This window comes from Hemibagrus wyckioides, linkage group LG21 (assembly GCF_019097595.1).
Source record: "Hemibagrus wyckioides isolate EC202008001 linkage group LG21, SWU_Hwy_1.0, whole genome shotgun sequence".
Classification (NCBI taxonomy): Eukaryota; Metazoa; Chordata; class Actinopteri; order Siluriformes; family Bagridae; genus Hemibagrus; species Hemibagrus wyckioides.
Window position 1 is genome coordinate 3,468,300 of NC_080730.1, and position 65,081 is coordinate 3,533,380.

The 65,081-nt window shown below is 39.3% G+C and overlaps 1 protein-coding gene across 1 annotated transcript; it reads left to right on the top strand.

Annotated features, from left to right (window-relative positions):
* The first annotated feature begins 39,634 nt into the window (after positions 1 to 39,634).
* klhdc8a (kelch domain containing 8A) lies at positions 39,635 to 57,238 on the top strand. Its single transcript, XM_058373133.1, has 6 exons — positions 39,635 to 39,935; positions 50,523 to 50,926; positions 51,216 to 51,380; positions 51,652 to 51,870; positions 54,722 to 54,823; positions 54,919 to 57,238. The coding sequence occupies exons 2-6, from the start codon at positions 50,551 to 50,553 to the stop codon at positions 55,119 to 55,121; spliced, it is 1,065 nt and encodes a 354-aa protein (XP_058229116.1). The 5' UTR covers positions 39,635 to 39,935; positions 50,523 to 50,550; the 3' UTR covers positions 55,122 to 57,238.
* The last annotated feature ends 7,843 nt before the right edge of the window (positions 57,239 to 65,081 follow it).

A 65,081-nucleotide genomic window follows, 5' to 3' on the forward strand; every position in this document is an offset into this window, starting at 1 on the left:
TAAAAAATCACATTATAAGTGTGAATTACATGAATCGAAAAATTAATCGTTTGTAAAAAATAAATAAATAAATAAATAAAAATAAAGCATATGTGAATGTAAAAAAATCCGGAATCAACATAAATGGATCAGGTTTACAAATCATGTGCAAAAAAATTAATCATGAATCAAATAAATGAATCACGTGTAAGGAATCACAAGTAAAAATAAGTGAATCAGTTCAATCAAATAAAGGAATAGTGTGTAAAAAATCACGAGTTAAAATAAGCAAATCATATGAATCAAATAAATGAATCAACTAATGAATCACGTGTAAAGAGTTACAAGTAAAAATAAGTGAATCAGTTCAAGCAAATTAATGAATCACATGTAAAAAATCACAAGTGAAAATAAGCGAATCACTTGAATCAGATAAATGAATCACATGAATCAAGTAAATGAATCACATGTAAAGATCACCAGTAAAAATAAATAAATCAAATCAAAGAATGTTGTGGGGAAAAAGTGAAAAAAGAATTGAACCATGAATCAAATAAACGAATCATGTGTACAAATTTCATCTGGAAATAAACTCATATGCCAAAAAACATCACATGAGAAAAAGGTGAAAAAGGTGTAAATTTGATGTGTGAATCATGAAACTCATCATATGTGAATTTCAGGTGACTTTTCCTTAAGGATTCTTTTTCTTTTCTTTTTTTTTTCTTTAAAATAAAATTCCATTACAATAATATGATATTTAGATCGTAAATATTTTATATTTGCAGTGTAATCAGTGCTACTGTAATTTTCTGTATACTGTTGTACATATACTGTGACTGTTCATATACACAATAATAATACTACTAATAATAATTAAGAATGAATTAAATAGCGGTCTGTACTTATATTTTATTACTTGCAAGTTAAGGAGCGATGTCCTGTATAAGCTGTGCTGAAATCGTGAGTGCAATGACTTGTGTGCCTTTTTTCCCCAATATATTACAAGGCAATTATTAATATGCATATTTGTCCCGAGAGAGCCATAGACTCAATAAGCCATGATCGAGCCAAATGAGATGCAAATGTTTTTATTAATAAAACATATTACTGTGATCGCTGCTTGACTCGACTCTGAGAGAGAGAGAGAGAGAGAGAGAGAGAGAGAGAGAGCAGCGCTTGTGCGATGCCTGCTAAACGAAAATGCCTACAACTTAATCGAAAGCCAACAATCATGTACGTAATTAAGGTTTCTTTTTCTCCCTTTAGGCTTAAATGAAGCCATAAACGCATGCTTTATTTTATTTTTATTTATTTATTTATTTTTTGACTGGAATTTTCTTTCTGAACTCTGTGCAAGCCATGTTTTCTAATAAAGATATTTTACTCCAGTGCTTTTGAATAAAACATCTTTGTACAATTTGCACAGCGAAGTGGGTCTTTGTGATCATTTCAGCGAGCTTTGGCACAGTCCAAATGGCTTTTAATGGCCTTGTCTGCTGCACAGATTTCACTCTATTCCTCCACTGAGCACATTAATGTCTTCATTTTTGCACCTTAGATTTGAACACATTCTCACTGCTCCTCATTACCGACTAGATATGAACTTTTCCGTAGGCACAAACACACACACACACACACACACGCACACACACTCTGTAACAGTGGCATGGCTTGATATCTGGGCTTCCACTGTTTCCAAGCGGATTGTTGAGGATTTCAGTGAGGATTTCTTCAATCACACTGTAACTAATCCCTCTGTGTCTCCATGGCCTGACTGGTTATTGTCCTCTTCTTCTTCTTCTTCTTCTTCTTCCTCCTCTTTTCCTTCTTCTTCTTCTTCTTCTTCTTTATTCATACAACAAAAAATGACATTTCTCTCTTTTAAGCCTAGGTGTGGTGAAATGACATCATTTCATAACCCAGATATATTTCAATCATTTGCCAATTAGGAAGTTTGTAAACGTTTGTAAATTTGTGCGGGGAAGTCATTCAATTTCTCATTCTAAGTTTGCACAAGCACCCGCGAAAGACGAACTTTCTGCAAAGCTTAATCTTATCAAATGACTAAAACATCTCTCTCTCTCTCTCTCTCTCTCTCTCTCTCAAGATATCATTCACTCCAAATTTGGCACCATATTGAAAAAAAAAGACTATTTATCTTTTCTCCATCATCTTCCCCTGTTATCTGGAAGGGTGCCAATACATTTAGAGTTGTTCATTTTGAATTGGAGTGAATTGAAATGACTAGAATACACAACTCTCTCTCTCTCTCTCTTGCTGTCGCTCTGTCAATATAAGGCACTCCAGGTCAATTCTAAAAGTATTGGCACCTTTTTAAAGTAATGTCTAGCCAGTTTTCTTGCTGGGAGGGTGCCAATACTTTTGAGCTATCCATTTTAAATTGAAGTCGATTAAACTGACTAAGGTCACAGCTCTCTCTCTCTCTCTCTCTCTCTCTCTCTTTCCCTTTCTCTCTCAGTCTGTTTGTGTCACTCTGTCAATATAAGTCACTGCAGTTCAATTCTAAAAGTATTGGCACCCTCCAAGTAATGAGTAGCCGGCTTTCCCTCTGGAGGGGTGCCAATACTTCTGAGCTGTCTGTTTTAAATGGAAGCGGATTAAAATGACTGAGGTCACATCTCTCTCTCTCTCTCTCTTTGTGCCACTGTATCTAATTTACTCTAATTCAAAAGTGGCGTCTCCAAAAGTATTGGCACCTTTTCAGATACTAGATGGAATGGATAATTTAAGACAAATGCTAAGACTTTTTTTATATAAAGAAGAAAGTATCAGGCCCTTAGGTGAAAACTTCTGAGGTGACATTAGAGGTTGGATTTAAGAGAAGAGGTGAGTTATTCAGACTGTTGTCACTGTGAAACGTAGAAGATCCTTTTGATCCTTGTTGTCTTGTGAGCAACATTATTTTCAGAAACTCAGCTATTGCCTTTATCCTTAAATAAGGTGGCACACATGCAGGATCCCACAGTCATCTATCACTATAAAGATATAAAGAAAGATAAAACTTTCAATATAAAATTGACTTATGATTTTTACCCATAAAAGTCAGATAACAAGCTATAAAAAATAACATAAGCGCTTAACGATATCGTTACTCATCATTACCATACAGTCAGGTTAAGTTTATTGTAGACAGTACTTGATATTATACTTCATTTGCTCTCTCTGCTCAGGAACTCTCAGGTCCTGTTACCCTGAGGTATAAATAAAAAAGTTGGTTGCACGCATGTGACATCCTTTTTTCATCCATTCCAATCAAACATTTTAAGAAAGTAAAGACTGAAAGGTTGGAGATTCAGAAACACAGTGTTCTTGTGCTTTAAAATCATTAACAAGCAGCTGATTAGAAGATACAAAAACCAACAAGTTATATCTCAGTTCATCTCCCCAAACATCACGGAAATAAAACTCCACGCTAACGAACAGCATGTTATGATTAAACAGTCAGTCTCTTGTCAGATTGCCGAAAGTTACGCAATCAAGTGAAGCTTCCATTTTTACAAAAATTTCCACGGATTTTCTTATAGAAAACTGTTACAGATGTGCCTTCACTGGTAGTTTAAAAGAAGAAGAATCCTGTGCTTGGAATTTCACCAATTCAAGCAAAAATTTTGGGGGAAAAAAGCCAAATTTTTGGCCACTCCTGGAAGGACTGAATAGTTTGTACAGGCATGGTAGAAGTACGGATTAAAACACTTGAGCGCATCACCAACTGCTTCATTTCATCTATCTGCATTCGCTTGGGTATCACTCATGTTCTAGCGCATATGAAGAAAACTTCTCTTTATTCAGCTCATCATTAAAAAAAAATGTCCAAAGCTTAAACTTCTCTGAAACCTTCCAGCTTTACCTCTGACTCTGAAACTGGAGACTCCTAACTAAACATCTGCTGATTAATGACATCACCACATCACTGATTATTTGATTTTCATTGTTATGTCACGACATTTGTTGAGTGACTTTGACAAGGACCAAATTGTGATGGCTAGACCACTGTATCAGAGCATCTCCAAAACTGCAGCTCTTGTGGGGTGTTCCCGGTCTGCAGTGGTCAGTATCTATCAAAAGTGGTCCAAGGAAGGAACAGTAGTGAACCGGCAACAGGGTCATGGGCGGCCAAGGCACATTGATGTACGTGGGGAGAGAAGACTGGACCGTGTGATCCGATCCAACAGACGAGCTACTGTTGCTGAAGAAGTTAATGCTGGTTCTGATAGAAAGGTGTCAGAATACACAGTGCAGGACGGGTCAGAGCAGCAAAAAGAGGACCAGCACAATATTAGGCAGGTGGTCATAATGTTAGGCCTGATCGGTGTATAAACCTGTGATTTGGAAAATCGCACTGCTGTTTGAAAAATGAATCAAAAATCTTCTGAGAACTCACAAAAAAAGCAGCTCTGAGGTATGACGGAGTTTAATAATACCAGAGAATCGAATGTTATTAATATTAATATGCGCACTATCAACAAAAGCAAGAATCTCCTTGAGAAAGTGTCTCCCTGTCATCTCTCCGTCTGGATTCCGCTTTATTCTTTCAATACGTCTCTGCGTCCCTGTCTCCCCCCGTGTGAAGGCGATGACAGCTCTCTCCTCTGACAGAGAAAGTCGTTTGGAAGTATTTTCTTTCGGAAGTAAGGGTGTGAAATCCTTGTTGTAGGAAGCTTTCAGTCCCGTCCCTTCAGCTTACCGAAGCTGGGCGGAAAAAGGCCAAGATCCATCGATTCCTCCCGGGGTTTTCGGTTACCTAGCAACAAGCTCCGGTACAGGGGGCTTAATCCTTGCAGGTCAATGCTTACGGACTAAAATGTGGAATTAAAGGTTCTCATTAAGCGGCTCTTCCCAATAAATAGAGCACTTTGTTCGAGCTTGGTGCTACTCCACATTCCTTGCATACCGTTTTCTTTAATAAAGAGACTCCTTATTATGTTTGAAAGCACAGTGTAGGGCAACAAACCGAAAGCTAGCTGATCGCAGCTGAAAATCTTTTGTCATCTTTTTTGTCATCGCGGTTCTACAGTTACACAGAAAAATAAATAAAAATCAGTAATTGAGCATGTGCTAAATTTAAGCCAGCAGAACGTAGGTGGTAAGAGAGCGAGCTCCAAGGTCGAGATGGTTCTAAGTTGATATCTTTGCCGCGTATCGATCGCGTGGGTGGGCACCGGTGCAGCCAGAAGAAATGTGCACATCGTAGATGCGATAGAAGATCTGAAACCTCTGCGGCTGAGTGGGAGGAGAACTCATTAAGGGCCGAATATGCAATGAGAGAAGGGGGTGAAGGGGAGCACTCCGTCAACGTCAGCTCACTGACAGCTGTTGTGACAGAAGAATGCAGAGCCCTGGGACAGATAGACACCTCAACCACATGACAAATTGGTCTGGAGAGCTCTTTCAGAGAGAAGCAGCCCAAGTCTTGAGGTAACATTTAACCTCAGCGACTATTAACGTCAGCACGAGGTGAGATTTTCGACGTGCAACAGTTTATTCCACGTTTTTAATGACAAAAATCAGCCTTCCAACGAGGCTTTTGTGCGAAACCTCTTACGGCGTGTCAGGATAACGGCCATAATTCGTATAAAAACTCAACCCTGTCTCCACAGTTCGAGTCTCTGTTTCATTACTGATTCCGAGTCTCTCCAAGTTAGTATAGAAATATCTGGAAATACTGCATAAACACTGGCTTATCCTTTAAACATTACATTTTACACGTGTAAACTGTTAGAAATTAAATTTACAGCATACAGCCCAACATTATACAATTTATACAACATGAATCAGCTTTGCTTTCAAATATTTCACAAAGAGGAAATTTGATTATTTATTAAATATTGTACAGAAAATTTTATTATTTATTAAATATTTCACAGAGAAGTTTATTTTTCTATTTCACAGAAATTTCTAATATTCTTTAAATATTTCACAGAGTATTTTATTTTCTATTTCCAATGAGAATTTTATTATAATATATTAAATATTTCAAACAAATTGTATTTTTTTATATTTCACAGAGACTTTTCTTTTTTTCAATATTTAACAGAGAATTTAAATTTTTTGTCAATTTTCAAAGATAATTGTTTTATTTTTTATTACCTCACTGAGAATTTTATGATTTATTAAATACACCACAAATACTTTTATTATTTTTTAATATTTCACAGAGAATTTGATTTTTATTTTTTTTTTAATATTTCACAGAAACATTTTATGATTTATTAAATATTTCTCAGAGAATTTTTATTAGGGTTGGATAACACTATTGTTCTAGGAAACCTCATGTAATAAGCTTTACTCTAAACTTCATTTAATCTTGCAATATTTCCGCCGAAACAATGTTTAGCTCCTGTTATCGCTTATCCTAAAGCTGCTGTCATGAATGAATATCACAAAAATAACTTTTACAAAACCTCAGAACACAATATCCTCCTTGCTGAGGACTTTCATGCGACACTGAAACCGGAGACTCCTTCCATAAACACTAATGAAAAACTCCATACAAACAACAATAACAAGACTTAGATCAGCTGTTGCTATAGAAACTATATAAACCTGTCCTTCTGCCCGAGCTGCTGTTCTAGAGAATCACTCAAGCAATCAGAATCAACAGACGTCGATGTGACGCAAGGCTACTGCCAGATACAAGGCTACGTCAGAGTATATCCTCAACGCCTGTTGGTCATCAACAAATTGTCCCTTTCTAAATGAATAGCTTTGTTTTTTATTTATTCTTTTATTTGGCACAGAATTTGCCAGATGTCCTAAAATGAGAGCATTGCTACGTTTTAAGGCAACTGAAACGAATTGATGTTCTACAGATGTGATACATTCAACAATCCCAAACACACACACACACACACACACACACTGTGTAGCCCGTTTATTCCATCACTTGTCATTGAGGATAAGAATAGTGATAGAACAACGTGAGAGGCAGCGTTATCGCTCTGTTATCAGCTCCGGTCTTTGTGAAAAAGGAGCGCTGATAATGTACTCGAGCAGAAGAACGCCATCTTCTTCTCCTGGAGCCGGCTTTTGTTGGAGAAGGGACACCTAGAAAATTGCACTCTTTCTTCCGGAGGCACCGTGGCAGGAGACTGACTGCCGCATCTGGCTGGTGAAGCTTTAAAAGGTTTGCTGTGGGAAATCGCTCGTATGATTTCCAGCCTAAACGGAATGCAGTGTTATTTTTCTCTGAGGGATCACCACAGCGTTCAGGCACAAACCGGTTCCCTTGCAATGTCCTTTAAAATCCGATGCCTGTGTAACAGAAACCTCTTTGAACCTGTTCGTTTGGTGGCTACTTTTGTTTAGAGACCACTGTGGATGTGGGCGGAAACCGGATATGACATCACAGAGCAAATTTGATCAACAAAAGACAACTAAGTAAGTGACCATGCCTTTACTTCCTATTTGCTTCCTTTGTGTTAGAAATTTAACTGATGTGTCTGTGTGAATGGATGGACCCCACAAACCTCCTCTTCTGATATTCTTTTATAGGTCACGCCATGACGTGTCGATCTTGTCCCAGTTGCACGTCTTCACGTGATACGAATTCGCAGGTCAGCCCAGACATGAGCTTCAGAGGTCAGCGAAATGTGAAATACTCAAACTGAGCTCTCGATTCCGGGGCTCCAGCATGCATATGAATGGGGTTGTGGTGTGTGGAAAATATTTTATCCAATGCTAATCCTCTAACACTTTGCTATATCTGACTCTGACCTGAGTCTAGCTCAGTTGAGCAAGACTCAAACTAAAGAAGACGCAGACTGGAAGTTTTATTGTGAACAGTGCTGGTTACTCTAATGAACAGAATTGAGTGGCTCTAATGAACATCTCAATGAACCTCTGAAAGAAACTCACCAGAACATCCCTTTAATTCTTTTATCTTATCATTGCATGATGTCCCCTTAACTGAAAAAAACCCACATGATTTCCTCTTTAGAATTTTAGGCCTTTTCTCATTATATTTTACTTTTTGACACGTCCATTTCCCATTATAATCAAACTTTGATGTCAGCCATATATATAAAAAAGGGCATCTCTAGTCCCATCAAAGGCGTTTTCCGGCTTAGTTATATGAAACAGGCTCATTAGAGCATGGAAGACAACATGGGTCAGTTATTCAGAGCCACCGCTCTTCCTTCCGTTATTTAATTTTAAATTTACAGCTAAACTACTAAACCACCACACCCAATACACCATATATTAAAACAATAAACAAATAAATAAACAAACATTTTCTTCTTCCCATGATGGTCAGGAAATTCAACCATCCTGTTGAACCTGTTATTGTTAATGTGTTCAGGGAACAGGGTTAAATAAACCTAAACCTAAACCTAAACCTAAACTATATCGGACAACTCAAGCAAGGAAAAGTGTTTGAAGGTCAAAAATAATCCATCTTTTGTAGTAGTTTATTGTAAATTCCAGAGATATATAAGAATCATTCTAGCTAACTGGACAAATATCTCACATTGTACATAATCCATCAGGAACATAAATATTCATAAGATTGTTATGAAAGTTTTCTTTATTTTTATACCGTATATGTTTGTAAAAAAAAAAAAAATTTTGGTGGGATGCGAATGATTTTATAATAATAAGAGTAACACATCACACGAATCCTGTAAACATCACATTATAACCGAATTTAAACACCCTACGGATTGTAATAAATAGCATAAGTCATTTCTATGTAGGGTTTAAGATTTGGTGCAATTTGTTCTTTCAAGCATATAATTAATTTTCCTGAAATGATCACAATCATATTGTGTTATGATGCATTCATAAGGCTTTATGCATGCTGTTATTATGCATTATGAATGTTGATTTGTACGCAGATGGTCATATCTTCCAAATAAAATAATGATAAATTGATTTAAAACAATTTGTTACTCAGAAATGAAAAAGAACACAGTAAAAAAAAAAAAATCAGCTTTAGAGTGGTAATAACAGTAGCTCTTTCCTATAACAGCATTTATAAAGTGCATATAAGCTCAGTTATAAAAACATTTCTAACTAGGGAAGACAGTTCTGTGTGATATAAACTATAAAAACATTCAACTTTCTCTCAGCTGTCTTTATAGAAAACATCACATGAATCTTTTATCCTGACTCTGTGTATGAATGTCCTTTTCTTAAAAGGACATTTGTTTCTAATTTCAGCTATGGAAATCTTCTTTTGTTTCATCGCTTCAGTTACTTGAAGAAAGCAGTGTAGCTGGTGGCTAATTCAGGTTGCGCGTGGCAGGTCAGCTGAGGTCCAGCAGAGGCTGGAAAGATTCGGATGAGGCCAGTACAGCTGAAGGCTGCTTGCATATCTGGGCCAGCCGTGCCCATGAATACCACAGACCTCATTTTTCTGTTTTACTGCCAAAGCCATCAAAGAGGACGGAGCGCTCTTGCTTCTGGTTGCGAGTGTGCGAGTGTGTGTTGGAAGAACTGACGATGCATTGATTCTTTGATTCTAGTATCACACCAATCCTGTGCACATGTGCTAAAATAATGCTCCAGGTCCAACATCTAATATCATACCCTGACACGACTCGTGTACGTTGTTGGACAGACAAAACACAAAATATCAGCAATCTGGATTTATTTCACAATTAATGATGGAAATCGAAGCACCAGAAGAGAAAATATCAAGAAAGGATCATCTTAAACGTAAACATTTCATCACTATGGGTTATTTTCCGTTTATTTGTATAGCGCTTTTAATAATGGACATTGTCTTAAACCAGCTTTAGAAACATAGAAAAAGATATATAGTTTAAAGTTAAGTTGCTATTTATCCCTAACTTCTTCTTTCAGCTTATCCCTTCAGAGAATCATCTCTCTCCACCGATCCCTATCTTCTGCATCCTCAACACTTGCACCCACTAGCTTCATATCCTCATTTATTCCATCCATATACCTCACTTTGGCCTTCCTCTTTGCCTCCTGCCTGGCAGCTCCATGTCCAACATTCTCCTACCAATATACTCACTCTCCCTCCTCTGGACATGTCCAAACCATCTTAATCTGACCTCCCTAACTTTGTCCCCCAAATGTCCAACATGAGCCGTCCCTCTGATGTACTCGTTCCTGATCCTGACCAACCGTGTCCCTCCCAAAGAGAACCCAAAGAGAACTATTTATCCCTAACATTTATCGATAATGAGAAGCCTGAGGTAACGGTGGCGAGGAAAAACTCCCTGAGATGATAGGAGGAAGAAACCTTGAGAGGTTTCATCCTCGTCTGGCTGACACAGACGAGGATTTTTTGCCATAATTGAAAACAACAACAGCAACAAAAATCATCTAGAAGCGCTTCTGAACAAAATGCAACATGGCTAGCTAGCTAAACCAAACAACTAGGTAATGCTGGAAATAAAGGCTAATGGAATAAACATGCAGAGTTAGCGTACAGTTTAACCCAGGAAGTCAAATCTATCACGATGAAAAACTCGTATTTGTATTCAGTCTAAAGTAAACGCGGCAGTGGTTAAAAGTTTCAAGCGAATTACTTGTGTGTTCATTTCCTAAGCAAATATCTAATCTTCTTGTTGTTAAGCAGGTAAGAGGAAACAGCGTACAACGTGCCAGAGGGGAGAAAAAGCCATCGGATAACCAAAGTAATCAACGTGCGCTAGGCCGAGTCCTTCCTTAATGACTCGCCTCTAATCAATCGCTATCTGCGCCAGCGGTGAGTAATTACACCGGGACAGCCTGCGACTGGCTCTGAAGCAGTGCTATGCTACGGTGCAGGGTGGCCCGGTGTGGGAGAATGTGCTACATTTGATGTTGTGAAAGATCCAGTTATCTAATCAGCAGGGAGCACACAGCGCCGACCCGGTGGGACACTGAGACAGTGATCTGCTGGGATAAAATGCAACCTGTGGGGAGCAGGAAATGTAGGATTTAAAGGGTTAGGTGTGCATGCGACTAGAGAAGAAAATAACTCGTAAGGAAATCTGACGAAGGAATATGTTAAGTTTTCCGCGTTTCATGGTGGACCTTCTTACAGATTCTGTAACAACAGCTCTGATAGTAGTTTCTATTAATACACCGGTTCTAATACGTTATCGTTTCCATAGTAACCACTCACGATATGACGGCCACTCCGTACCTCACATCATCGAGACCTAATAATAAATAAATTCCATATGTGATATTATATATAAAAAAAAGATATGCTGACATTTTCTTTAAAGACGTGGGAGTTTTTTGTTTTGTTTTGTTTTTTTATTCTCCAGTGTCCAATCAACTCAAAGAAGGGGTGTTCCACCCACCACAAGTAAATCTTGAAGGCACACCAGTTTATGACTCCAGCTTCCTCACTCAGTGAAATCTGTTTGGAAAGAGTCACCCCACGATACCAACGTTGTCTTCGGCATGCCTTCAAAAGCTATGTGATTTTTCGGGTGTTTTATTGTTGACAGATTGGTGGCGTGGGTGGTATGTTCTATTTTTAGTCCAAGCTTGGTGGCACGACTTCCTGTGAGGAGCCTTGACATGGAACATACGCTTTACATACGCTTCCTATTGGGAATATCGGTCATATTTTTGGGCGGCTGGAATGGGTTATCTACATTTATATTATTTCTAATGAGAAAATTCATTACAAAATACAAATTTTCCCCTTAAGAACTCGCCTTCAGAACAAATTAAATTCGTATGACATACTTTTATAGGTAAATAATCAATACTGGTAAGAGTACCTCCTTTTTTAGGTAGCATATCTAACGAACACGGATTCTAAAGTTATCAGTAGAATACACTACACGCTAATCTCCATGCCTGTGATTTCCATAAAGCTAACATGCTCTCCAGCTAGCATGCTAGCATGTTGCTATATTGGACACCTAGCATCTTTGCAGTGTGTGAATTGGTTAAATTTAAATGTAGTGAATTAATTCATGACTGATCTATTATAATAAAAATGGGCAGAGCCAGCTGTTCACATTATCGTGAAGGGCTAACAAACAGAAGAAGAGCTCTGTTAAGTCACAGACACAAGCATGGAGCAATTCGTTGTTATTAAAATGGCTCTTTTTTTCTCCATGAGGAAGCCGGCGTGGGAAACGAGCAAACGATCGATCCTGTTTAGTGGAAAATGTTGCGTTTCGATCGAAGAGATTACTACAAATCATGAAGTTCATAGTGAAGAGAATAATGTGGAATAGATTCGGAAGGTTGCTGCAGATCGCGCGGGTTGTGTCGTAGCCTGGAATGGGAGTTCTTCTACATATTTGCTATCATCATCGATCTTGTAGATGTGTAGGAACTGGAAGGGAAGCGATTTCTCAGGATATTGGATTGGCTGGATTTTTATGGATTTGTAGTCGTCAGACCGTGTTGCCGAGGCACTTTCTCTTCACTCTCAGCCCCGAGAAGCCGAGCCAGGGGGAGTCAGAGAAGGGTGCCTGGTCTTGCTCCAGTTGCCACGCTTTGCATCATGTTACATTTCGGCCCCTGCTGAAAAAGGAAGAGAGAAGGAGGGAGGGGGCAAAGAACAGAGAGAAAAAACACAGCCACCGAACAAACAACCAGAGTGTTTGGATCCGCTTGATGGCTTCGGCATATCGAGTTTGCGGCATCTAATCTAACTAATCTAAATGCGTGGGGGAGTCTGAGGGAATGGGGAGGCCCTCACACGACTTCTTATTATTCTGTCACTAACCATTAAGCATGAATAAACAGCTTGAACTCCCCACATCACCCGGGCATTTTATTTTGCTCCTTTTTAATGAGAGCAAAATTGCATCCATTGCCAAATGTGCCTCTGTAATTTCTTGTGCATTAAAAGGGAGTGGTGAAGAAAAAAAATTAAAAAAGAGCCTCTTTGAATCTGTTCAGCAATGTTCTCCACTCGACGGAATTATTTGATTATGAAAAGTGGAAAGTGCTCAAATATTTACGGAGGAGAAGAAAATTTGACTTGTGGGATCTGATCCAGATTGTCTTTGATCAAGAGTGCGAAAAGGTTTGATCTTTCCAGAAGCTGATGGAATTCTAATTAGGTGAATGTTCATGTTCCCGCTCATGTTCATGCTTGTTTATTATATATTTTATTTCTATATATTTATATATCACTTGGCATGTTCTCCTGAAAAGATAAAATGGCTGGTTTTTGATTTACAGATTCATGACCTGCAAAGAACTAATATATTGTACTGTGAGTTTTAATAGTCTAGTGCACAAATCCTATTTCCCTTTATTTATTTATTTCGTATTTAGACATTTTCTGATGTATAATGGTTCCTGAACAGAAGTCTGTTTCTCTTTTATATGTTAATTTTATAGCATTTTAAAATCTGTTTATCATCAAAAGTGGGAAAAAAAGGAGAAACATTCAGTGTTAACTGATCAACACTCACTGATCCCAACAATCAATCACTGAATACGATTGACCCCAACAATCAATCACTGAATACGACTGATCCCAACAATCAATCACTGAATACGACTGACCCCAACAACCAATCACTGATTACCACTGATCCCAACAACCAATAACTGATCACCATTGTCAATGATCACCTCTATTCCCAAAAAACAGTCACTGATTATCACTATTCTCAAAACACCAGTCACTAAACACCATTATTCCCAAAGAAACATTCACTGAACATCATTATTCCTGAAAAACCAGTCACTAAACACCATTATTCCTGAAAAACCAGTCACTAAACACCATTATTCCCAAATACCAGTCACTAAACACCATTATTCCTGAAAAACCAGTCATTAAACACCATTATTCCCAAATACCAGTCACTAAACACCATTATTCCTGAAAAACCAGTCACTAAACACCATTATTCCTGAAAAACCAGTCACTAAACACCATTATTCCCAAATACCAGTCACTAAACACCATTATTCCTGAAAAACCAGTCACTAAACACCATTATTCCCAAATACCAGTCACTAAACACCATTATTCCTGAAAAACCAGTCATTAAACACCATTATTCCTAACAATCAGTCATTGAACACCATTATTTCCAACAAGTAATCATTGTTCAGTGTTTTTTCCTACCAACCATCACCAGTCACCATTATTCTCCACAACCATTCACTGATCATCATTATTTGTCCAGCTGCTTGTCTTCAGAATATCTTCCTTCCTCTTGTAGACATTTTGATGTGTACATGATCATGAAAAATCAATCAATAAGCCAATAAATCTATGCTGTTGTAAGTAAAATATGAAATTGATAGATCTGAAATTACGAGCCATGAAAACGATTATGTTCATGTTCCTAACTCACTTTATTCACAGCCTTCAGCAGCGTTCTCTGAAGTGTTCGTTCTGCAAAACTCTTTTATCTACCATAGGATCTTTAAAAAAAAGTCTGGGAAAGTTTCAAAAGTTAAATAAAAACGTTTCGATATTATTTTTGTGGAAACACCTCCAAAATTAGGCCTCCTGTCTTTCGTTCCTGCTGGAAAATCAGTAAATCTGTCAGTCTAATTTCTAGAGTTTTGTCTACAAATGAAATGACAAATGATAAAATAACAAATAATAAAGCTACATAAAACTTACATAAGCCTTTACACTTAAACTTTCCAACAGTACACATAATTTACGTTCTCCATACAAAATCAGTCGTATTGACAATGAACCCTACATTATCCCTTCATAACAGCTGACATAAACCTGTATAGACATTCAAAATATCTTATTCTTAACATATATAATATTCAAACCAAATCAAAGCAGATGAAAAGACAGAAATAAACTTACACTAAACCTACAGTGACATAAACATTCATTCAAGCATTATTCCTACTATATTCCTATATATACACTGTATTGCCAAATGTTTTGGGACACCCCTCCAAATCATTGAGTTCAGGTGTTGTTTTTCAGGGGGTGGGCTCGGCCCCTTAGTTCCAGTGAAAGGAACTCTTAATGCTTCAGCTTCATACCAAGACATTTTGGACAATTTCATGCTCCCAACTTTGTGGGAACAGTTTGTACAGGCCAGTCAAGTTCCTCCACACCAAACTCACTCATCCATGTCTTTATGGACCTTGCTTTGTGCACTGGTGTGCAGTCATGTTGGAACAGGAAGGGGTCATCCCCAAACCAATCCCGTAAAGTTGGGAGCATGAAATTGTGCAAAATGTCTTGGTATGAAGCTGAAGCATTAAGAGTTCATCTCACTGGAACTAAGTGGCCAAGCTCAATGATTTGGAGGGGTGTCCCAAAACTTTTGGAAATTTAGTGTATCTCGTTTTTTGTTTTGCAAAATCAAAAACAAACAAAAAAAAGAGTTCTGTATCTGTTCAAATCCAGTACTAATAACGACTGAACTCGTTTGAAGTGCACTCAGATTTTATTCAATCAGCATGTTATTGTAGCGGTGCTGAACTTTCATATCGAACCATCTGATCGCTCTTGAATGCTGCATGCACAAGTGTGGCAATTGGATCAACGCTGTTGAACAAGTTGTTTGGCTGCTTTATTAAAAACAAATCTCTCTCTATTGACAGACGCCAGAAAAACAATGCACTCTGCGGCTCAGCACATCGGTGTCAGAGCCGTCAACGGGGGGGGGGGAGAAAGTAAACAGAAACACTGTTTACTCACGCATATTGCATCCCGCAACGGAGTTAGATCGACTCGAAGATTGACACTTATTACAATTGAGGAATATGGGAGAGGGTGAAGGCAGGATAGGAGCCGAGACGAGTCCTTTCTCAAATCTCTCTCAGGAGGAAATAGACATACAGTAGACTCTCTTAGGATTCAAAGGCAGGTTTTATTTGTGTAGAATTAGTCAGCCTTATCTCTAAACGTGTCTAGATTTCAAATATCTGACTGCCACTTGAGGAAAATCCATCACGCAACATAAAGATCGGATCCCATCGCTACGGGTTGGAATCGTCTTATCGGCCCCTACGCATTTTTTTTTCTATCCGTATTTGTATTTCTTATTTCCAGAGAAAAGAAAAAAAAGAAGCAAAAAGCTATTTCATTCCTCATCTTAAGCTGTGTGCTCTTTCCCCCTCGGAGAGGAAGGATGAGCCGTTAAAGAAATGCAGCACGTCTCTGTTTGGTTCACGTCCCTCGAAAATCGTCCGAACGTCCCTAAACACATCATCTATTCCGATCTCATCCAAATTGGAAAACTACAGCTGCTTGTCACGCCTCGAACCACGGCCCCTGCCTGTCACCTCTAACTCTCAAAGTATTTAATCAGTGTGCTAATAATGTCATTTGATACTTTTAGCTCAGCATGAAATCTAAAGCCGTGGCGTATAATGATGCATTGTTATTCCCGGATAAATCAAGAGCCCGTGAGCTAATGTCCGTGCTATCACAATCACATCTCTTTGTCTGACAAATAGTGCAATCAGGGATTTCATTCTGGGCTATATCGCGTCTTCCTCGAGCTATACGTCTTCAGGAGCACAGTGTGGATCTCAGGCAGGGGATCTCGGGGACGTTGATGGTGGAACAGTGCCACCTTATGACTGCTGCTCGCATCGCTGCGGCCCTTCGGCTCGTCGCCTGATGCCGGCCAGGCAGTAATCCTCCTGCTCTGCTGCTCGTGAAATCGAACTTGTGCAATATCTGTGTCTGGAGATATAGGAAGGAAAAATATGTGATACTCTCTCTCTATCTATCTTTTTCTCTCTCTATCTATCTCTCTCTGCCCTCACCCACACACACTCAACACTCAATATACCGTATATGAAGTTGGGCTTCATTACGATGGTGATCTCTGAAATTCGCACATGAATGGAGCAAAGCTGTTTCTAAATGACAGCAGCAGAGCCACCAGGTTATAAATGATAGACATTAAACATACAGAGACAGGTCAAAATATCATTTTACACAAATTCATCTTTGTACGGTTTATGTCATATATCATTAACTTACCGATATCCAATTTCCTGTGTTTCCTTCAGCTCAGAAAATAATTATTTACAGTACGAAATTGTATAAAACAGACTCTGACAACAAACCAGATCCTTTTTCCCCAAATAAAGTTATATGAAGCCTACATAAGCCCTTCATAACAACTGGCATAGTCCTACATATAGATTTATAACATCTTCTTCTTACATTTCATACTCATTTTTTCAAATGAAATTAAAGTCAAAGCGAGTCAGAAAGCATAATTGCAATTATCACTACATGAAACGTACATAAGCCCTTCATAACAACTGACATAATCCAACATGTCGATTTATAAAGGCTTATACATACATTCCATATGCAATCTTGAAATACAGATCAAATCAAAGCTAATCAGAAAGCATAACTGCAAGTATAACTACGCGAAGCCTACATAGGCCCTTTATGACAGCTTACATAATCCTACATATCGAATTATAAAGGGTTATTCTATAGGATATTATTCCATATCCATTTTTCAAATAAAATTAGTCAAAGCTAATTAGATAGCATAACTGCAAGTCCAACTACATGAAACCTACACAAGCCCTTCATAACAGCTGACATAATCCTTGATTTACAGCTTTATTCCTACATGCATCAGCTATCATAAATATTTCTGTCTAGTTTGATGCCATATTAACATCATACTTGAAACAATTCATAGTTGTTTGCTGCCATAAGGTTGCTATGTCATTTTCCATACATTTACAGCTAATTTTGTAGCCAATGAAAGCAACATGAATGGCAAGTAAAACTGCATGAAACATACATAAGCCCTTGCATGACAGGTGAAATAAACCTACATAAGGCTTTTTAAGAGCTTTTACTCGATGACAATGGCTTTTCTATGAAACAACAACCTAAGCCCTGAACAGTCACTGGATTGACATAACCCTACATATACATTCATAACAGCTAACAGAATGTGCATAATAATTGTAAATATATGAATGTACAAGAAACCTACATAAGCTTGTCATAACAATTGGCATTAATCTGCGTAAACATTGCTAAAGGCTTATGCCAGATCAATTCTCCAAGTGATGGTGAAACCCGATACATAGCTACACAAAACATACATAAGCCTTTCATGACTGTTGACATAAACCTACATATGATATACATTCATAAACGCTAGCGAAAAAGTGCGCTGACTTAAACTTGCATATTATATACAGAGTATTTATAACAAGGATAATGAGCTAAGCCTGACACGCTTGTTGGATTTCTCTCCTAGGATTTCTAGAACGTTCCCCGTCGTGTGCAGCAGGATCCGAAGCGTCTTTCCGAACTCCTGAGGTTTTAAACTCCGGCTGAATCTTTTCTAACACCGCTGTGTGTCTTGCCTGAGGGGAGTCTCGTCGCTCTCCGGAGGGTTTCCTCCTCCACCCCCTCGACCCGCTTGCATCAGTCTGGTTGTCCTGACGTTATATCTGCACCGCTGCCTCTTTCTCAGGCCCTTAGCAATACCCTGGCACTTGTGAATCGCTAACTGGCTGTCTCTCACGCCACAGCCGGGGCTTTTCACCTTCATTCATTAGCCTTTTCATCTTCCACTTTCACGTGTCAGCTCCTTCACAGCTGTCTCCATCCGTGTTTCGCCCGGAATATTTCTCTCCGCTCAGAAGGTTTTTCTTGCTGCTTTGCGCTCGGTCAATTTTACTTCAAGCACAATGCACTCCAGAAAATCATAAAAACTGAGATGGGGAGTTTAATATTTTTATTTCCAATATAAGTGTGCAGCACATATAATGCAAAGGTTCATCTGGAATATCAATGCTGCTGTTTTCTTAACAAGCCTGTTATTAATGTCACCATTTTTCAGAGATTTTTATTTATTTTATTTATTTATTTTTTATAAATTAACACTTTTATGCTGTGAAAAATGTCCTATTTGGAATGAATTGTGTATTTACTTAAATTTATTTACATTTTTTAAATTCATTTAAATATTTCCGTAACACCAAAACCCTCTACTTTAGGACATCGTAGCACATTTATAAGCCTTTATAAATCTTTTTTATAGCAATAAGTGTGTCTCAGCTCTTCAGTTCATTAATCAGGCCGCTGATCAGGGAATCAGACGTCTTAAGTTCTGTCTCTTTCTCATTCGCAAATCGCATTCAGAAAAGCTAGTGAAAAAGTACAATGGCGTGTAAACAAAAACGGAACCTACTTAAGCCTGTCATGACAATTGACATAAGTCCTTCATGGCAGCTGACAAACCTACATACAGTATACATTCATAAAAGCTAGTGAAAAAGTGTAATGGCATGTAAAGGAACATGAAACCTACTTAAGCTGACCTGTCATGACAATTGACATAAGCCCTTCATGAGTGCTGACATAAACCTATATACAGTATGCATTCATAACAGCTAGCGAAAAAGTACAATGGCAAGTAAAGGAACATGAAACCTACTTTGGCCTATCATGACAACTGGCATAAGTTCACAAACCTACAGTAAACATTCATAAATGTTAGTGAAAAAGTATAATGGCATGTAAAGGAACATAAAACCTACATAAGCCTGTTATGACAACTGTCATAAGCCGTTCATGAGTGCTGACATAAACATACATACAGTATACATTCATAAAAGCTAGTGAAAAAGTATAATGGCATTTAAAGGAACATGAAACCTACTTAAGCCTGTTATGACAACTGACATAAGCCCTTGAAAGCCTACACACAGAATACATTCATAAAAGCTAATCAAAAAGTATGATTGCATGTAACAGTACATGAAAAATACTTCAGTCTGTAATGACAGCCGACATAAGCCCTTCATGACTGCTGACATCACCCTACATACAGTATACATTCATAAAAGCTAGTGAAAAAGTATAATTGTATGTAATGTTACATGAAACCTACATAAACCTGTCACAAGAGCTGTATATATAGAAGCTCAAGTGGATTATTTGCATTGAAAATTATATAATGAAGCATTACTCCAGTCCAACGAGGCTCATATGTCGGCCAAATGAATCACTTTAATGTATTAGCAGTAATAAAGCTTGCATTTATAATGCTGGTATGAAGCATTATTAAAACCTACTTCAACATCTGCCAATAACCTTTATAATAAATAATAACAGAAACCTTTTTTGCATCGTTTAATTGATTCTCTTCACTACGAATGTGTAATAAAGGTCTTATGCAGGGTCTTAAAGTACAGCGTTTCCGATATTAACTCTTTAAACGTTTACTTTACACTCCACTTTTACTTTTAGATTATTGCCAAGACTCATGGAGCTGAATCCATCCACAAGTCTTGTTTTTTTTTTGTTTTTTTTAATCAAAGCTGTTTATGTTAAGATTATGAAAAAATAATTAATAGAACATCTGGAGAGAGCTCATTTATCTCAATATGGTTTCCATTCTAAAACAAATCAACAGTGACTGCTGCGTTATTAGTCACCCAGCCACCAAGTTCGCACACCCGCATTTATTTATTTACACCATTTATTTATTTCTTCTTTGTAAAAGTTTATTTCAGCGTTTTGTTAGCGCTGTTAAAAAGTCTGCGAATCATTTTCGAGGGATTAAAGTGGAATAAAGCGACTCTGTTTTCATTATGTGAATCATTACGCTGTTTGTATATTAACAAGCTTTCGTTTGGGGGAAATATTTTCTTTTATTGAGCTTTTTATTTTGTATGTACTGATAATTCAATATAATATACTCAGAACTTCTAATCTTATGATTATTATTATTATAGTGAAATGCGATCATTCGTTCATGAACGTGATAAAATAAAATCCCTATAATCTGTGTTTTCTTTGTTTTTTTCAATTAACGTGGCGTGTTCAGTGCTATTGTGAGAGCACTGATCAAACACTGTGGTCAGTCTGGGAATGGACCGCACTCGCTGGGAGATGGAATTAAAATTAAAAACTAATTAGAAAGCTTTTAAATCATTAATAAATGAGGTAAAAATAGACCCCGGGGTGATACAGTCGTGCCTCTTGGTGAAGATTTTTAAGAGCAAGTCAGAATTTGCTTTCAGAAAAGATTTCATAAAGTGTTTTGCGTCCTGATTTGTGTCCATTCTATTAAATAGGACACTTTTTCGAGTCTACAGAAGACGTCCGTTTTGCAACTGGGTGGTGGTAGCTGTGGACGGTGCTATATCAAGTGGTTAAGGCTCTGGGTTGTTGACCGGAAGATCAGGGTTTAAGCCCCAAAACTGCCACCGTTGGGTCTTTGAGCAAGGTCCTTAACCCTCCCTGTTCTGTATCATGGCTGACCCCACACTTTGACCACAACCCCCAAGGATGGGATATGCGAAGAAAGAATTTCACTGTGCTGTAATGTATATGTGACAAATAAAGACAACTTAACTTGACAATAAAAAACATGAACAGAAAAATCTAGACATTTAGCGTAGAAAATATAGATAAATATGTGCACTGTGTAATGGTGCAGTGTTGAACCAGTGCAAACAATTCAATCACTAAAGCTACAGACAGTGCAGGTGGAAACATTAAGTGTACATTAGTGGACTAGTGCAAAACTCACAGTTTGAGGTAGGAAGGTAAGATAAAGGCGTAGGTGTAGTATGGCTGTCTGAGTTGTGTGCATTAATGTGACACACATGAACACAACAAAGGGGGCTTGTGCATTAATGTCCAAGTAGGCGGATAAGAGATGTTGTTGATGAGGCCAGTTGCTGCTGGAAAGAAATTGTTTTTATGGAGTAAGGTTTTTGCCTTGATGGAGCACAGTCTTCTGCAGGAGAAGAGTGCATTGAAAAGATCACGTCCAGGGTGAGACGGGTCAGCCACAATCTTAACTGCCCACTTCAGGATACTGGAAGTGTACAGGTCCTGAAAAGGTGGTGGATTGCAGCCAATCACCTTCCCAGCAGAGTGAATGAGACTCTGCAGAGTTTTTGTCCCTGGTAGTGGCAGCAGCCTACCAGGTGGTGATGGAGGGTATGGACTTGAGGTATAGAAGTGCACCATCATTGTATTTGGTAGGCTGAACTTCTTGAGCTGCCGCAGGAAGTACTATCTCTGGTGAAATTTTTTAATTAAACAGTCTATATGCACCCACTTGAGGTCCTGGGTGATGATGGTTCCCAGGAAGCGGAAGAAGTCTACGGTATTGACTGGGGAGTCATGCAGTGTTATGGGTGTAGGTGTAGGTGTAGGCACCAAGTGAACAAAGAGTTCTCAAAGTTGATGTGATGGAGGCAGGAAAAATGGCCTAGACTACCAGGAGCATCAGAGTATCTCCAAAACAGCAAGTCTTGTGGGGTGTTCATGGCATCAAGGGGTTAGTTCCTACCTCCAGGGAAGTACAGACCTTCATGGCAGTGACCTCTTTTGTCAGGATATTGTGCAAAACTTCATCAGGAAAAGTTTGAAGGACATGACAAAGATCAAGTGTGCCTCCAAATCAGACAAATCTGATCCGTAAAAAGCACAGTAACAGTGGAGCAGGACAAGACTTCATACAAAAAGTTAGAGAAATCTAGAAGCTCATGTCAGAATAAAAACCTGTACTGGATAACTTGTAAAGCTGTGAGATATGTACAGTGAAGAGAAAGCTGAGGAACAAGAGAAATTTCTGGAAATTAAGAAATGTTGAGACAAATTGTGGTAAAATGAAAGAAACGTATATACAGCTAGAAAGTTATAAACAATGCTAATTTCATGGAATTGTCTGATTTGTTACACACCATGTCACAAATTCATGGGAATTTGAGTTCGATGTGAATGCTGACATAAACCTACATACAACATACATTCATTAAAGGCTAGTGAAAAAAGTATAATTGCATGTAATGTTATATGAAACCTACATAAGCCTGTCACAGGAGCTATATATATATATATATAGAAGCTCGTCAGCTCAAGCGGTTTGTTTGCATTGAAAATAATATAATGAAGCATTATTCCAATCCAATGTGGCTCATATGTCAGCCAAATCAATCGCTTTAACGTATTAACAGTAATAAAACATGCATTTATAATGCTGATATGAAGCATTATTAAAACCTACTACAACATCTGCCATGGAAAAAACAATAACCTTTATAATAAATAATAATAAGAACTGCATGAAACCTACATAAGCCCTTCATAACAGCTGACATAAGTCTACACGTACTGTATGACAATGACAACTGTCAGTGAAATAGCAACCTATGTCCAGAGCAGACATTTAGAGAGGCAGTGTTAAATGTATACAATAATTGTAAGTAAAGGCACTTGAAACCTTCTTAAGCATGTCATGACAACAGACATAAGCCCTTTGTGACTGCTGACATAAACCTAGATACAGTATACATTATAAAATCTAATCAAAAAGTATGATTGCATGTAACAGAATATGAAACCTACTTAAAAACAATAACCTTTATAATAAATAATAATAAAAACCATGACAAGTTTTTCTCCAGCTTCATTTAATAGATGCTCTTCACTACGTACATGTAATAAAGGTCTTATCCAGGGTCTTAAAGCATAGTGTTAATGATATTAAAGGGCGGTGGTGGCTCAAGGGGTTAAGGCTCTAGGTCGTTGACCGGAAGATTGGAGTTCAAGCCCCAGCACCACCAAGCTGCCATCGTTGGGCCCTTGAGCAAGGCCCCCAACCCACCCTGCTCCAGGGGCTCTGCATCATGGGTAACCCTGTGCTCTGACCCCATCTCTCAAGGATGGTATATGCGAAGAAATAATAATGCATATGTGACAAATAAAGACGACTTAACTTCTTTTTAAACTTTTACTTTACACTCCACTTTTACTTTGACATGATATCGTGGAGCCGAATCCTTCCACAAGTTTGTTGTAATGTTTGTTTATGTTAAGATTATGAAAAAATAAAGTTATTTCGAATGCACAAACATTGCTAACATAATGATAATGTCTCGGATTTTAAATGCCATCAGCTGTTATAATTCTAATTAGTTCTATTTGCAAGGACTTGTGGAGGTATAACAGCAATGTCTTTGTGTAGTAATGACATCCTTTACAGCACCATCTACACACTGCAATTGCGATATAGTTCCCTCTGATTGATTCCTATTGGGTATTTAAGCGTCTTAATGAACCACAGTTCCTCTGCAACAGAACCGGAGGTCTGGACGAGGGCGTATTCGCTCCGGTGTCCTTTTGCCAAGCTTATTTGAAGACACGCACACTCATTTCTTCAGTATTAGCAGTTATATGTTGGGTAAATGGATAATGAGTGGTGAGATATTGCAGTTTAACTTTACCTCTGGAATTTATTCCTTCCTCTGCTATACAATGCCGGAAACAGCAGCTTCTTATCCAACTGTGTTAAAAGGTGGAAAAATGTCACTGTGACTGCGGATGACATTTCAGAGGTTGAATAGCATGCCTAGTGCGCTGTATATTCTTTGCAGTACTGAATGCCAGTTTTTATTATTATTTTTATTATTAATGTTATTATTAAAAGAGAAAGGAAAAAGGAACATGAACCAACTAAAAGCAGAAATGTCACCGTGACTTCGGTGGGTAGCATTTCATTAGCGTGACTAGCGCTGTTTACTTTCTTTTCGGGAAAATTCTAGAGGACTATGTGCACCTCGAACGTTGCGCCCTGAAGAAGGTGCTGCCGTGTATCGGGATGATAATGCACCAGTACACACAGCGAGACTGGTGACAGAGTGGTTTGATGAACATGGACTGCACAGTCACCTGATCTGAATATTATTGAGGCACTCTGAGGTGTTTTGGACGAGCGAGTCAGGAAACGTTTTCCTCCACCAGCTTCACGCAGACACCTGGCTTCTGTTCTGGCTCAAAATCCCAATTTATAAATCTGCAATTGTAAGTGCAAGCCCGTGTTTATATTCAAACACTGCACTGAAAATATATGTGGCCCATAAAATAAAAGCTGGAAATGTGATGTTTGTTGTATAGCGCCCAAGAAAGCGGTGAAAACACGTTGCCGTTTTAATTTGATTTTGAGTAAATATAGACTGTGTGGGATGAAATCTAGTGAGACTAATTATATAAATCACAAACTGGCAGACAAAAATAGGCACCTCAGCCAAACTAGGATGCAGTGAATCTGGCACGCTCGATGCTGAAACATGAATCCCATTGCTGGATCATATTTTAAGTAACAAAGTGTTCATCACCGTTACCAGTGATTGGTGATGCCGCTTTGATCTCAGCTGCATTTTCTTGTTTCCTCACCATCCCTGAAACAAGCTTTTGTTTTCCTCCCTTCGGAAATGTTAATTTCTGGGCCTTGTTATTATTCCACAAGCGTGTCCTAGTTATGGCAAAATGGCCTATTTGTGTACAGTGATATCTCACTCGAGCATCTAGCCTCTAATAGCTGCTTTATTTTAAACAATGCATCATGGTCTCTGGGTGAGCTATTATAGGCGAGGGGGGGGGGCGGTAGGAGGCAAGTTTCATCTCTACTCATCTGCAAGCTCCTTAGGACCTCTATGGGAATCACAAAGTGCATTGCAAAGTAATAAAGCAGCTCATAATTGTTTCATACGAGCTCGCCAAAGCCATCAAGGATACTTCTGTTGCAGCGTCGCCTGTGTATTAATGCACATTTTAATGGGAGACCTTCTGAGGGAGTACAGAGATAACCCCATGATCGGGGCGTTCCAGCAGAGCTCCAGTTATTCATTTCCTCATTTCGGGGGGAATTTATACACCAAGAGGAGCTTGGACAGGCTTTGGCAATAACCCTGTAATGGCTTATCAGTGATATGTATATAGCCATGTTGAATAAAGGAGCGTCGCTTGAGAAATGTAATGCTTTTACAAACACTAGCTGGCTGAAGATGTTTTTACTTTTTCAACACAATCAATCTGATCATCCTACAAAGCTGGCTCAGCTTTCCTATCCGCTGGAGTGGGATGATCGGATTGATTGTGTTGGAAAAGTAAAAGGTTTGGTGGTATGGCTCTCCTGGGCTCTACTGAGCTTGATCAGCTTACTCTAGACCAGGGATGTCCAAATTTATCCCCAAAGAGCCGGAGTGGGGGAAGGTTTCATTCTAACCGAGCAGAAGCCACACCTGAGTCTACTGAAAGCCAAGATCCGCTGATTAATTCAGGTGGAATCAGGTGTGGTGGCCCTTTGTGGATATGATTGGACATCCCTGCTCTAGACCTTCTGACTAGGAGACTTCAATCCATCTGTAAAGATCAGGAATACCACTTCCTCACCACCAAACTGAACAGCGGTGATCCTCAACTCATCCCCAACATCAGGCCACTCACATATCCACGTTATCAAGTTTGCTGTTCATGGTCTCCAGCAAGGTATTGAAGCAGCTCACAAAATAGTGTAGAGTCAACAATCTCTTAATGTGGAAAGATCAAAGGGCTAATTCTTGAAATCAGGTGGACCTGAGTGGACCACCAACCACTACGCATCAACAGACGAACTTTGGAGAGCTTTAAAGTTCTCGGTCCACTCATGGACTCCACCTGAACACAGCTAACCTCTTACCTGATATCCTGCCCACCTTCTACAGAGGAACAATAGAGATCATCCTGGAGATAACAATCGCACAGCTTCAGACTTTTGTGTGGATAGCTAAAAAGATCAACAAGAAGAAACTTCATCAAGCACAGCATCCACAAGGCTACCAGCCATGATTCCTCCTACCCTTCTCACCTTCTTGCCTTGTTGCAGATGACACCCGAACATCCCTCCTACAACCACCAACACCATCAGACTCTGCAACAGCTTATTCCCTGAGGCAGTTAGGATACTCAACACCCTGCTGTCTCTCTTCACTCTCCTGGACTAATCTAAACCTCTTGAAGCTAATGTACGAAAACAAATTGTGTTGGTCTTTTACAAGGATCCGATGGATGCATTAGAATTAGAATAGAAAGTCTCAGTGAGCAATATGCATACAAATACAATCAGTTATTAAATTTGCTATTTTCCTCGCTTACATAATAGCAGCTATAACCAGTCGGTTCCTCAGCCAGCTTCACGTTAATAAGACAAAAATGTGCCGCTTGTCATGTTACTGGAAAACCGCAAAGTGTGACCTCGTGTCCAGAAGAATTTCCCTGCTACAAAGCACTAACACTGGAGACTCCTTCCGTAGATATTATAAATATAAATATTTCCTTACCATATACAGTTATGAAGTACATTTTATTTTATTTTATTAAACAGATCCTTTACAAAGCCTTTGCTATTAATAATGTCAATAGAATAATATGTTGATGGCTGTTTTAAACCCAGTAAATCAACATCTTATATAAGCACCCTTTAAATTTTGCATAGTTCTTTTTTTTAACATTTGCAATTAACCTACAATAAGGAAGGAAATGGTCAAAACAAACCAGTGATAATGACCCGAGTCAATGATCAGTCGAGCACGAAAACGCCATTCATTTATCAGGCACTAATTCAACGCGGTCCGTTTTCTTCCACTGTGACTCCTCAAAGTCAGTTAGAAGAGCTTCCCTGCTTTTCGTCTCTCACTTGTCACCTGTTTCAGGAGCTGTCAGAATCATTACTCACCTTTACCTGAATGTTTGCACTCTTACAGGAGTGAGGAAACGCTGCAGTCACCTCCAACAAGACTGCCTCGAGATCTTTTTCTTTTTTCCCACCCACATTCAATCTCACACTTCACGTAGCAATAGTAGCACTGGTAATTTTGTGTGACAGGAAATGTAGGTCAAAAAGTGGGGAATGAATGACGAGCCGCATCTCTCGTATGCGCTTCACGCAACTCTTTTGCCTGCCGGAGCAAGGGACTAGTGGGACGTCGAGTACATCACGACTCCGGCTCGCTTCTTCCCCTGACCTAATGAGCGGAGGATGCTTCACGGCTCCGGGTAAACCTGCCATACTCCCCTAATGAGCTCTGACTGCATGTGATTGCAGCATGTTCGCCGAGGTTTTATTCTTGTTTATCTAGAATAATTGGTGTTAATGATGTGGCTTTCACGCTGGCTCTGTCTTTGGAATGTAAATGTATATTTGTAGCTAATCATGATGTATCTGAGATGGGCCTTTATGTTGACGGGTGACTGATGCATGACAGTGTACTCAATAGGATGAGATTAAATCAAAAGTGTGGTGAAGCATGACACTTTTATTAATACTGCTGTGTGTGAAGTTATATATAGTCAACTGAACAATAATATCTATGGCACAATTTATTCTGTGGCTGTTTCAGATGCCTAGAATAAAACAACGTGTGTCTGATTGGTTCAAACAGATATGGTCTGGACAGATAAGAACATAACAATAACAATAAGAACATTTTAGAGAGAATTTTTAAGCTATAACCTTTGGGACACAAATGGGGCAAAGACATAAAGACATAAAACACTGCACTGTAGATCCACCATCGCTCTGATCAATTGGAGTATCAGGGAAGGGGAGGAGGGGGACTTGTATGACCTAATGACATTTCTTTACAACTTACTGTTTTTTTCCATGACTTGTTTAATGAAGAAGAAGAAGAAGAAGAAGAAGAAGAAGAAGTACAATGGTTTCCGCTTTGGTGCTTAAAACCGTAAAGAAGAAGAAGAAGAAGAAGAAGATGATGATGATGATGATGATGATGATGATGATGAAGAAGAAGAAGAAGAAGAACAACAACAACAACAGTGGATTACCTTTGGTGCTTGGACCCCATAAAGAAGAAGAAGAAGATGAAGAAGAAGAAAAATGGATTACCTTTGGTTTTTAGACTCTGTAAAGATGAAGAAGAAGAAGAAGAAGAACAACAACAACAACAACAACAACAACAACAACAACAATGGATTACCTTTGGTGCTTGGACCCTGTAAAGAAGAAGAAGAAGAAGAGGAAGAAGAAGAACAACAACAACATCAATGGATTACCTTTGGTGCTTGAACCCCGTAAAGAAGAAGAAGAAGAAGAAGAAGAAGAAGAAGAAGAAGAAGAAGAAAAATGGATTACCTTTGGTCCTTAGACTCCATAAAGACGAAGAAGAAGAAGAAGAAGAAGAAGAAGAAGAAGAACAACAACAACAACAATAACAACAATGGATTACCTTTGGTGCTTGGACACTGTAAAGAAGAAGAAGAAGAAGAGGAAGAAGAAGAACAACAACAACATCAATGGATTACCTTTGGTGCTTGAACCCCGTAAAGAAGAAGAAGAAGAAGAAGAAGAAGAAAAATGGATTACCTTTGGTTCTTAGACTCCATAAAGACGAAGAAGAAGAAGAAGAACAACAACAACAACAATAACAACAATGGATTACCTTTGGTGCTTGGACCCTGTCAAGAAGAAGAAGAAGAAGAAGAAGAAGAAGAAGAAAAATGGATTACCTTTGGTTCTTGGACTCTACGAAAAAGAAGAAGAAGAAGAAGAAGAAGAAGAAGAAGAAGAAGAAGAAGAACAACAACAACAACAACAACAATGGATTACCTTTGGTGCTTGGACCCTATAAATTAGAAGAAGAAGAGGAAGAAGAAGAAGAAGAAGAAGAAGAAGAAGAAGAAGAAAAATGGATTACCTTTGGTTCTTGGACTCTACAAAGATGAAGAAGAAGAAGAAAAAGAAGAAGAAGAAGAAGGGATTACCTTTGGTGCTTAAAAACCTAAAGAAGAAGCACAACATCAACAATTGATTACCTTTGGTTCTTGTACCCCATAATGAAGAAGCAGAAGAAGAAGTTGCAGAAGTCTGGATTGGATGCTGCCTGAACTGGTAGCCAGTGTAGTTATATATATATTCTTGCTTCTGATTGGTCAGAAGATAAGCATGCTTGTATATGTTTATATAGCATGACCGGAAGGAGTCTCCAGTGTGAGTGCTGGTGACCCAACAATCTTTACAGCTGCTATAATGTAAGCGATAACATGTACTAATGTGTCTCGAAGACAGTAAACAACACTAAACAACAGAAAAAGGACAATAAAGTACAGTTTTTAATAAATGGAAAATTGTAAACATTTCAGGACATGCTTCAGTGGTAGTAACAGCAACTCCACTTCATCATAACACGAAATAAAAACTAATCAAGTCAAGCAGAGGTTTTACTTTCATGCTATACACAGCTTTCTAAACACCCCCAGACACCCAATTCCTTAAATCTGACAAGGTTTTATTGCTGGCTACGAAGCCGTAGCTCTTAGCAGCTCTTAAATATACTTAATTAAGCTCTCGCTGTAGGATGGAAGCAGCGGGAAGGAAAAGGAAGGGAAGGGGATCTGCCTTACCAGAAGACATTAAGCTATGAGAACATGTTACGATTTAGCATTAAGGTGCAAATTGGGATTTTATTCCAATGAATTACAAGTGAGCATTTTAAAAAGGTCAGTGTGTCATAACGTAGCCCGACGCTGCCCTGTGAAGTTACAGCATTATTCATCATTCCGGACTCTCCTGGGTTTCACCCTCCCGATCTCTCTGCCCCACTTTTCCGGTTTCTCAGCAGAGAAAAATATGGCACGCTGTTGTCTTTATCACCTTAATTGGTAAAAAAAAAAATATATAAAAATCTCAGCTGCTGAGAGAGAAAGATGAAACGCAACCTGGAAATAGTCGGGCCTCGTGAGAGCTGGGTGAGTGTGAGACAGGTGCGTCTCTGGTAAGAGTTTATACGTCAATATCTTCCCTTTATTTAACAGCCAACCGAAAACCCAGAGTGCTCATTACAACAATTTCTGTCATTTGCACAAATGCTACATCATTGTAAAATAAAGCAGGAAACGCAACGGGTAGCTAAGCACACAAACAACACGTAGCGAAGACAAAAAAATATTGAAAAACAAGTCATTTTTCATTTCTTGGTGCTTGGGAAATATAATAGATGCCAGTGTAAAGTGCAAATGTTTCACTTCTTTTCTACGCTAGTTTTTTTTTTTTATTTCTCCTCAGCTGCACTTTTCCATTGTTGCAAGCACTTTGTACTCTCGAGCGCTTTCATGCACCGCCATTCATGGCTTCCTTTCAAAGGCGCAGCTCAAGGGCTGCTGTTGTTCTAAAAGAATACAAAAATACCTCATCACGTTTACGCGACCCTCCACGTCTCCTAATAAGCAAAACACGGTCCTTTGTTAGAGCTTGTTGTAACACCATCGCTCAACTATTAGTGCGACTAGCAAACATCGCTCACTATTGATTTACCATCTGACCGGCAAAGGTCATCATCGTTCATGCGTTCCACTATTTGTCTTTAATTGAGCCTGGGTTCTGGTGCTTTGAAGCTTTGACTATTCTCACGTGGGCCATCCAGGCAGGAGGCTAACACATCATGCTAGCAGACATCCCGAGGCTCTTTGTTCAACCTTGGCGAGAATATACAGTATTAGCATTTCCAGAAGATGGAAAGAGTCCCTCATCTCCCACTTAAACCTTTAAGCAGCATTTTGCCTCAGGCACATCGAACAGTTTTAAAATGCCAAGTACAAGTTAGAACCGAACCGCTAATTTATTTCCTTTACCAGGTAAATCTATTGCTTGGAGTGTAATTTAGAGCCGAAGTGACGTATTATTTCAGAACAAATCTCATGACCACGAGGGGAAATAATAAGCATAATTGGTCTGTTTCATGACTTATTACCATCTCTTATTTGCACTCCTAACCTCCTTCCTGCTTCCTGCCTTCACGAGCATCCCTGAGCACTGGAAGGTTTTGCATATCCATCCCAAAGATCTGTTATTTATATTACTAATGAGTCTCTACACTTTTTTTTCACACACTGGGAATTTAAGGAAGTTAGGTAAATGCTCATGAATCAAATCTATTATTGGCAGATTCCAGTGAAGTGATTTAAAGGGTAACATGGTGTTGTAGCAGTTAGCTCTGCCCCCTAACACCTCCAGCATCCGGGATTCGATCCTGAGCTTTATTTATTTTATTCCCACTGTGGTGTGTTCCATGTCCTCCCATTTCCATGCGGGTTTCTTCTGGGTTCTCCAGTTTCCTCTCACTTTTAGGTGAATTGGTTAACTTGAATTTGTGTGTGCTTGGTGTCCTACGATGACCCGGCATCACATCTAAGGTGTATTCCGACCTCACTCACCGTATTCCGTGGATAAGTTCCGGATCCACCGCCATCCTGAGCAGGATAAACCAATAATGGGTCAATCAGGAATTATTTTAATCAGTTTTTGCTATGTTTTCTATACTTCTATAAATCTTTACTATAAATCTATACTTTCGTTCATTCATTTTCTTCAAACGAAAATAAATTAATTTAAACATAAGTCTAATATTAATCTTTTTGGCCTTTTTGTAATTTATTCCTTATGTTCTGTAAAGCTGCTTTGAGACAGTGTCCATTGTTAAAAGCACTATACAAATAAAATTGAAGAGAGATGTTTTAGTTAACATTTAAGGAAGGAGTCTCCAGTCTCAGTGTTTTGGTAAAGCAGTATCTTTAAGCTACAGATGATGAAGTGAAGGTTATGCTTTGCACTTTCAATACATACGAATGCCCTCCCTTATGGATTTTCACCTTAAGAACCTTAAGAACAGACAGATTGGTGGCATGGGTGGTCTGTTCTATTTAAAGCCCAAGCTTGGTGGCACGACTTCCTGTGAGGACCCTTGACAAGGAATGCGTGGCTTACGTCAGTTCTCTGTAAGCAGCCGTACAGTTTACATGCGCTTCCTATCTGTAATATTGGTCATATTTTTGGACGGCTGGAACGGATTATCTGCATTTACATTATTTCTTACAGGAAAATTCTTTATGCAATATAAATTTTCGCCTTAAGAACTCGCCTCCAGAACGAATTAAATTTGTATTCCGAGGTTCCAATGTATTTGTTTCTGATTATTCACGGTCCTGTAACTGCCCCCCCCTGCCCCCAAGCGGTTTTATTTCTTACATAACAAAGACATCTATAAGAATTATTTGCATAGGCTGGGACAGAAACAGGACCGCTTTCCAAACTAAGAGAAAGTCTCTTGAAGATCAATATTGTGTAAAAATATATAAATAAAAAAAAAATCTAATCTCATAAAACCTACAGCTCACGGCTGGGGTTTAGAAACCAGGCTATGAGTCTGCAAGTCATATAGCAGGTTTAACTCCAGCCGTTAATAACACCTCCTTTCACTTTCCCAGGAGAGCGTATTGTATAGGGCTGCTGCGTTTTACTGTTGGAAATAAATTCAATTACTGCGTGAATCACATAAATCCTTCTCGGTCTACCCTCGGATATTGGCGGAGGGAATTTCTGCCGTCCTGAAGCACAGTGAAGAAACCCTTGAGGGCTGCTTAAATCAACAACAAATTAGCAGGCAACATTTATCAAGTGATGAAGCTCGGAATCTGAAGATGAAGCTGAAAGACAGTGAGCATCAGATAGCAGCACATTGCTCACCCCATGCCCTCTCTTAGCCGTTTCATCGCACGCAGGCTAATTACTCTGCGCGTTCATTTTTTTGTGATTGGAAATTTTAATAGGCAATCAAGTTCTGTCAAATGTGTTTTTCACTGAAAAGCTTTTTTGTTTTCTAATTAACTCCAGTTTTCCTCCTCAGCTTGACACGTTGCCCATGAATATGAAAATTGCAGTGTAACTTTTCAAAGCACTTTACATCCAGGCAGGGAGTCCGAAAAACTGTTAGCATGTTTGCGTGCTAATGGTTTGCACATTTTTCACTGTAAAATAAAACATCTTCGCAAAAATCTCGAATAGAGGCGAAAATATACTGTATCTAGTGTTTCCTACCATACCATATGGTTATTATTTAATTTCATAATTTATTCAATAAGTGGTAGGATTAGAAGTTCCAGAGGAATCCAATAAAACAAGACTACTTTCAACCTTAAAATTAGGAATAAATTTCTAGAAATAGATTTAATAGTCGTATAATACTAGCTAAATCTGACATTATTTAAGATATTTCTGCTTCTAAGATGACATTTTTTGCGAATGGATGATATTAGAATTAAAATTTTAACTGGATTTTTTATAGCAGCTTGTTGCAAAATCATTTATTTATCATTTAATTAAGAAAACACCATGTTCTGTTATAAAAAGGATTTTAGTGAGAGAGAGAGAGAGAGAGAGAGAGAGAGATTTCAGTACAGGACCTATTATAAATCTAACAAAAATCAATATTGTTTGAAATTCCATGAAAACAGTTCATCCAGAAAAAAAACAAATATAAATTTATAACTATATACATGTGACTCTTATACTAATTTATACTTCTTCTTTTTCTTCTAGCTTTTCCCTTCAGGGGTCTCCACAGTGAATCATCTCTCTCCACCTATCTCTATCTTCTGCATCCTCAACACTTGCACCCACTAGCTTCATATCCTCATTTATTCCATCCATATACCTCCTCTTTGCCTCCTTCCTGGCAGCTCCATGTCCAACATTCTCCTACCACTATACTCACTCTCCCTCCTCTGGACATGTCCAAACCATCTTAATCTGACCTCCTTAACTTTCTCCCCCAAACGTCCAACATGAGCCGTCCCTCTGATGTACTCGTTCCTAATCCTGTCCAACCGTGTCCCTCCCAAAGAGAACCTCAACATCTTCAGCTCTGCTACCTCCAGCTCTGACTCCTGTCTCTTCCTCAGTGACACTGCCTCTAAACCATACAGCATGACCGGTCTCACCACTGTCTTGTACACCTTCCTCTTGATTCTCGCTGATATTTTTGTATCACATGGCGGTGAGTTTACATAAACAGTGAAATAAACATATTTCTGCTGCGGTTTGACATTTATGTTATTAAAGTGTAAAGTGTAGACACGATTTAGATGCAGACTATCCGAAAAAAAGTGATAATAATTGCCATTTCTAACTGTGGAGTCTTTCCTTAACTGCTGTTGCTACTACTGTCATAAACACGGTTAATATTCTTTTCCATCCAGCCATAATATTTACATAATTCTTATACGCCTTCATTTATTTACATTTCTAAATCCCGCTAGGTGAGGCATCTTCAATCCGATCTAGTCAAAAAAAATCTGCATAAGAATGAAGGAAATAAATAAAAAAATATATTTTTAAAACATTTTATTCAACGCCTTTTGATTCTTTCGCTCGGTAAATCTCTCATGTGATTCAAAGACATGCCCAAACCTTTCCTACTGCAAGGTGAGAATAAGAAAAGCCACCAATAATACAGCGATGATGTGCTTTCACCAGGGCTCTTGACAGAATATGATATAAGTGCTAATGTAAACAGCACACAGCCAGAGATCTTGAATCTTGCACAGGCTGCACAAACTGAAGAAGGACACCATTATGTACAGCCATAAAAAAAATCAACATAAAATAAATATTTACCAGTAAAGAAACTCAGGTAGCATTAAGTCGGTGAGGTTGCATTCTTTCTGACTGGATTATAAAGCAGATCTAAAGGTATGTCCTGCATTTAGAGAGAAATCTGATTACCGGCGTGTGCAGACCAGCAGTTTCTCCAGTATCAGATTATTTATAGCAAGTGCGGATGCTCTGGGAGGAATATTATCATCATTTCTTTTTTCTAGCAAGGAAAATAAAAGCTCAAGTCCTGTGTTTCGGTTGCCTGGAAACTGACAAAAACGTCATAACATATAGCTTAGCTAGTTAATAAAGAACAGAAAACAAACTATTATATGATGGCTGGTCCATATACATTTTTATAAATGTTTATTTCTCAAGACGAGGTAAGCGTGTAGCAAGCGGGTGAGCTGTATGACGGCTTTGCACTTCTTCTGAAAAGGCCATCTGTCACGTGTACATGCTAATTAATCCGCCGAGTAAAAATATTTCAGCTGCCGATGTGTGTATTGTGACACACGGCGCGATTGGAAACGAGTAAAGCGTGCTGTAGTTCCAGCGTCGAGTTACAGTGAAGCACAACGTATTTAAGCATAGCTACAAACCGCATAAAAAAAGGAGCTAGCGATTTGTCCGTCGCAGATTATTTTCATATGTGTATCTATTCTGAACGCTCGTACAGAATAAGACCGCTGTTGTGATGAATATTTGATTTTAGTCCGATGTTCAACCATCCGTTTATTTATTTAAAAAACCCTCTACGTTCCTCAGCTCCCCAGTGGGAACTGGTTTATGGGTAAACAGATTAGGCACCACGTTGGCTGACGTTTGACGCTGCGCTCGCTCGCCTCGGTGATCAAAGTCGCAGACTTAAAACGATCCCGTTCACGCTTCAAACCTTGCCAGGGGTAGACGCTCGCTCTCAGCATTGTGAATGTGTTGTTTTCGTGCCTGGGAAACACTGCCTCTGCTTGAATTAATTCAAAATTGATGCCTGGGTGCCTCGATGGGAATCTGGGAACTGAAGGTTGACAGCATCAGGATGTCACACCTGCTCCTCAATCTGTATGTGTGTGTGGGTGTTAGCTATCAGAGAAACGGTTAATGAAGCTCTACTAGCCAAACTAGTTTCTGATTTGTTCTAATTGAATGCATCTTCAATGCTGTTTTAATGTACCATTGAATTGCAAAATAAATCAATGCTAAATGACTTGGACTTGCTTATACCTGCCTTTTTAGTAAAGCGGGCTAATTAGCTAACTTGCTAAGCAAGTGGAAGAACAAAGTAGCTGATGAAGTTACACTAAATTAAACACTTTAATGCACTTGTTTCTTGCTTCGCCAGACACTTTTGGTCCTTTTTGAAGAATTTCGCTGCTGCATATGTTGTTGTTTGTTTGTTTTTTTTTCCTGGCCCTCCAAACGGTTATCTAACAAATTTCATGATCGCTAATAAAGTATTAGAACTTTGCACAAGAGAATATCAAGTCGGGAAAATGTAAAAATTGGTATTAAACTGCAGATTAGTGTAAGGTATAGCTGGATGCTTGTGCCTGTTGGACAGAAACATCCTTTTGTGCAATAACTATTCCACACGTTCATGCAGGTTAGCTCTCCTGTGGCTTATAGCATTGATGCACAACCGTGGACTAGTAAAGCAAATGTAGGCTACGCTGCAGGCCAGTGCACTGAGCTGATAAGCCCTGAAGTAGACAGGAATGAATGAATGTGCTAAATGCGCCTCACGAGCCCCATGTACGCTAACATGTTAATGAATAGGCAATTCATAATGAATTCTTTATGACTGATGATGCCTATTGGAAAATAAACGTTTCCAAATCTCCGTGTAGGTTTATATCCATTCTCATGAAAGGTTTGTAGTCACAGTCATGCAACCTTATAAACGTTTCCCTTAATATAGTGCTACTTTCATTGAAAATAGGTGCTGTTATGTTCTCAAAGAGAGAGAGAGAGAGAGAGAGAGAGAGAGCAGTGTTTGATTCCCTGGAGCATTTTAAAAATGAATTTCTGAGTGCCTGTGATAAAAGCCTGGCATGAATATTTTAAACGTGATCCATTTTTGTTTTTACCAAAAAAAAAAAAAAAAGAAAAAGTCCCAAACTGCGTACTCTAGGTGGACTGCTGATGTTAAATTTCTCCCATAGCTGTGAACGAGTGTGTGAATGTGTTTGTAAAAGACTGCTATCTCATCTGGGTTGTAAATTCCTGCCTCACAGCCAGTGTTCATGAGATCCACCATCACCCTCAGCAAGATAAAACGGTTACTAAAAATAAAAGAATTATATAATTAATCTTCCCGGCGTAATGCCGAAGCATGTTTTACTGCCTTACAGCCAATTTCTGGCACCTTGTTGCATCAAATATATGGCTTGAACTACTAAAAGTTTACAGATTTTGGGTCAGAGTAAGTGGAACACAAAAATAGTAGCAGTCTGAGGTAATTCTGAGGTAATTCTGAGGTAACAACTGCTCCTGACATTTGTCATTACTATGCTTTAGCAATACTGAAACCGTAATGCTAATATAACTTATACAAAATAAGCTAGTTGCAGTAACATTAGCTTATTGCAGTAAGATTATGTGATTAAGATTAACTTCAGGTAATCTCAGTAGCATTTAGCTGAACACAGTAAGGTTAGGTGATCATTAAAGTAGCTGATCATAGTAATGTTAACCAATTAAAATAATTTAATGTGGTCGCGATGGTATTTGAGGACAGTGATGTCTTAATAACGTTAGCTGATTTCAGTAACATTAGCTGATCACAGTACATTTAGGCACTCACAGTAACGTTAGGTGTTCACGGTGACATTAGCTTACTGTCTTAATGCTAGCTGATCATAGTAACGTTAGGTGTTCTCTTTGACCTTAGCTTACTGTCTTAATGCTAGCTGATCATAGTAACGTTAGGTGTTCTCTTTGACATTAGCTTACTGCCTTAATGCTAGCTGATCATAGTAACGTTAGGTGTTCTCTTTGACATTAGCTTACTGCCTTAATGCTAGCTGATCATAGTAACGTTAGGTGTTCTCTTTGACATTAGCTTACTGCCTTATTGCTAGCTGATCATAGTAACGTTAGGTGTTCTCTTTGACATTAGCTTACTGTCTTAATGCTAGCTGATCATAGTAACGTTAGGTGTTCACGGTGACATTAGCTTACTGCCTTAATCCTAGCTGATCATAGTAACGTTAGGTGTTCTCTTTGACATTAGCTTACTGCCTTAATGCTAGCTGATCATAGTAACGTTAGGTGTTCTCTTTGACATTAGCTTACTGCCTTAATGCTAGCTGATCATAGTAACGTTAGGTGTTCACGGTGACATTAGCTTACTGCCTTAATGCTAGCTGATCATAGTAACGTTAGGTGTTCACGGTGACATTAGCTTACTGCCTTAATGCTAGCTGATCATAGTAACGTTAGGTGTTCATGGTGACATTACCTTACTGCCTTAATGCTAGCTGATCATAGTAACGTTAGGTGTTCACGGTGACATTAGCTTACTGCCTTAATGCTAGCTGATCATAGTAACGTTAGGTGTTCTCTTTGACATTAGCTTACTGCCTTATTGCTAGCTGATCATAGTAACGTTAGGTGTTCACGGTGACATTAGCTTACTGCCTTAATCCTAGCTGATCATAGTAACGTTAGGTGTTCTCTTTGACATTAGCTTACTGCCTTAATGCTAGCTGATCATAGTAACGTTAGGTGTTCTCTTTGACATTAGCTTACTGCCTTAATGCTAGCTGATCATAGTAACGTTAGGTGTTCACGGTGACATTAGCTTACTGCCTTAATGCTAGCTGATCATAGTAACGTTAGGTGTTCACGGTGACATTAGCTTACTGCCTTAATGCTAGCTGATCATAGTAACGTCAGGTGTTCTCTTTGACATTAGCTTACTGCCTTAATGCTAGCTGATCATAGTAACGTTAGGTGTTCACGGTGACATTAGCTTACTGCCTTAATGCTAGCTGATCATAGTAACGTCAGGTGTAACAGTAAAATTGATAAAAGCTAAAAAAAATCAGGTGATTGTAGTGACTATAGCTGATCACAGCGACGCTAGTTGATTGTTTGCTGTAATGTTAGCCGATCGCTGAGAGATGAACTGATTGCGGCGATGTTAGCTCATCTCCGTAGCGTTAGTTACTTCCAGTGACGTTAGCTGATTATACAAGCATTAGATGATCAGCGTTATCTGATGTTTATGGCACTTTGTAATATTTAAAGAGAGAAAAAAGCAGATGAGCGAACAGAAAGAGATAACTGTAAACAAAAAAGCAATATAGTTTCTGGGGGGGGGGAAATGGAACTATAACGTGATCAGAGTGATGGGAAATTAGCAATTAGTGTACATTATATATTAAGTAGGTGAAGATTTTAATCCCTTTTGTTCCACACAGTGAGCAATCCTACTACATACTAGCCTACTACTAGAAGTAGTATGTACTCCGCCGTGTACACTCCGCAGTACGCGAGTACGCCGTTTCAATCAGAGCGGAGATCTACTGCGTTCCACACCGCTTACTGCAGTACGGAGTAGTAGGGGGATGTAGTACGGATTCATTATTAACCTTAATGAAATGCGTACTATTTCCTGACATTAATGCTGTAGTATGCAGTATGCCGTGAAGAAAGCAGAGAGCTCAGGGCGGGAAGGAAAGAAAGAAAGAAGAAAAAAAAAAAAAAAAAATAGTAGCACGCGTGCGCCTCACGCGCGCATTTCCAGTCGCTCGGCTCGGCGCGCGTGCAGCCGAAGAAAAGCCAGGCGCGTGAGGAGAAGCTGAGAAAACAAAACAAAAAAAAAAAGTAAGTCATATAATTATCATATAAAGATACGATTCTTTTCGGTATTACTGTGCTGCTCTGTTATTCTGACAGTCCTGTGAACATTTATTCAAACGCTTCGATGTAAGGTGCTCACTTTTCTTTTTATTTAACAAATACACACTCGCTTCAGGATGTGCTAACGGTTTCTGTTATGCTAGCTACGATGCTAAAAAAAAAAAAAATCGAAAAAACATATACCTTTTTATCAGGTAAAGTATGCTCAGATTTCTTTGTTCATTCAAATGAAACCAATACATGTCGTAGATTCATCTAGTCCTATGGCTATAAGTAGCTTATTATCAAATCTGACAGGCTGCATACTAAATCAAGTTCAGAATCCAGTGCCAGCTTTCGTTGTGTCAAAACTTTTGGTCAGGATGCCTTTGTATCACATTATTCCAGCTGAAAGGTCATTGCCTCTTTATGCTGCCAATCACAGCCTGCCTCTGCTCATTGAAATACAACTGCTAAATGGCTGTTAAAGGTTACCCTACTTTGCAAGCAGACTGCTGTGATTTATTCTCTCTCTCTCCCCCTCTCTCTCTCTGTCTCTGCCTCTGTCTCTCTCTCTCTCTCTCTCTCTCTCTCTCTCGGAGAATTTTCCAGAAACGTGGAGCATCATTTTCCTTTTCGGTCATCCTATATAAAATGAGATGGAAATGCGAAAACGTAGCATTTCATGGGGTCCCGATATCCAAAGTCGTGGATAGGCGCGAGTAAAATACGGTATTTTATTCCCCCCTAAGAGCTTAATAGCTGTAATTAAGTGATGAGTATTATGTCTCTGTCATTAAAACAATATCACGCCTTCTGATGCGCATCTCATCATGAAACAAGTAAGGAGTGAAACAAGAAAGTCATGATTTTTTAGTCATAAGTGGCTCATTTACACCCTGCACGAGACCCCAGTCCAGTGTAAGGGTCAAGGACACACATTCATACGCGTCTAGGGGTATAGACCTCCGTCCCATCATGGCCGTCGAAATGATTTCTGATTGATTAACGTTAACGTTAGGGTTAGGGTTAGGGATAGACCTCGCTTTTTTTTTTTTTTACTATTTTTCATCCGTATACAGGAAAAGGTACACTTTTTTAAAAAATAGATAGCAGTCCTTTCCTTGAGAAAGCCATGTCTCATTCAGCTAGTAATTTAATTAAGGATCTAATGATCATCCTAGCATGGTAACTAAGGTTTCATTTGCAGGTTTTATTGGCATCGCAAAGTGTTTATGAACTTGTTATGAATAGATTTTTATATGAAATAGGCCAACGTGTTTGATTAACTGGAAAGGGGTATAAGCAGTGCTTTCCTAATCAAGTTTAGAATCACTTCAGATAATGTAAGGTAAGAAACTCACAGCAGACCGTCTTATTCCGCTTACACCGATCAGGTGTAACATTATGACCACCTGCGTAATATTGTTTTGGTTCTGACCCGTCCTGCACTGTGTATTCTGACACCTTTCTATCAGAACCAGCATTAACTTCTTCAGCAGTTTGAGCAACAGTAGCTCGTCCGTTGGATCGGATCACACGGGTCAGCCTTCTCTCCCCACGTGCATCAATGAGCCTTGACCGCCCATGACCCTGTCGCTGGTTCACCACTGTTCCTTCCTTGGACCACTTTTGATAGATACTGACCACTGCAGACCGGGAACACCCCACAAGAGCTGCTGTCTTGGAGATGCTCTGATCCAGTGGTCTAGCCATCACAATTTGGCCCATCGTCAAACTCGCTCAAATCCTTACGCTTGTCCATTTTTCCTGCTTCTAATACATCAACTTTGAGGACAAAATGTTCACTATGCTGCCTAATATATCCCACCCACTAACAGGTGCCATGATGAGGAGATCATCAGTCTTATTCACGGCACCTCTCACTGGTCATAATGTTATGGCTGATTGGTGTATGTTACAGCAATTTGGCAACAAGTACAATGTACAATTCATCAATAAATTCCTCATTTTAACAGTATAGTTAGATTTGACGTTATGGAACATCTGAGAGAGACTTTGCAGTAGTTCCTGTTATCACTCATGTCATGTTAAAGTTACGATAATTGGGCCTCACCAGCCTCTCTCTCTCTCATAAAAAATGCATCATTTTACCAAGCAAGCAGATAGCATTTCATTTTTGGCATACACCCTTATCCAGAGTGACTGACAGTTTATCTCATTTGATACAACTGAGCAATTAAGGGCCTTGTTCAGGGACCCAGCAGTGGCAGCTTGGTGGAGTTGGGATTTGAACCCACAACCTTCTGATCAGTAGTGTTCCAATACCGCAACCACTTAGCTACCACACTCCCCCAAACACAATGATATCAAAGAATGCTTTCAAAACTGTTAAATAAACATTTCCTTATAAAGAAGTGGTAGACTTAAAGACATAAATTTCCCTGTGCATGAGCTGTTCCTGTTCAAAATAACATATATCGTTCATCATCAATATTAACATAATGTTCATGTTACAGCCAGAACTACTATCTGAACCTTCTCACCAATCAGGTTTGAGAATGCAATAGTGCCGTGGTATAAAGAGGAAATCCGATCACAGCAGCAATACTCTAGGGAAGAGTTCATCAACCAGCACATCATGCTCTGGAAAAAGACTAAATTCCTCTGCAGGCTGAACTGAAATGTTTTTATTATATATTATTTAGCTGAAGATAGCTCAATGAACTAGCTCAGAAAGGAGAGCGCTTCCACAGATTTTTGTCGATTGTTAATTTTATTTTCCGTCTACTGTGTGACTAGCAAACATATGAGATGTGACTACAAAAGCAAAATGGTTTACTGAGCAAAGAAATAGTCTCTGCTACAGGGACTAACATGTCTTATTCGTGATCGTCTGAATTCAAAAGTGTTAATGTGAAACTCAGCAAAACATAACCACTTCAAACTCAAATAAACTTTATGTAATTTTATGTAAAAATGTTCGGAGACTTTACAAAGTTTAGTCACATCCTCCAGAATTAGCAATTACAACGTTGAAGTATCATTAGCAGTGTTTTTCTGAGGAAAACAAACTCAAGTGATTGTAAAAATCTGCAAGAATCCTAGCACCAAAGCGCTCAAGGACTTGAATGATCATTAGGTAGAAGGATGTTAGCGAAGGCATCTTAGGCTTGTCTATCAGAGTGATTTATTGATTTCATCAAGATAGGATTTGGAATTATTTAAATAAAAATAAATCAATAATAAACCTGAGCTCTCAGCACTGCTTACATTCACGTAGACCTAACATCCTACATGAGCCATCAACCTGATTGTAATCTTGTTTTTGGAAGCTTTCAGGACTGAAATTGATGCACAGCATATGTCCACAGTCTCAAAATGTTCACTCACTGGCACAGGCACATCAGCGTCTGCCAAGTTTTAGGAGTTGAGCTGCACTACGCTGGTCTCTAAAAATAATCAGACAGGAATATAGTACTGAGGATGTGTGGGACTTGAGACTCATTCCTGTCTTACAAAGGCATTTCCATCGCAATTAGTCGTAAGGCCTTTTGGGCTTGCACTTTAAAGAGACTTATCCCTGGCTCCCAGCTGTAATCTCAACGCTCTCTCCATCTTCTTACTTTCCTTCTCATTATATTTTGGCATTTCTCTTATAATAGCATCTTAAAACCTTGATAATTGAAATAAGCTTTCTCTGATGAAGGGTGTTTTTGCAGGGACATTTTGTTTGGTATGCATTAGAGAGGGTGCTTCCACTGCCCTGACCTTAACTACTCAGAATTTTTCCACTATCTGTTGGCTTTCGGGTTGTTAGAGTGCCAATGTTACTCACAGTGTATGATAGGACAGCTGATTTTTCAAAATACGATTGGATTCATACGATTATTGTCTTACTATTTTGTCATTATTGTCATTAAACACAGATCAGGCATAAAATTATGACCACCTGCCTTATATTGTTTTGGTCCCCTTTTTGCTGACAAAACAGCCCTGACCCGTCCTGCACTGAGTATTTTGACACCTTTCTATCAGAACCAGCATTCAGCAGTTTGAGCAACAGTAGCTCGTCTGTTGGATCGGATCACACGGGCCAGCCTTCTCTCCCCACGTGCATCAATGAGCCTTGGGCGCCCATGACCCTGTCGCCGGTTCACCACTGTTCCTTCCTTGGACCACTTTTGATAGATACTGACCACTGCAGACCGGGAACACCCCACAAGAGGTGCAGTTTTGGAGATGCTCTGATCCAGTGGTCTAGCCATCACAATTTGGTCCTTCATCAAACTCGCTCAAATCCTTACGCTTGTCCATTTTTCCTGCTTCTAACACATCAACTCTGAGGACAAAATGTTCACTTGCTGCCTAATATATCCCACCCACTAACAGGTGCCATGATGAGTAGTAAGCTTATGCAGTATTGATTTTTCCCAGCTTGTGATGATTAGTAATGGACAAATCAAAAACTTAAAAATGCACAGATCATTCCAGATTCATATATGGCTCATGTTCCGTTTTATTGAAGAAGAAAAGATTGCTTTTTTTGGTGTATTTTTTGAATGATAACTTGTGGTAGTGTACATTCGTTTGGACTCACAATATTGCACCTCCGTTTCTCAGCGCAGGGGACGAGACTGCACTTAAACTCCTTTTTCTGAATGAGTTTTTTGTAGAAAAATCATTTGACAAAGTTCACACAGAGAATGTCTTGCATAGAATGTCTTTGTATGCTGTAGCTTTACAATTTCTCTTCACTGGAACTAAGAGGCCAAAAACCTGTTCCAGCATGACAATGCCCCTAATCGCAAAGCAACCGCCGTGAAGACACGGTATGTTAAGGTTGAAGTGAAAGAACTCGAGTGACCTGCACAGAGCCTCCACTCTGACTCAACCTTGCTTTAGGATGAACTGGAACACCGACTGCACCCCAGACCTCCTCACCTAACATCACTGCCAGATCTCACTAATGCTCTCGGGGCTGAATTTAAACAAATCACCACAACCACGCTCCAACATCTAGTGTAAAGCCTTCCCAGAAGAGAAGAGTGGAGCTTATTATGACAACAAAGGGGGAAGTGGATATTCAGCAAACACATTTTCAGGTGTCTACAAACTTTTGGCCAAATGTCAGTTGTGAAGTTGTGATATTTTTAGACTTGTTTATCATACTGTCAGAATTTCAGACCGTGTTTGGAACAGGAAAATCTTACATATTAGCAGTAATGAGACCTTGTTTAGTACTTGTCCAGATGTTGTGTGCATGTTTAATCAAACCAGTGAAGTCCCCAAATTAAATTCCAGAAATTACAGGCTTACTTCCTGCAAAACATCCGATTAGCCCGAAATATTGAGCTCATGCATACTAATTCATCCTGCTTAGAGGGGATTGTGTTTATATTAAACCTTTGCAGGCGCTTTCTTTTTTTATTCCTTTTTTTTTTTTTGTAGTCAGTAGTGCTAGTCGGCTAATTGTCTCCAGCATTCAGCAAGCTGCGTTTGTTTTGGTAACAGACGGCCCGAGGTCTCGCCTACACACCGCGGTTTGCCTGGTGATCTTGTGAATATTTAATATCATACTCATGCAATCCTTGCAAAATTGAAAAGTAGTCGAGCACAAAGAATGGCCCGCCGCACCTCCACTTCAAAAGAAAACCCAAGAAGAACAACAGTAATGAAATTTCAAACAGCACCCAGGCTCATCTGTATGTGTACCCGTGAGCTGAATTCAGGGTTGCTATGGAAATGATAGTCTCTGCTACAACCGTCGCCGACCCCGAACTAGTGGAAGCGTCCACAGAAAGAGCCTTCGCTCTGCGATATCAAAGTGCTCCAGTCTGCAGAAAAAGGGAGGAGGTGCAGACTTGAGACAGCATCTTGAGTGTAATTGGGTCATGACACAATTTCGGCATGTGGAGATCCAATTTGATGATCGCTGCGCTGACGCCGAGGTGAGATTTGTAGGTCTCGGAGTTCGCGTGCTTTGCTGAATGTTCATTTATCCGTCTGCAATAAAAAAAGAATCGCATTTCAGCGCGGTACAAATAATCTGTCACGTTAGCAGGTGTTGCAGCAAGAAAATCAATATGTCAAGCCCAGTGTGAATATGGGCTCCTCTTAATCAACTCATTGCTTCCTTTAGAGAATGGAAACAAAGAACTCATCACCTCTGACAGAGAAGTCTGAAGCACTTACTGTTATGTTGGTGAATATCTGCATTGTGCTTCTTGAACAGAGCGTAATTATATATATATAAAAAAAAATTCCAGAAGTGGCACATATGAATTATGACCTACCGATCTTCACACATTTTAAATAGGACATCTGCTTTTGCGCTAATCCGAGTACAAATAAAAAAAGAAAATCTGTCAAAAATATCCAAAAATGATTCTGTTTTTTTTACTGCAATAAATCTGAAAAAGTAGCAGATGCTAAATATAGCAGATGAGCCAATCAACACTTGAATCTGGATATCATAGATATTTTTATATTTTATCTGTAAAAATATGTCTTATATATTTTTATATTCATATATATGATATTAGCCGCTGCCCTGAAAGTCCCGCCACCTTTCCAAAATCTCACATTAGTAGTATTTTGGCCAGTGCCCTTGCTTTCTGTCGGGGTAAACAGAGAACTTTTTGAGGTCATTCACATGAAATAAAAACTATTGGAGGAATACTGTTATTTCTGAGTGAGCTAACATTAGAGATTAGTATGTAGAATATCCTCCTTAATGGCCGAGGTAAACAGAATCAGTTGATGGGAGACACATTGTGGGAGGTGTGAAGAAAACCTCAAAACAGCAGTCAATGACATCATCAGCACCCGCCACAGGGCAGGGGTGAAGGTCTCACAATCCACTGTTGGTAAAACTCTCTGAGAGCAGAGATATCGAGGCCATACCACAGGAGGCAAACCACTCATCAGCAGTAAGAGTCAGAAGGTCAGATTGGAATTCACAAAGAAGTGCAGAGATGAGCCACAAAAGTTCTGGAAACGAGATTAACCTTTACCAAAGTGAAGGAAAGGACAGAGTGTGGAGAAAGAAAGGATCCAAAACATACACACTCATCAGTCAAGCACAGTGGAGGTAGTGTCATGGCTGGGGCTTGCATGGCTGCTTCTGGAGCAGGCTCACTAATCTTTATTGATGATGTAACTCATGACGGGAGCAGCAGAATGAATTCAGAAGTCTACAGAAACATTCTGTCTGCCAATTTACAGAGAAATGCATCCAAACGAATTGGAAGGAATTTCATCATGCAGCCAAGACAATAACGCAAAACACACTGCCAACACAACAAAGGGCTTCATCAGGGGGGAAAGTGGAAGGTTTTAGACTGGCCAAGTCAATCAGTAGACCTTAACCCATCTAAACAGCGTTTCACCTCCGGATGAGGAGACTGATAGGAAAACATCCCTGAAAACAAACAACAGCTGAAAGAAAAAGCAGAACAAAAGAAGAATGAAATGGTTTGGTGATGTCAGTGGTGATGTCACTTTAATTGACTATTTAATTGAACAATGACAGTATTATAGGACTACTGTCCTAAACTACTGCTCTAAGTTGTTTTAAAAAATGAAGATGTAATTATATGTAAATATCAGGATCGGATTCTGAACTCTCATATTCATCTTTTAATCTCAAGCCCAGATGTCTTCAGTGTATAACAAAAACATAAGAATTAGCCTCGCTGGTCCAATGATTTTTGAAGGGACGTTTATTTATCAGTTAAATATTTTTATTTGGGATTATGTCGAGAATTTCAGGCAAGAATAGGCTGAAAATTGGGACCAAAAATAAATAGTGGTAGTATAAACAATTATAATTTTAATGGTGGTCTAATGATTATTAGTGATTTAAAAAATCTGTGTGAAATCCATTTCACAGTCTCTCCAAAAGACATTATACAAGCAATTTGTAAACCAAAAGCTTTCCTTTTTTTATTGTTTACTGCTGTGTATTACCTACATGGCTGGCAGATCTGAAATTAGTCTAAAATTGTACAAAAAATACAGCGCCTCAAGTTCTCCACTGATGCAACATCAGCAGCCAGCACTATAATAAGGGACGTCGGGCTGGAGCAGATTTACAGGAGACATTTAGGACACAGAAAATGGGAGAAATATGGAAGTCAGATACTGGAAAAACCATCAGGCTAAACGGGACTCCCCCAGAACCACATAAACACCACAGAGATAAACCAATAAAAACCACCGCAGAGCTGATTGAGAAAGAAAGTGCACACGTGTGATTTTGAGAGTAAGCAGCATTTGAGAACTGGGATGCTAATTAAATGGAAGTCAATAAAACGGATACCCGCTGTGCCGCCGTGGGCCTGGAGGAAAGGATGACAAAAGCAGCATTCAACTAAAACCCACTGGATCATACCAGGCTAATAGCTCAACTAAAGGATGAAATTAGTCCCAAAGTTAGTTCTAAGTTAAAGAGAAAAGAGAGAGACTAACTAATTGAAAGTTTGAAAGCGGAGCACGCGGATTGTAAATGACGGCCGTGGGCGCTTATAGGCCTACAGTTGATCTCAAGCTGTTCAAGCAGTTAATTAAAAAAAGACAGGGAGAGAAGTAGCGAAGCAAATCAGTTACAGATTGGAGAATTAATGTGCTTTGCGAGGCATGCCAGAAGAAAGCCGCTTGCTTCGTTAACTAGAAAACGCCCGCCTAAGGTTGAAGGAGGAAAAAAAAAAAAATCTAAATATGCTGTCCTTATTTATTTGTTAAACTATTATTAAAAGTAAACTATCCGTGCCTTCTATTTTGAAGGAAGAATGGGTAAACAATGAGACCTGTGCATCCTCTTCTATTGTTTCTATGGCAACACACCTCTGCATCGTTCAGGGGGAGGCGAGAAAAGGCGTCTGGAGAAATGTCTCTTTCCTTGAGCTCGCTTTTATGTTTCTGTCTCCTGGCGGATGGAACGTGACAGCTTGCCTTTAAACGATCAGGGAGATAGTAAAAGCCCAGAGTGGATGGCTGGGACTTCAACGCAAAGGCCTTGGGGAGCGAGCAATGCCTCAGAATACCCTTGCAAAAAGTATTCTTCACTGTTCACGTTTTATCCTTCATTGATAAGCCGTCCTGTGAGAGGTTTCAGAACGATCGTCTTGACTTTCACAGTTAATTGGAAAAGAGTCCGCGGTATAAAATTACTTTCCTTTAAATCCATATTAAAAGCTTCGGATCCTGTCTGCTATTGGACCTCCGTGGGGTGACATTAGAAAATGAATATAGCAAGTCTTGCTGTGATAGAGAGAACCCACCTCATTTACAGCATGATTGAGCTTGATTAAATGCTCAGCACTTTCAGGAGTCTGTGCCTACTTAACACTCCATCACCAGAGACCCAGAGCACTCCACCTGTAATGCGCCAGTCAAATCATTATTACAGTACAATTAGACGGCTTATGATGCAAAGACGCCTGCCAAAAACAGTTTTGGTAATCAAGTTTCTCAGCGACTCATCCGGTCAGGGAGCCGCCATCTGCCTAAAAGCAGAAGAATGACGCAGGACATTTTGTTTTTGGGGGGATTATAAAATGGTCGCATGTCTCCTGTGTTCGCGCGTACCCTAGCACTTTGAAGCTGTTTTGGTGCCACAGTAGGGTTTAGCAGTTAACACAGCATCCAATATTAATTAGGTTTGACTTTGATGAGTGCCAAAACCCAGTGCCGTGTCATGCTAACGGAGCGCAGGTCTCTGGTGAAATGAAGTGTCGGTGTAATGAGAAATCCATGATGCTGTACGACGCCGCATCGACGAATGCCTCGGTGGAATTGGCGTATTCCTTTGATGCCTTTCCTTGTAGGTGTCCTTGTAAGTGGGGGGGGAAACAAGGGAGTTGTTGCTTGGTGTAAGATAGGGAAGGGAGCAGATGGGGGGGAAGTGAGAAAGGTGGTTGCTTGGTTACTGATGGGATGCTAAGCTGTGCTACAACAACCCACTTCAAGCTAATTGTGTACACAGCTGAGGAGAGCCGCAGCAGAACGGTCGTGCAAAAATCGATTGCATCAACAGCAGTGCTGTTCTAAATGGAGCGCTATATCTCTCGCTCTGTTTCTCTCTCTCTCTCCCCCTCTCTCTCTCTCTCTCTCTCGTTCTCTGTCTGCTCAGATAAAAATAGGAGTAAAAAATACTCCTACGTGAACATCATTTGAAAGAGGGTCAGAGAGTGGGCTGAGTAGTGAAATGATTCAGTCATACTGAGACATGAAGTGAATGAGTAGTAGCATGCCGTTATGTCATAGTTTTTACTGTACGGCTTTAAACGATGGGCAGGTTGTAGAGGAATAAATGGGAACAGAGCGTTAAGTACAGTGTAATAAAATTAGTATTTTATGTTTAAACTTTCATGTGCTTGACCATTTCCATAAGATAGAGATGTTTAAGTTCTTATTATTTCATTTTGTATTCTTTTTTTTTTTCTTCAGCTGTTGTTGGCTCAAATTGCTTGCCATTTAAATAAAGTTACTTGTATATGCAGGGGAATTTGTGATTCCCCCGGAGATTATTTTAAAAATAAAGCACATCAGCAGAGTTAGAACAAGCACAATCTACCAAAATAACCAGTATGTTTCCAACTCCTTCAGAACTCCAAGGAAGTGGTCAATCAGGGCAATGGCGGTGCCCGCGGCTCACGAGTTCCACTGGCAGAACCTGGCACGCCTGTCAAGTGGGCGCGTGTATCACTCTCTAGCCGAAGTCGGAGGTCAGCTATACATGCTGGGGGGCTGTGACGCCACCGGACGAGCCACCAACTGCATGGAGCTCTACTGCCCAGAGGTGGACCAGTGGGTGAGTCTGCCCCCGATGCCTACGGCCAGAGCAGGTGCCGCTGTAGCGGTGTTAGGCAAGCAGCTTCTCGTGGTGGGAGGTGTAGGCAAGGAGCAGCGCCCTCTCAAAGCTGTGGAGGTCTACAACACCGAGGAGGGCAAGTGGAGGAAGAGGAGTTCGTTGAGGGAGGACTTGATGGGGCTCGCTGTTACTGTTAAAGGTGGGTTTTGTTTTGTTTTTTTTTCATTTTTAGTGATATGACTACATAAAGCATTTTAAAATAACAGCAGACTGACTGCTAAAAAGTTCACAGTAAATTAAGAACATTCCATCATTTTAAACTTTTAATTAAAATTTTATCTTCAACATGTTTTTATTCTGAGCAAGATAAATGATATAAAAGTGTACAGGACAAATTTTATTCACCCAAATCAGTTTAGACATAAGCGTCTGATGTTTTAGACACACGCAGGAAGGTGAAACATTCCTCTGTGCTTGTGTGCAATCAGACGGCAGAGCCTTCGCTGTTGGTGGAATGGGAGCAGACCTGCTGCCCAGAAGCGTTCTCCAGCAGTACGACCTTCGCAAGGACGTCTGGGCCCTTCTGCCGCCCATGCCCACCCCTCGCTATGATGCTAGCATCTGCCTTCAGGGATCCAAGATATATGTAGCAGGTTGTGTGTGTGTGTGTGTGTGTGTGTGTGTATATGAGAGTGAGAGAGAGAGAGAGACTTTATAACTGTCAGAGCATTTCAGAGACTTTTTTGTATGTGTGTGTGTGTGTATGTGTGTGTGTGCGCACATGCATTTGTACGCCTCTCTCCATCTGTCAGAACATTTCAAGGCTGTTCTGGTCTGTGTGTGTGTGTGTGTGTGTGTGTGTGATTGAGTGAATCCCCTTCTGCCTGTCAACCTATTTCACTGAAACTCCCCCTCTTCCCCAAGGTGGGCGTCAGTGTAAGCGTTTGGTAAAAGTATTTGAAGTTTTTGACACGGACAGCCGCACCTGGTCTTCGCTACCCAGCATGCCTTGTAAGAGATCCTATTCCGGGGTGCTGTGGGATAGCACAGGGCGCCTCTGCTGGCTGGGAGGTCTTCGTCAAGGAGGCATCCATCAAAGCTCCAAGTTCACCAAGAATGTCAGCATCTTTGACACCAGCCAGGGTATGATGTCATAAGTATCCGCCCACCCTTTTTCGTATTGTTGAGTGTTACAAGCAGGAACTGAGACGGACTTAATTGGAATTAACTACACAAACAGCTATTATGATCTGAAAAATTATTTATAAATAAAACAAAGTACAAGTTGTGTAAGTATTCACCCCATATATATAGCTATATATCTACTTGAATAGAGTCCAAATCTGTGGAATTGAAGTCTGCCAAGAAGAGGTATTGCACTTGTAAGTCAGTGACTGGGTGTAGAGGGGATTCGTTAGAGAAGCAGTCACACTTTTGCTGTAATTATACCGAGATTGAGGAATGAGAAATGAAAGGAAAATCCAACATGAAGTTTGTTATCATGATGTTGGCCCACTATGACCTCTTCAGTAGATCTTGGCATCAGTTCTACAAGTTCTACATGACTGTAGACCATTGCCTATAGATCTACATATGTCTTCATAATGAGGAGTTCCATGCACTAGTCCTCTGCATGCAGAGGGAAAAGTCACTGCAAATCAATCCAAAGTTCTGGTCTTAAAATCAGACTTTTCTAATATCCTAATGGGTGTGGTCTCAGGGTATAAGGGCTCATTGAATGGTTTAATGAGGATGTTGGGATATCAGACAGCGCTGTCTACCACCATCATCAAAACTCCAGTATAGTTCCAGAGAATTGCCCAACCCACCATACTAACAGACTGTAAACGGCATATTCCACATATAATATGTAAATCATGTGTAATGCACTTAGAATGCACTGTAGGTAAGAGTAATGGCAAAAAAAAAAAAACACTTAGTGAAAGATAAGTACGTGTTTACCGAAGTAAATCATTTTTTTCTTGGCAGAACTCATTTTCCAGGCAGAAGAAGGTAATTTTTCAAAATCAAACAGCAGACAGATCTGAAGGATCATTATATTGCACAACTTTATTCGCATTCAGAGATAACTGCCATTTTCTGTTCGATTTTGATTCACATTAGCTCCAGGGAAAAAAGCTTAAAGAAAAAAAAAGATGATGGGAAGAAACAAGGTGTGACAAAATGTAAGGCTAGCTGAAATGAGTTATTGATTTCTCTGCAGGTTCTTGCTGCTTGCTTTTGCCCTCTACTGTTTCCGTTCAAATGTGATCATTCCTAATCAGGCTCACCAAGCAGAAAAATCGCATAATACTCTGTTTTTTTCCCCACTCGCAGCCCCGAAGGTGCCTAGTATCTTGGGTAGGCGAAGGCAGTGGGTCATAGTTAAACCCTCTGCTCACTGCACACACACACTGCAGTAATAAATCATTTATCTTTTTTTAATTATTCCATTACTGCAGCATGTGTCACTCAACAGGTGTTGGAGGCGTGCTCAGAGGGAATCTGGAAGATTACGCCTTGATATCTAATTTCCCTCGGCTGGGAACTAAAAGAGGCAATAGAATAATAAATCTTGCAATCTAATATAACCCGCCTATAAGATCGATAAGATCTGGGTGTGCATTGCAGGAGGGTGATTCAACAACACTATTCAGAACCAGATGGCAATTCTTTATTTACAGAGCTGCTGCTCTTTTTAGTTCATCCTCATCGAGTCCATCTGTTCCACTGTCTTCACGCAGCCTGGCATGGAGATTTCAGGAAAATGACACTTGATAAGCAAGATAAACATGTTTATTTATTTTTTTTGTCTTATTTTTTTTAATGATTTACTACAAAGCCATTTTAATCCTATATCGGAAAACGTGTCCGACTATGTTTACAGTTCTCGGAATCGATTTCGAGAGACTTTAAGTGAGATTACCACCTTGTACCAAATAAATAAATAAATCTCACGATTTTGGCCAGCCACGGAGTAAAATCTATCCTGCCAAGAATCAATCAATATGTAGTGCAAAGTTGCTAAACTCCCCATTTTTCAGTCAAGGCAGGTAGCCGAGGCAAAAATCAACCACCCAGGCCATGCTGATTAATTTACTCAAAAAGCAAATAAGGGACTATTGGCTGAGAGGCCCATCCTAAAGAGCAAAGCTTGGCTTTCTCTCACTTCAGATTAATAACTGATTTGGGAAAGTTATTAGACCTGGGATTGCTTTATTGCAGCTACACATGCAAGCCAGCATGAAAAAGAAAGCTGTTGCAGCATTAGAGACAAAGAAAAAATATGGCTTTGGGCTCTGGAATCTATCCACCAATCTTCTTCTGTAGGCATCGTTGCTTCTTTTTTGGCAGCCAGATGAGTAATACGGAGTGTAAATAATATGCCAAAGTAATGTTTAATGTCTGACATGCAGAGAACTGAGAATCTCAGTTCTGCCTCCTCAAATTGTTCTGGCTCAGTGCTTTATTGCAAACTTGTCCTTACAATGACTATTACAGGAAATGAAATCCATTCTGTCAGATCTAATCATAGACAACTTCTTCTAAACACACAGTCTAGTCTTGAGCTGCTTCAGGAGTTTTCATACAACTTCCAGTTTTTCTACATTTACATATTTAGAGACGGTGTATGTATGAGATGACTAGCACGATGGCTTTGACAGCAGTGGTATTAGCATGAATGTTGATGCTTTGGAAGCTGATCTGTGAGCAGAGTGTGTGGATGAGGAGGTGAGAGAACTGGCCAGAGTAAAGGATTAAAGCAACACTGCACCATTCTCTTTAGGTAGAGATGAATCAGAGGTAAATCCCACTGCACCACTATCTGCAGGCAGTCAAACAGCATTGTGGAAAAGAGCACAGGAAAAACATTTCAATAACAGACTTTTAAAGCGAAGCTCAGAATTTCATTACAAAATACGTTTTGTAGATTATTCAGGGTGGAGGTTTCATTACTCTTTGGAGTAAATGGATGTGTAAATATTTGCCGCAGGATCTTGGTTGAAATCTGAAGAAACCGTTGCCATGAAGACAAAACGTGCAGACTTTGTAGCAGCCATCGTACGTGGAAGAATGCTTGTGGCCGGTGGACTGGGTATGTTTACAAAAAAAAAAATCTACCTGTGTTGATTCATATTCAAGAGCTGTAAGTCTTTATATTGTTTCTGTTACCTGTTTTCTCACCTGTAGGTCATCAGCCCTCGATGCTGGATACTGTCGAGGCTTTCCATCCTGAAAAAAGAAAATGGGAGAGTCTGGCTCCCATGACAACCCCACGCTGCTCCGCATCCAGCATCGTTATCCGTGACCGCCTGTTGGTGGTGGGGGGCGTCAATCAAATCCCAAGCTCCGCCCATGAGATTCTTTACGTGAAGGAGGAAGAGGTTGTTTAGCCGCTCTGTAGCCCGGGAAAATTTTGCCTTCATCATGACAGTAGACTGCTAAACACGCTTGCCTGTTATAGAATCTTCGATAGGAAAATTATATAGAAAACAAATAATGTAAAGTCCAAAGCACAAAGTTTTCAGCTATAGCTCTCATTGTTCAATTCTACAGCACACACACACACAGACAGGACAAAAGACAATCCACTTGTCAATATGAATACTGTAGACAAGCATGTGAGAGTGTAGTTTATATTATCTACGTCATGTATTTTAAAGTGACCAAGTGTTGGATTCTGTGTTTATCTAAAGAAATTTGTCTTCTGAGATATTTGCAGGTATTTTTGTAGTTTTATCTAAAACTGTCAGGTTGTTATCGCTGTGGGTTTGTACTCCCGACTATGGCCTTGAGAATTCTTTCCGTTTCTCTCTCACAAAGTGAAGTTTATAGCTGAAACAGGTGCACCGTTGGGGTAGCCTAGACAAATTACTCTTCATGTCAGCTGTTTTCGTGCCTGCACTTTGAGAATTGTGATGTATTGTAATGAGCTCCTTAGGATATGAATATCTGACTGTTTCTTCGGAATTTTCTGTTTCAGAATAGCTTGTTGGATATTTATCTCGCAGTATGATCCATAGTGTAGCTCTGGGGGACATGCCAGATAATTTATAATAATAGATTGTATAATAATGGGCCTCATTTATCAGGCGTTTAGTAAAGTTGTGTGTAAATGCTTTCCTCGGCCAAACTGAATTGCAAATTCTTAAACTAAAAAGTTTGGAAAATGGAAATGATGAATTTGTGACTAAATGTTGAAAGAGCGCCATCTAAGTGCGATCGGCGCGAAATCTTCCGGTAATGCAGCTCAGCCATTGCATCACTTAGGCTAACTTTAGACACACACTAACTTTTCTTCCCGTTATAGGTTTAATTTCTGCTTTCTTTCATAATATGAAATGACGGAATTCCACAAAATGATTATTGCATTTGTTTGTAAAGTAAATAAATAAGTGATTTAAACTTGACATATCCACTGCATGCATAAAATAAAACTAGAGCAATCCATCACCAATTAAGATATAATAAGAAAAGATAAGATACACCGATCAGGCATAACATTATGAGCAGTGAGAGGTGAAGTGAATAAGACTGAGTATCTCCTCATCATGGCACCTGTTAGTGGGTGGGATATATTAGGCAGCAAGTCAACATTTTGTCCTCAAAGTTGATGTTAGAAGCAGGAAAAATGGACAAGCGTAAGGATTTGAGCGAGTTTGACCAAAGGACCAAAATGTGATGGCTAGACCACTGGATCAGAGCATCTCCAAAACTGCAGCTCTTGTGGGGCGTTCCCGGTCTGCAGTGGTCAGTATCTATCAAAAGTGGTCCAAGGAAGGAACAGTGGTGAACCGGCGACAGGTTCATGGACGGTCAAGGCTCATTGATGCACGTGGGGAGAGAAGGCTGGACCGTGTGATCCGATCCAACAGATGAGCTACTGTTGCTGAAGAAGTTAATGCTGGTTCTGATAGAAAGGTGTCAGAATACACAGTGCAGGACGGGTCAGGGCTGTTTTGGCAGCAACACACTATTAGGCAGGTGGTCATAATGTTATGTCTGATGGGTGTAAGAACTTTATTAATCCAGGTGGAACTTATTTTGCCAGAGACTGCTTCAGATTACAAGAAAAATAAATATAAATGAAATATTCTATACATTGAAAGTGTCTGCAAAAGTACAAAAAATATATACCTTTTAAAGCCGATCAATCAAAGCTTTTATAGGATACAACCATTTTCCCCCTGCTAACTGGATTTTTATTCTTTCTTGTGTAAAAGCATGAATGAATAAATATGCAGTTTGATAAATGAGGCCCAGAGTGTTTATGATTCCAGGTTTTTGGACTGAAAGTGTTACTCTTAGTACAGAAAGCTATGTATTATGGGAGACAGATTAACGATTATGCACCGTTATGAGTCGGATGAAAAAGTGACTTTTCTTGTCAGTATTTGTATTACGGAAAATCAGCCACAGCAATAAAAGTCCAGCACAATGTAACAAAAACAGATTTTGTAGAAAGGACTGCACCATCACATTACAGCCATTAAACAAGCTATGTTGCTCATACGAGTCTTGGCATCTTTCTCTTTCTTTCTTTCTTTCTTTCTTTCTTTCTTTCTTTCTGTCTTTCTTTCTTTCTTTCTTTCTTTCTTTCTTTCTGTCTTTCTGTCTTTCTTTCTTTTTCAGCATGTTCACCTGGATCTTGAAACCTGTGCAGTGTAAAAGCTTCAATTGACCTCCGCTGCCCTCACTTTTGTCTCCTTTCATTTAATCATGTCAGGTACATGGCACTCTCTGCCTAATCTTGGCAGGGAAAGTACTTTACTGTGAGTGAGAGGAGACTTCAGAGTCCTAGCCACGGGGTTTATTTGTCTTTATCGATTTTCTTCCTGTCTTGTACATTCGGCAGAGGCGAACGTCTCGTAGTTACAGTGTCCCTCCTGTTCAGCCTTACATTACAGAAGCTCAGCTAAAAAACACTACTGCGCACACTTATAAGGCTGTTCATCAGCTAAATGAGCTTCAGGATGATGTATGAGCCAGTTTAGCTCTAATTAGGCACTGCCACCGAAGCCAGATTTTAATGAAGTCAGAGTTCCACTTGCCGCAAGCTGAGCAGCTGGTTGAAATAAGGATCATCTTGCCTAATGTATTTCGGATTGAGTCGTCAGGGCTAAAAGACAGTGTATTTAACTCTGTGTATATGATGATGGCCAACACAAGAGCGCAACTTTACAGAACGCCGCAATTTGACGCAAGGCTTCAAGCTGTGTGTGTGTGTGCCTGAGTGTCTCGAGAGCTTTATGATGAATTAAATTATGTCTAGATTATAGAGGAGTGATTTATTATAGCCGGGAATGTGTAGTTATGGCTTGTACCACTTGGTGGCACTGTTGCACAGTAAATGTGCTGAAATTATACCGTATGGACCTAAACAGCACATTTATCCTTTGTAAATAAAAGATAAAATATAATGGCCGAAGGAATACTTTTAGAAATATATGAGTGGTGGTCTGAAGATATGTAACGAAAAGTATACTGTATATTTGTAATTCCTTTTTGCAGTCATGTTCCGCTTTATGGTCTTATTTAATGATAGGACGTACTTCCGATTTTTGATGATATCATGGTTATCGATGCTATACACTATATGGCCAAAAGTATGTGGACACCGGACATTGACACCTATGTGTGCTGGTTGAAAAAATCTGTCTCTTTTCTGCCGTAATAACCTCAACACTTCCGGGGATTTCTGTTCATTCAGCTGCAAAATCAGACATTATTATTAGGTGTATTATTAGGTGAGGAGGTCTGGGGTACAGTCAGGGTACCAGTTCATCCCAAAGGTGGTCTGTGGTCAGGGCTTTGTATAGGAAACTGAGTAGTGCACAGGGAACAGGTGGAAGGAAACCGGAGAACCCAGATGAATCTCCACATAGACACAGTAACCAGAGCTCAGGATCAAATTAGAGGCTCTGGAGCTGTGCGGCAGCAACACGACTCACTGCTTCAGTGGGCCATTCGATTATATATTACTCACTGTGATTACTCAAGACATTAAGGAGGTATTTTATGAAATAAAACAAACTTTACTGTTAAAAGAAAGATCACGCCGACGTATCTACTATAGCAGCATTCACATTCCCTTCAATAGGTTACTTTAATTCTGTGAAAGCTTAAGGTTCTTCTTCTTGTTCCTCTACTAGTTGAGGAATTGTTGAACTAGTCATTGAGTCATTAACGGTGCAAAACAATTTTAGAGTGCAAATATAACGTCATGTATCATGTATCCAGAATCTAGTGCGGGCGTATCAGACTCCAGCGTCTCATTTAACACGCCTGATTCTATTCAATTCTGAGTTTTACGCTGGAAGAGTTGTCTCATGTCTGTGTGCTGAACAGCTGGATAGAGGTTGCCTAATATTATGACCAAAAATAAAATTCCTTGTGACCCTATTAACACTACACTGACTCATTTTAACCTCAAACACACCGTGTAAATAGCAACAACTTCATTTATTTATTTCTCCAGTGGTAATTATGTGTTGTGGATGCTGAAGGAAAATGATTTTGTCCTTTGCCCCCTTGAGTGTGATTCCATTAGGATGAAGTATAAAGAAAAGGAGAATATTTTCCATGATTTTAACGTGCAAAATATTTCAAACCGATTCAAACAGAAAAGCATTTACATCAGTGGAACAAATTTTACTGGCTTTTGTTTAAGAAGTCAGGTATTTGTAATAACCAAGATTTACTTGCACATCATAAATCGTTCATAAACAGGAGCTCACCAGGAAATAGTTGGTAGTTTTATGAAACATCTTGGCTTTAAAGGACTTTACTCTTCCATACAGAGGCTTATATGAGAATCCGAGCATGTCTATATGAGTTTGTACTATAAGGTTGAGTTAAATACCATCATGGCAACGACACAAAGCAGAATTACTATCCCAAAGTTAACTATTTTCCAATTACTGACATCCTCATGTATTTTATTCCTATCGGCTTAGTGGTCAGAATGTTGGTTCGATTCTGCCCATGCTTCAGGGGTTTCCTCCGGGTTCTCTGGTTTCCTCCTCCAGTCCCAAGACATTATCAATATCAAGGCTGATATTCATCTCTGAATTGTCTGTAGTGTGTGAATGGGTGTGTGATTGTGCCATGCGATGGGTTGGCACTCCATCCTGGGTGTCCGCCACCTTGTGCCCCGAGTCCACTAGGATAAACTCCCAGGGTCTTTGAGACTCTGTGTAGGATCTACAGCGCTACAGAAGATGAATGGATGGATGGACGTTGTAATTGATCAACCTTTTTAGTTACATTTTAATGTTGTGCAACCACACTGAGGAAGAACTAGTTCCTGTTATCATGCTATAATTTGTTAAATAGCAACTGTCCCTTGCAAAAAATGCAGATTTTCTCGTTATCCATAAACTGCAAAGTGCCGTCTTGAAGGCTTTCTTCCATAGCGGAAAACTTGCCGACTTTTCCAAAGTGCTGCCAGAGAAAACTCATCTCATAAATGTTAAATAAACAGAGGAACTATTGCCTGAGTTTCCGATTCAAGAATTCAAAGTTCGGAACAAGTAGAAAGATTTAATATAACGATATAATGTTTAATTCTATTCCCGTTAGTTCAATGTATTAAACATAGATGAAGCGTGAAACATATTTATTTTCGGAGTCTGTTGCTTCTTCAGTCACAGAAAGCTCAAATTCTTGGGGGCATTCAAGGCGACACTCTGTGGGGTTGAAGTACCTTTTTAAAGACACGGTTAATGCTAGCCATCATGTAGTCAAGCTATTCTATAACCAGGCCTTCCTGTGCATGGTGCCTCCTGGCTCCTTCCACTCGGGCACTTAACCGGTCATGTGACGTCCCTAATCCTTGGATGTCCATTGACCTCCTATGCAAAGTGGGTCATTTCCCTCTGGTAGTCTGCCATTGGGGATGGCGCCCGTACTGTATGCCGAGCCCCGCTGGAGATTTTTCCACATTAAGCAGGCTAAGTAGTGCGCAGTGCTGCTCGGAATGTAATCTCGAATGGCTTTCGACACAGGGTATGGCCGCTTAACAATGAGGAGGGGGGCAGCAGGGTAATGGGAGCTCAGCACACCAAAATAGCAGACTTAAAAAACAAGGAGAACAAGGGGTTTTTTTTTTCTCATTTATTTCTGACTGTGTTTTGCAAAAAAACAAGTAAACTGGGAATCTCCCATCATATTGACGAGCATCATGAGTGTGACTTTATTAATTTATGTACAATTTCTATCCAGAATTTGGCAGATCTAATGGATTGGTCAAGGCAAGTCAAGTCAAGAAGCCATCAAACCAACAAATGAGACAAGGTTTCTCCAGGACCTTGTGCTACATAAAACAACATAATAACATAGAGCTACAAAACAACACAAGTAAGAAAGTAAGATGTCTTAGCTGCATAAAGTATAACCTGGTCCAAACATTCATTCATTCATTCATTTATTCATTCATTCATTGTCTATACCCGCTTATTCCTAATTAGGGTCACGGGGGTCTGCTGGAGCCTGTCCTCTGGTCCAAACAGTGCAAGACAAAGCAGTACAGGACAGATACACAAAATACACAGAGTAGCACTGACCAATATACATTCTCTAATGTATAAGCAGTGCAATATAACATAATAGAAACATAATACAAAAGTCAAGGGTCACCTTCACATATTTGGAGACACTCCAGTATACTTAAACATTTCAACTGCAAATAAATATTTTTTCAGTTAAGATGTAACAACAAGCCTGATTAAGTAGGAAATAAAACATGATAAAGGCTTACGCTGTTATAGGAAAATAATCAGTGAAGCGGTTTATTTTCCCATAACAGCATGTTTATAGCTCCTAATGTTCCTAATGGTCACTTTCATAATGTTTGTATTACCATTAACATGTGTCTGTGAAACAAGTTAGCTCCTGTTTTTTATTTTAAAGAAGAAGTTATGGAGAAAGAGAAATCACAGCTTGAATCCTTTCGTCCTGAAGAAAACATTTACAGACTGTTAAGTGCTGACACTGGAGTCTCCTTCCCTGGACGTTAGATAAGAACCATTTTACAGTTTACACTGCTGTTATAGAACAGCATTAATTAATCATCTAAACAGATTAGAGAACTGAACTGGACGCTGATATAAATCTGCTAAAATCTTGCAAACCATCTCCCACAAACAGCTTACAGAAAAAAATATTTCTACAGTTCTCCATGTCATTCCCCAAGTATGTTCTGCTACGACGGCTGTATAAACAGATATCCCACGTCTCCTCGCCTCCCAAACGAATAATAGAGATCTGGCTAGTGGGTGTGAGCTGCAATTCATGGATACAATGGAAATAATCACAGCCAATCAGAAGGCTTTGTGTACATGATCATTAACATGGCGTTCTCTTGTTTGGAAACGAATCAGGATGAGGAAAGAGGTTCACAACAACACGCTTTTAAAAAATAAAATAAGTTCCTTATGTCATGTCATCAGTTTCAGCAGAAATGCAACACAAACACTTTAAATACACCGCTGCGGTACGTCTAAGTCCGAGACGCTAAACCACACGTTTAATTCCAGGTTAAAGAATCAACAAACGTACTGTTTAGATACGCTTTAGTGGTTTTGCTGAATCCTTGAACAAGACACATTACTTGCCTGCTTTTCCCTCAGCTGCTGGATAAGTGAGAGATGATATGATGATGTTTATTAGATTTTCATGCATGTCAAATGTATAACTGCAATTTTTTGCGTCTTTTCTTTTTATCAGGTTATGTCTCAGGTACGAAATCGACCCAGCGCTGGCTGCTCTGATGTCCATCGCTGCTAGATCAAATGGTAACTCATAACTCCTTGGTGTTAAGTGTAGAGTAACCCACTGAGGATCATGGTGTTATAGGAAAATATTAAATGACAGGGTGGTGGGATGAAGTGATGAAGAGTTACTGATACCACAATAACAGTGCTGATCATTGCTATTAGTGCACTTACTGAAGTGTTTTATTCTTCTTATAACTCAACAGATTATTACCTAGAATGAGACATCTTAGTTTTTATGTGCTTATAGTTATATATAGTTATAGATAGATAGACAGACAGACAGACAGATAGATAGATAGATAGATAGATAGATAGATAGATAGATAGATAGATAGATAGATAGATAGATCGATCGATCGATCAGGTGGATGGATGGACGTACGGACGGACGGATGGGCAGACTGATAGATAGATAGATAGATAGATAGATAGATAGATAGATAGATAGATAGATAGATAGATAGATAGATAGATAGATAGATAGATAGATAGACAGACAGATAGATAGACAGACAGACAGACAGACAGACAGACAGACAGACAGATAGATAGATAGATAGATAGATAGATAGATAGATAGATAGATAGATAGATAGATGGGTGGGTTGGATAGATAGACAGACAGACAGACAGACAGACAGACAGACAGACAGATAGATAGATAGATAGATAGATAGATAGATAGATAGATAGATAGATAGATAGATAGATAGATAGATAGATAGATGGGTGGGTTGGATAGATAGATAGATAGACAGACAGACAGACAGACAGACAGACAGACAGACAGACAGATAGATAGATAGATAGATAGATAGATAGATAGATAGATAGATAGATGGGTGGGTTGGATAGATAGATAGATAGATAGATAGATAGATAGATAGATAGATAGATAGATAGATAGATAGATAGATAGATAGATAGATAGATAGATAGATAGATAGATGGGTGGGTTGGATAGATAGATAGATAGACAGACAGACAGACAGACAGACAGACAGACAGATAGATAGATAGATAGATAGATAGATAGATAGATAGATAGATAGATAGATAGATAGATAGATAGATAGATAGATGGGTGGGTTGGATAGATAGATAGATAGATAGATAGATAGATAGATAGATAGATAGATAGATAGATGGGTGGGTTGGATAGATAGATAGATAGATAGATAGATAGATAGACAGACAGACAGACAGACAGACAGACAGATAGATAGATAGATAGATAGATAGATAGATAGATAGATAGATAGATAGATGGGTGGGTTGGATAGATAGATAGATAGATAGATAGATAGATAGATAGATAGATAGATAGATAGATAGATAGATAGATAGATAGATAGATAGATAGATGGGTGGGTTGGATAGATAGATAGATAGATAGACAGACAGACAGACAGACAGACAGACAGACAGACAGATAGATAGATAGATAGATGGGTGGGTTGGATAGATAGACAGACAGACAGACAGACAGATAGATAGATAGATAGATAGATAGATAGATAGATAGATAGATAGATAGATAGATAGATAGATAGATAGATAGATAGATAGATAGATAGATGTTTCAGTGTTTCAGAAGGATTTCTGTTTTTATCTAGTCTACTAGGAGTGATATATTCATAGAAAAGTTCCAAAAAACAAAAACGGTTAATTTTCTCTACACAAATGTTTGTATCTTCAAAGTAAACGTTGATCTCAAACCCATTCCTGCTCTCTGAGATGCTCCAAGTGCTTGTTCATCTAAAAAGCAGCTCAGATTTGATCTTCAACCAGTAAAATTCTGTGTAAGGTTCTCCAACAGAGGGAAAAACACACGTCTAAAACACACTGAAAGCCAACAGACTCGTTTTAGATCAGACTCACAGCCTGAACATCATTCATTAGATTAAACCATTAATGTCTGAAAATGTCCATTTCTGTTCCACCAGCGATTTCTTCTGACTTCTGATGCAGGATACATACATACCGGTTCTTATTGAGGAAAGCTATGGATTAGGAAAGAGTTAATAAAAAGTCCATAACTTTAGATGTACCCTGGAACACTGTGAATGCCTTCATTAACAGGTGGAGAAACTGATGCACCGCAGTGACATTATCAAGAACAGGATGTGCTTCCAAGATGAAAACTAAACAGGGAAGCTCTTGTATTCTTCACATGTCTGGTCTGTGGGGTAGGGGTCTAGATGGAAGCCCTTAGTCATGACAAAAACATCCAAGTCATCATGAATCACTTGAGCTGGTTATCAAAGTGTGCTATGGTCTGATAAGACCAGGTTAGAACTTCTATAAGATTCAGGCACCATGTGGACACCTGACCATTGTTGAACATCCTATTCCAAAAGTATGGCATTAATATGGAGTAGGTCCATAATAGGCTCTTCTCTTCTAAGAAGCTTTTCCACTAGATATTGGAGTCTATAATGAACTCAGAAACTACACCTGACCTCAAAAGCTCTTGGTTGCTGTTGTAGAAAGGACATTGACATTATTTACTGTCCAGTGTCACCCAAATGAGGATGCTTCCTTCTGAGCCTGGCTCCTCTCATATCATGTCAGGGA

Bases quoted from the DNA above. Each gene is read 5' to 3' on its own strand.
- klhdc8a (XM_058373133.1), top strand. From the start codon at position 50,551: ATGGCGGTGCCCGCGGCTCACGAGTTCCACTGGCAGAACCTGGCACGC. The intron at 51,381-51,651 runs GTTGTGTGTGTG...CTCTTCCCCAAG, and splicing joins ATCCAAGATATATGTAGCAG to GTGGGCGTCAGTGTAAGCGT. The intron at 51,871-54,721 runs GTATGATGTCAT...TATTTGCCGCAG, and splicing joins CATCTTTGACACCAGCCAGG to GATCTTGGTTGAAATCTGAA.